Below are 72089 nucleotides of genomic sequence, written 5' to 3'. Positions count from 1 at the left end.
CCGCCCATGACAAAGGTCATGAGGAAGGAGGCTCGGCATACGCAAAGGCGGGATCGAGCCTCAGGAGTCCCCCTGGAAATTCTCGAGCATCTACCCCCCAAACCAGAGTCTGCCTACTTTCTGCTTTGTGCTTTCACCTACACCTCTGACTTTACGGGGGGCTGTCTCCCACTACCTCTCTCTGAAAAAAAGAGTTAGCTTACAGCTCCAGTTAATAATTCTTGGATGTGACAGTGTTTCAACCTACAAACTCCTTTGGAAATCCTCTAGCCTGCCTGAATGGGTTTTTCCGGCCACATGTGATTGTTCAGAGCCTCCCAACTGTGAGAGGCAGGAGATGTTCTAAACTGCCTAAACACAGATTCCTTTGAGTAGTTAAAAGATTGATTAGAAATTGTATTGGTGAAGGGTTTTTCACTTGTTGGGCCAATGTTTGCTGCTAAGTCTCCATACTCCTTACCTACTGTGTCCTTGGCAGTGTATTGATTGATATAATGGGTGTATAGAAATGTAAAATGCAGCTTTGTCCAATGCTTTTTGGAAGGCTGGCGCCTGACTTTGGAATAATCACCTTTAGAGAAAGATAAGTTTCTTAAAATGTTAACAGGCCTCCTGGCCAGAAGATGATGTCTATCACCTGAACTTTTGCATATGATAAGTTTACAGGAAAAAAGCCTGGCTTGCTGCATGACTCTACCCCTTCCCCCATTATCCTCTATGCATAACTTAAGGTATAAAAACTACTTTGGAAAATAAAGTGCGGGTCTTGCTCACCAACGCTTGGACTCCCCATGTCATTCTTCTCTTTAACTTCCAGCTGAGCGTCCATCTGGAGTGCGGATGTCCTCTGCGACCATTTATTTGCCTGGGCTTCTAAGACCCACTCGAGAAGGTGTCTAAGGTGGGGCACCTTCCGCTATTCGAGAGGGCGCCTGCGGCCTCCGTGGTCAGAGCTAACCTGGTGTCACGGGTTATATTGATTTTCCGCGTAAACCAAGCCACTCAGCTTCTTTTCTCCACTGAATTTTCCTACTGAGCTATCCTTATTTCAGCCACTTTTCTCCACTGAATTTCCTCACTGAGCTATCCTTATTCTATTACTCTTTGTATCCTTAATTAAAGTGTAATTAAGCAGTTGTTCCCTGACCCTCGCCTAGCCGTCTCTCCTTCGAATACCCTGGATCAGCCGGGGCTGGTCCCCGGCAAACCGCAGCATGCCAGGCCTCCCTGCCCATCATCAACTCCCAGAGCTCACCCAAACCCATGTCCATCTAGTCGGTGATGCCATCCAACCATCTCATCCTCTGTCATCCCCTTCTCCTCCTGCCCTCAAACTTTCCTAGCATCAGGGTCTTTTCAAATGAGTCAGCTCTTCACATCAGGTGGCCAAAGTATTGGAGTTTCAGCTTCATCATCAGTCCTTCCAAGGAACACCCAGGACTGATCTCCTTTAGGATGGACTGGTTGGACCTCCTTGCAGTCCAAGGGACTCTCAAGAGTCTTCTCCAGCACTACACTTTAAAAGCATCAATTTTTTGGGACTCAGATTTCTTTATAGTCCAACTCTCACATCCATACATGACCACTGGAAAAACTATAACCTTGACTAGACAGACCTTTGTTGGCAAAGTAATGTCTCTGCTTTTTAATATGCTGTCTAGGTTGGTCATAACTTTCCTTCCAAGGAGTCTTTTAATTTCATGGCTGCAATCACCATCTGCAGTGGTTTTGTAGCCCCCAAAAATAAAGTCAGCCACGGTTTCCATTGTTTCCCCATCTATTAGCCATGAAGTGATGGGGCCAGATGCCATGATCTTAGTTTTCTGAATGTTGAGCTTTAAGCCAACTTTTTCACTCTCCTCTTTCACTTTCATCAGGAGGCTCTTTAGTTCTTCTTCACTTTCTGCCATAAGGGTGGTGTCATCTGCATATCTGAGGTTATTGATATTTCTCCCGGCAATCTTGATTCCAGCTTGTGCTTCTTCCAGCTCAGCGTTTCTCATGATATGCTCTGCATATAAGTTAAATAAACAGGGTGACAATATACAAGCTTGACGTACTCCTTTTGCTATTTGGAACCAGTCAGTTGTTCCATGTCCAGTTCTAACTGTTGCTTCCTGACCTGCATACAGGTTTCTCAAGAGGCAGATCAGGTGGTCTGGTCTTCCTATCCCTTTCAGAATTTTCCACAGTTTATTGTGATCCATACAATCAAAGGCTTTGGCATAGTCAATAAAGCAGAAATAGATGTTTTGCTGGAACGCTCTTGCTTTTTCCATGATCCAGCGGATGTTGGCAATTTGATCTCTGGTTCCTCTGCCGTTTCTAAAACCAGCTTGAACATCTGGAAGTTCACAGTTCACATATTGCTGACGCCTGGCTTGGAGAATTTTAAGCATTACTTTATTAGCATGTGAGATGAGTGCAATTGTGCAGTAGTTTGAGCATTCTTTGGCATTGCCTTTCTTTGGGATTGGAATGAAAACTGACCTTTTCCAGTCCTGTGGCCAGTGCTGACTTTCCCAAATTTGCTGGCATTTTGAGTTCAGCACTTTCACAGCATCATCTTTCAGGATTTGAAACAGCTCAACTGGTATTCCATCACCTCCATTAGCTTTGTTCATAGTGATTCTTCCTAAGGCCCAATTGGCTTCACATTCCAGGATGTCTGGCTCTAGGTGAGTGATCACACCATAGTGATTATCTGGGTCATGAAGATCTTTTTTTTTTTTTGTACAGTTCTTCTGTATATTCTTGCCACCTCTTCTTAATATCTTCTGCTTCTGTTAGGTCCCTACCATTTCTGTTTTTTATTGAGCCCATCTTTGCATGAAATGTTCTCTTGGTATCTCTAATTTTCTTGAAGAGATCTCTAGTCTTTCCCATTTTATTGTTTTCCTCTATTTCTTTGCACTGATCACTGAGGAAGGCTTTCTTATCTCTCCTTGTTATTCTTTGGAACTCTGCATTCAAATGGGTATATCTTTCCTTTTCTCCTTTGCTTTCCACTTCCCTTCTTTTCACAGCTATTTGTAAGGCCTCCTCAGACAACCATTTTGTTTTTTGCATTTCTTTTTCTTGGGGATGGTCTTGATCCCTGCCTCCTGTACAGTGATACATGCTTGTAACTGTTGTCCATCTGAATTTTGGGGTTTCTGACTTTTTCTTTCTGATTATTAGAATATTTTGTTTTGGAGAGATACCATGGGGACATGAAATGTCAGGTGATATTCATGAATAAATCAAACCTGGGGGAAACTGGAGTGTTAAGAACTGAGGCAAACTCATTACCTGGCTTTTGGCTGGTGTAGTCTCTTCTCATTTCTTTTCATGTGCAGATATGTTAATAAATGGTAGTGTCACATTTTAATGTTTCTGCAGTCCTCTAGGCAGGGTTTGGAGTTTTCTGATCTGGAGAACAATGGAAAAGGGCTACAAAGTGACAATCAAGTGGACATATGATGAGACCCCTTGATGTCTCAAATCTATCTTCTCCTTACTGCTCCTCTGTCACCTAGGGATTGATGATGTCGTGAGGCTCTATTCTTGAGCTAGTCGATGTTCCGGAAAGCTTTCACTCATATGTAGGAAGCATAAGCTGAGCCTGGCTGTCTGGCTTCCTTTTGCTGCCTGACTCCTTCCCCTCTTCAAACTGGAGATTGTTTGCGTGTGTGTGTGTGTGTGCTGCATTTTGATTCCTATACAAAATGGATCATTCCAAATTTTTGAGCTATTAAGAACCCATACACCTTAATTTTTGTTGAACTATGATGGTCCTCTACTTATAATATGCATTAAGAGAGAAAACCAGCTCCCCACGTGAAGAAATAAAACCGTTAGCCGCTTAGTTCTGTAGACTTTTTGCAACTCCATGGACTGTAGCCCACTAGGTTCCTCTGTCCATGGAATCCTCCAGGCAGGAATACTGGAGTGGGCTGCCATTCCCTTCTCTAGGGGATCTTGCCACCACAGGGATTGAACCCATGTCTCCTGCGTTGCAGCAAGATTCTTTACCATCTGAACCACCACGGAATGATTTAAGAGAGGAAACCAGCTCCCCATAGATATCCCCCAACAATGGTTTTCCCTTGTTAGATCCTGAGCCATGGGAGAAAAAACCTGGAAAAATTATTCCCTTGTCAAATAGGTATGAAATATCTGTAGGAAGATGAGGCTTACAAAAGAAAGATGCCGTCCTGCCTGACCTCCCTCACAACATGCTCTGGAGAGGTTTCTGAACATTATTAAGAACCTACAGAGAAGAGGGGAAACTGGAGAAGACTTTTACAAATACCAAAAATCCACAAGACCAAACCCTCACATACACTAAGTCCCCTACACACAGACCTTCAAGTTGCGAACTTTCAAAGCTGTGAACATGTGTTCAGTCACTTGGTTCTATTTGAGGAGTTACTGCTAGTTTTTGAGGTGCAGCACCCAAACAGAGAACTGTGCACAAAGGTTGCAGCCGTCATTCAGAATGCAAATCAGTGATATCGTGTCATCTATGATGAGGAAAAAAGAGCCACCATCCAGACATCTCTGGCTTGTTGTTTTATTTTTTTTATTTTTATTTTTTTTCTTTCTTTTTTTAAAATTTTATTTTATTTTTAAACTTTACAAAATTGTATTAGTTTTGCCAAATATCAAAATGAATCTGCCACAGGTATACATGTGTTCCCCAAGAGGATAGATAGAACTGAATTCAGCCAGGAACCAGAACCTGTTCCATCAGCAGCAGGCGTGAGTGAAATTGCAGCCTGCCCTCTGTCTCCTGTTGCTAATGAATCTTCAGCTCTACCATCTCCCACCTCCTCTCCCTCCGTTAGTCAGTAGTTCTTCTTGTTCACTGAATGCCAGACCCTGTACGCCAGTTACTGTACTGTACTACTATACTTTTCAAGGCACTGTATTGTGAGGTTTAAAATGTTCCCTTTCTAATATTGTGTTGGCTTCTGCCAACAACGATATGAACTAAGCATAATTATAACTAAAATTAACATAAATATATATGTCCCCCTCCTCCTCTGATAGCTCAGTTGGTAAAGAATCTGTTTGCAATGTGGGAGATAGGGGTTCCATCCTTGGATCAGGAAGATTCCCTGGAGAAGGAAATGGCAAACCACTCCAGTATTTTTGCCTGGAAAATCCCATTCCTGGCAGGCTACAGTCTATGGGTTTGCAAGAGTAAGTCATGACTTAGCCACTAAACCACCACCACCATATATATCCCCTCCCTCTTAAGGCTTCCTCCCATACTACCTTCCATCCTACCTCTCTGGATCGTCAAAGAGTGCTGGACTGGACTTATTGTGTTATATAACAGCTTCCCACTAGCTATCTATGTTACATATGGTAGGGGATGTATGTAAATGCTACTTTCTTTAAATAAAGGGCATTATGTAATGATAAAGGAGTTGACAATGACTGCAGCCATGAAATTAAAAGACGATTAGAAGAAAAACTATGACAAACCTAGACAGCATATTAAAAAGCAAAGACATCACTTTGCTGACAAAGATCCAAATAGTCAAACCTATAGTTTTTCCGGTAGTCACATATTGATGTGAGAGCTGGACCATAAAGAAGGCTGAGAGCTGAAGAATTTATGTTTTTGAATTGTGGTGCTGGAGAAGACTTTTGAGAATACCTTGGACAGCAATAGATCAAACCAGTCAATCCTAAAGGAAATCAACCCTGAATATTCGGAAGGACTGATGCTGAAGCTGATACTCTAATACTTTGACCACCTGATGTGAAGAGCTGACTCATTGGAAAAGATCCTGATGTTGGGAAAGATTGAAGGCAGGAGAAGAAAGGGATGCCTGAGGATGAGATGGTTGGATGGCATGACCGACTCAATGAATGTGAGTTTGAGCAAACTCTGGGAGATAGTGAAGGACAGGGAAGCCTGACATGCTGCAATCCACAGTCACAAAGAGTTAGACATGACTTAGCAACTGAACAACAACAACAAAAAGAGTTTATTCTCAAAAAAACATAAGAAAACTTAATGTGTATACACCTAATAAAAGTTCAAAACGTGAAGAAATGTTTATTTTTTGTGTTTATTCATTTTTTATGTATTATTTGTGTGAAAAGCATTATAAACCTATAGTACAGTACTCCATAGCTCATTGTGTTCCTTGGGGGCCTAGGTTAACTTTGTTGGACTTATGAATAAACTGGACGTATGAATGTGCTCTTGGAATTGAACTCTATTTAAAAACTTGATCCATCTATCACGGCAGGTTAGGAAACTGTCACTGCTAAAGAATGCAGGCAGTGGAAAAATGAACGTCCAAATAAAGTCCAGTCACCTTCATGTTTTTCTCGTGTGCTTAAAACCATACTTGCACCAAGTGCCTACACTTCTGTATTTTCCTTTCCAGACGATGACAGAATCTCCTTTATGAAATTGTCTGTGTCAACATAAGAATAAGCCTTTCAAGCATCATCACTGAAGTCTCTGAGCCCCTAAGAGTGCTCATTCTAGAAATCCTAGCTGGTAGTCCCTCTTCTAACTGTAATAAATGGACTAGAGACTTCTTGCCAGACTGAGTTATTTTACTGAAATGACTTTTTCTATTGCCCAAGCCTTAATCTTTTACTATAACTTTTTACTTGAAATAGTTTGTCTCTCAAGAAGTTTCAAAAATAATACAGGATTCCTGTGTACTTTCATCCAGCTTCTCCCAATTGTTAATATAATTAAAAAAAGTCATAGTGCCTTTTCAAAACTACAAAACTGGCATGGGTACAGTAATAATAACTCAAGTGCAGACCTTATTCAGATTTTGCAAGTTTTTGCATGAAGTCTGTTAAGTTTTATTTTTGGTATATAATTCTATGAAATTGTACCACATGCATAAATTCATGTAAACATAACCACAATCTGTTCCACCACTACAAAAACTTTTTCATTGTTGACTTAAATTTTTGAAAGCTACTAGTAGAAATAATTCAAGGTAGAGTGACTTTCTTTGCTTTCATTAATTTATTATAAAGATCCAAAGTGAAAGGAAGAATTAGTAAATTTTAAAAGGTCTTAGTGTATCAGGAGGCACTTAGAAGATACTAGAATGTAAATATGTTTAAGAACTTTCATTCAGTTGTAGATTACAAAATTGTAAGTGGTAGTATTCTAGCTATTTTTGCTGCAAAGTAAATTGTCCCAACTATGGATGGAGGTTCATGACATTGTACAGGAGACAGGAATCAAGAGCATCCCCAAGAATAAGAAATACAGAAAAGCAAAATGGCTATCTGAGGAGGCCTTGCAAATAGCTGTGAAAAGAAGGGAAGCAAAAAGTAAAAGAGAAAAGAAAAATTATACCCATTTGAATGCGGAGTTCCAAAGAATAGCAAGAAGAGATATGAAAGCCTTCCTCAGCTATCAATGCAAAGAAATAGAGGAAGACAATAGAATGGGAAAGACTAGAGATCTCTTCAAGAAAATTAGAGATACCAAGGGAACATTTTATGCACAGATGGGCTCAATGAAGGACAGAAATGATATGGACCTAACAGAAGCGGAAGATATTAAGAAGAGGTGGCAAGAATACACAAAAGAACTGTAAAAAAAAAAAAAAAAAAAAGATCTTCATGATCCAGATAATCACGATATTGTGATCACTCACCTAGAGCCAGACATGTTGGAATGTGAAGTCAAGTGGGCCTTAGGAAGCATCACTATGAACAAAGCTAGTGGAGGTGATGGAATTTCAGTTGAGCTATTTCAAATCCTGAAAGATGACACTGTAAAAGTGCTGCATTCAGTATCGCAGCAAATTTGGAAAACTCAGCAGTGGCCACAGGACTGGAAAAGGTCAGTTTTCATTCCAATCCCAAAGAAAGGCAATGCCAAAGAATGCTCAAACTATCACACAATTGCACTCATCTCACATGCTCAAAATTCTCTAAGCCAGGCTTCAGCAATACGTGAACCGTGAACTTCCAGATGTTCAAGCTGGTTTTAGAAAAGGCAGAGGAACCAGAGATCAAATTGCCAACATCTGCTGGATCATGGAAAAAACAAAAGAGTTCCAGAAAAACATCTATTTCTGCTTTATTGACTATGCCAAAGCCTTTGACTGTGTGGATCACAATAAACTGTGGACAATTCTGAAAGAGATGGGAATATCAGACCACCTGATCTGCCTTTTGGGAAACCTGTATGCAGGTCAGGAAGCAACAGTTAGAACTGGACATGGAACAACAGACTGGTTCCAAATAGGAAAAGGAGTATGTCAAGCCTGTATATTGTCACTTTGCTTATTTAACTTATATGCAGAGTACATCATGAGAAACGCTGGGCTGGAAGAAGCACAAGCTGGAATCAAGATTGCCGGGAGAAATATCAATAACCTCAGATATGCAGATGACACCACCCTTATGGCAGAAGTGAAGAAGAACTAAAGAGCCTCTTGATGAAAGTGAAAGTGGAGAGTGAAAAAGTTGGCTTAAAGCTCAACATTCAGAAAACTAAGATCATGGCATCCGGTCCCATCATTTCATGGGAAATAGATGGGGAAACAGTGGAAACAGTGGCTGACTTAATTTTTCTGGGCTCCAAAATCACTGCAGATGGTGATTGCAGCCATGAAATTGAAAGACACTTACTCCTTGGAAGGAAAGTTATCACCAACCTAGACAGCTTATTAAAAAGCAGAGACATTACTTTGCCAACAAAGTCTGTCTTGTCAAGGCTATGGTTTTTTCCAGTGGTCATGTATGGATGTGAGATTTGAACTATAAAGAAGGCTGAGCGCCTAAGAATTGCTGCTTTTGAACTGTGGTGTTGGAGGAGACTCTTGAGAGTCCCTTGGACTGCAAGGAGATCCAACCAGTCCATCCTAAAGCAAATCAGTCCTGGGTGTTCATTGGAAGGACTGATGTTGAACCTGAAGCTCCAGTACTTTGGCCACCTGATGTGAAGAGCTGACTCATTTGAAAAGACCCTGATGCTGGGAAAGATTGAGGGCTGGAGGAGAAGGGGATGACAGAGGATGAGATGGTTGGATGGCATCACTGACTCGATGGGCATGGGTTTGGGTGGACTCCGGGAGTTGATGATGGACAGGGAGGCCTGGCGTGCTTGGTTCATGGGGTCACAAAGAGTCTGACATAACTGAGTGACTGAACTGAAATTGTCCCCAAATTAAGTGGATGAAATAACAACCACAATTTATTTTGCTCACAAATTTGTAATTTGGGAAGCAGGGACTGTTCATCTCTGCTCTATGCTGCTTTAGCTGAGGTTGTACAATGTGGATTAGTGAGTCACCTGACTGTTCATCAGTTTTCTCCCATGAGGTCTCTTCCATGGAGTGGCTTGCTTGTCCTCACTGTCTGGTGGCAAGATTTTTAAGAGTAAAAGTAGAGACAGAAAATAGTAGCGATCAGTTTTTGAAGGTCTAGGTGCAGAACCTGTACAGCATCATTTCCATGTATTGGTCAAGAAAACACAGAGACTAGATTCAAGGGGAGAGGACATATATCTTACTGTTCGATGGGAGAAGAGTCAACATTTCGGGGACCATGTTTTTAAACTACCATGTTAGTTTTTGTATAAAGAAATTTGCCACCTTAAAAATGTTTGGAATTTAAAAATGTATTACAAATATGTTGCAATGAAAATGAAGTTCAGAAATAGCTTAACCTTGAGATACATTTGTTTGGAAAAGAGCCCTTTCCCCAAGAAAATTATTAAGATATACAAGTTGAAATATATGAAACATGTTTGTAAAACATATAAAATGTGATACATTTGAAGCTGAATATTTTCATTATATGTAGCTAATGATTTTTATCAAAAGCAGTGGGATAAGAGTAAATGTCTGAAACTAAAAATTAAAAGAATTAAACATTTTTAAAACTAACAATCTTTTTTTTTTTTCTAGTGGTGTTTTAACTTGGCGTGATAAAACAAGCCACAGGGCAATGAATTGACAAAACACTTGGTCCTGATGCCAAGAATCTTAACATCTTGCTTAATAGCAAGGATAATACATCCTCTTTCCTTAAAAAAGGCCCTTTTTGAATTCTGTATTTTCCAAAATATTAATTCCAAACTTAAAGATTTTGTATTAAATTCTTTTTAAATATGAAAAGATGATAAAAGTAAATTTAAAAGTGAAATAAAAGTGTTTATTGACTTTTTTTGATTTTACAAAGCTGTATTTTGTGTGTTGTTCTGTAGTATTAAATGAGTTAACAACAGAAGAAAAATCAGAAAAAGGAAAAATCAGTTTTTGGCTCATATTATATTTGGTTTTACTTAAGAATTTAGATTTCTGCACCAAAACTAAACTAAATAGCTAAAGCTTTATGCAAATGACCTAAAATAGGGGACTTCAGTTGAAATAAATTTTTCTATCCCAGAATCCCATCCAGGATTCCCCTTACTGATCATATTTCCTTAGCCTCCTCTTGAAAAGTGGGATGCTGTCTGTGAAGTCTTGTTCCTTGTTCTAGCATGTGGAATTCCAAATAAATTACAGTAAATATGCATTTATTTATTTAACAATTTTGTGATTTATTTATTTTTCTATTTGACAATCATTTATGTATCCAGATCCTCTATACATGCTGAAGTGACAGACCAGCTCCCTATCTCACAGATTTTGTCTACTTTGTCTCAGACAGTGAAGAATTTGCCTGCAATGCAGGAGACCTGGGTTCAATCCCTGAATTGGGAATATCCCCTGGAGAAGGGAATGGCTACCCACTCCAGTATTCTTGCCTGGAGAATTCCATGGACAGAGGAGTCTGGCTGGCTACAGTCCAATGGGTCACAGAGAGTTGGACATGACTAAGTGACTTAACACACACATTTGTTTTTTTCAGCTTTTCAATAAATTTTATATATATATATAAGTTTTTACATGAAAAGGCATTTTATTTTAAATACAGCACTGTGTACCTGTCAATTCCAAACTCCCCATGGACTTCCCCAGTGGGTTCAGTGGTAAAAGAATCCACCTGCCCATCAGGAGACGTGGGTGAACGCTGGTTCAATCCCTGGTTCAGGAAGATGCTCTGGAGGAGGAAATGGCAACCCTGTCCAGTATTCTCGCCGGGACAATCCAATGGACAGAGAAGCCTGGTGGGCCACAGTCCATAGAGTTGCAAAGAGTTGGACAGGTCTGATCATGCACACGTTCGGTAATCTTTCCCTCCCCACCTTTCTCCCTGACAACCATAAGTTTGTTCTCTATATCTATTTCTGTTTTGTAAATAAATTCTAATAATATTTTTTAAAATTGAGATTTGTTTGAAGTCCCTTATCTCATACAACCAGGAGGATGCTGGAAGCTTTCTTCTGCTTGTTAGTCTTCCAGCTGCTCTTGAGAAACGATGAACTCAATACACTTTTCAATCCACCAGATGAAAAGTACTGCCAAATGTCGGGGTCACCTGTATGGACTTTGGGTCAAGTAGTTGCTGCTTTAATAGTGCTCTGATACTTCAAATATATATATATATATTTTACAGTGGGAATGTCCATCTGCACAAAACTGGTTTACCTTAACAATAATGGGCAAAGGCATTTAAAAACATTTGCCCTATATTCAAACTAGCTTTCCCAAACATTGTGCCCATTTGCATTCTTGCCAAAACTTTATAACAGTAAATATGTCTCCAAACTTTGATGACAATGTGTATAAGTAGTATTGTTTAATCTTTAAAAAAAAAAGAGAATCAAGATTCATTTATTAGTTTATTAAACACATACTTTTGAGTTCTTACTGTGTAGCAGGCATTGTATTTCTTTCCTTTTACTTTGAAAGGAATTTAGACCCTAGAGAAATTTTTTCCATCCCTCTCTTCAGCAGTCTTTAAGCTGTAAGAAGTTATATTCCAAGGAAAAAATCATGTTAATAATATTTCTCTGAATACCTACTTAATATTCAACAACTAAAGAGTAACTGTAAGGTCTTATAATTGAATGAACACCATGTACTCCAACTGATATTCTTTCTGTTTAACTAAACACACACACACACTCAGAATAGAAGTTCTACTAGCAATCTTCACAAGAAAGTTTCTCTTGCCAAACAAATGAATAAATAAATAAAATAAACTATGTAAGAGAAAGAAGAGGAGACTATTTGAGATCTCCTATATGGTTTGAATTGCTTCATTACATATACATAGCTTGGTGATCTATATGATTTATTTTTAAATAAGGTCATAATAGACATTCATTTAAGCACTTTAATTAAATAAGGGTATATCAAGATATAGAACATTATATCTTAATATTCTTTTCTCCACCCTCAACCCATAAATCTTTATCATGCATCATTTAGACTAACATAAGATAATTTAAAATTATTGATCAACTACTTTTGTGGGCTACACAATGTTCTAAGGGCTTTCATCAACAGCAGCAATGGAACATAATTAAAATAAAAACAGTATTAGTGGCCACCATATATTTATCGAGCATCACATGCAAGGCTCACTATAAGTACTCTACAATCATGATCTCAGTTAATCCTCACATCAGCCATCTGAATTAAATGTTTCTAGTTTTCACATTTTCTACTGATCAGGGAGCTGTTGCTCACTGAGAGGAAATTTGGATATCAACTGAAGCACCAAAACACTTCAGAGAATAATTGATATGAACACAAATACCAAGTTATAGCTAATTTAATTAAACAATAAATACAACTATGTGTTCATTACATGCTAAAATTTATGAGGCATTCAAGCCTTAGAAACTTGGTTTTAATTAGGCAGGGCTAAATAAATGACTAGTTCCAAAGATGGAAGGGATTTGTTCTTCTCAGTATGCCATTCTCTAGAGATGCAATCTTTTCTTTTTCCTCCATAGTAAATGCTTCTGTTACAAGGACAAATCCTACTGATCCATTTTTTACTTAAATATAGCAATGGCATATAGAAAGAGACACCATTTCCACTCTATAACCCCCACTCTATAGCTGGGGATTATAACCCTAATATTCCACTAATTTATGATCTACTAAGAATGAATTAAGGGACACCTGGGTTTGATCCCTGGGTTGGGAAGATTCCCTGGACGAGGGCATGGCAACCCACTCCAGTATTCTTGCCTGGAGAATCCCCACGAACAGAGGAGCCTGGCAGGCAATGGTCCGTGGGATCACAAAGAGCTGGACATGACTGAGTGATTAAGCACAAGAATGAATTAAGAGTATATGCAAGGTAAAAATATAGTGCTTTTTATAAATACCTTTTCACAAAACTACAGTGTTTCTTAAAGGAAAAATAATGCTTTTAATAGGAATATCATATCATCCATGAAAAGAGAACGATCATGCCCTTTTTACAGGTGAGAAAACTAAGGCTTAGTGGAGTTAGGTGAGTAGGCAACTCTCTAAATTCGAGAATTTAAAGACATTTTATCTCAAATAGTATTTGTTCTGGTGCATTTGATGTACATGTGTGAATTTATAGGGAAGGCATAAAGGAAATAGAAGGAAAAGTCTGCTTTATGTGACTGTTGGAATTCTCATATAGAGAACCTGAGTTCTGATTCCAAAGCTATCAATACAGCCACTGTTTTTTGGACAATTTGAATGCCAAGTCATTATCACTTGGCTATCATTTCTTTGAAAAGAGTTCAAAAGTGTGTTTTAAAAGTTTGATTCTCTTGACTACACAGATTTTAAGAAATACAGAAACATTTCCATTATTGTTTATCATAAGTAGATTAATCAAGTAGGATTCCTGATAGCAAGTCCTTACAATTCCTTTTTCACTCCTTGTTTTTGAATTGCTTTTCTTTGATTGACTTACCTGTGTCTGTATACATAAAATGCAATGCTTCGCCAGAGTATAGCCCTTTCCAGTCAGATAAAGCATCATTGCCAGAGTGCTAGGATGGCTATCCCCACACATTTCCTATCTTATTATGGCTCTTGCCCAAACGCTTCAGGAACTCCCCTTATACTAGACAAGATCTAAACTCCTTCTCATGGTGTATCTCCTGCCTTCTCTCTCCAACTTTATATTCTGCTATTCTCTCCCTCAAAACTCATGCTTCAGAAAAGATGGATAACACCTAGTTTCCAGAATATGCCTTGTGTTGATGTTACACTCTCTGCAATGCTCCTCCCCTTCTTATCACCTTCCTCTCATTGGTTCAGAGCTACCCTGAAATGTGTGTAGCAACACATTGTAATGGTTTGCATCTCTACGTCCCTTTAAACTTTAAGTTCCCATCCATTCATTTCCTCAATATTCATTCAACACTCATCGGATGTCCAACATTGTTCTTAGGTTTGGAGACAACTGGGGTTCTAGGGTTAAAACAGTTAACCGGAGGCACAGTTCCTGCTCTGAAGTAGCTCCAGTTCTTAATTCTGTATCTTATAAAAGTGCTTTGATATAGATGTCCACTAGTCATTAATGCCCTGTTTCAAATTGATGATCCTTACATTAAATTTTCCCTGTTTGATTACTTGTGTGATTTCTGCCTCCTAACTGGACTTTGAGCAATACAGTAGGGGAGCCACGTAGCATTGGAAGCACATGTAGGACCTTTAACATAAGACCTGAGGGAGAATGCAGCATTAGGAAAGCTTCTTATTGAAGATACCCTTCAATTACTAGAAGACATAGTGCTCACTAATATGGCCCACTCCAGTATTCTTGCCTGGAGAATCCCAAGGACAGAGGAGCCTGGTGAGCTACAGTCCAAGGGGTCATGAAGAGTCAGACACAACTGAGCAGCTAACACACACATAGTGCTCATAATTGATTAATTGTTCGTTGAGTGAATACATAAATAAATGCTTTGAAATGTTCTTTTGCTACTTATGAGTCCTATAAAGTAGGTAGAGGAGCAATCATTATTGTCTAACAAATAAGTATGGTGGAAGCCAAACTGGTCAGGTCAATTTACCAAGGACACTTAATAATCATCTGACAATTCTTTACCATTTGATCCAGCAATCCCACTTCTGGACATTGTCAGGAGGAATTGAAGTCTGGATCTCAAAGAGTTATCTGCACTCCCATGTTCATTACAGTGTTAGGAACAGTAAAGATATGGAAACAACTTAAGTGCCCATTGATAGATGAATGGATAAATAAAATACAGACTGTGGAATATTACTAAGACTTCAAAAAATAAAAAAGACTATCTTGCCATTGCAACAACATGGCTGGGTCTGGAGGACATTATACTAAGTGGAATAAGGCAGACCCAGAAAGACAAATTCTGCAAGCTCTCATATGCAGAATCTAGTCAAGTGAGGTGGAAATAGTCACATTCATAGAAGGAGAGAATAACTGCCAGGTGGTTGCCAGGTATGAGGGGTGGGAGAGGAACTGGGGAGGTGGTCAAAGGGTGCCGAGTTTTAGTTATGTAATGTAGGTAAATCCTGGAGATCTACCACGCAACATGGCACCTATGGTTAACAATACTTTATTGTACACTTAAAATTTTGCCAAGGTGATAGATCTTCAGTTCAGTTCAGCTGCTCAGTCATGTCCAATTTTTGCATCCTCATGGACTGCAGCATGCCAAGCTTCCCTGTCCATCTCCAACTCTTGGAGCTTTCTCAAACTCATGTTCATCAAGTTGGTGATGCCGTCCAACCACCTCATCCTCTGTCGTGTTTTTCCCACAAAAGGAGAGAGAGAAAACAAAAACAATAACAGCAACAACAATAACAACCCCCCCAAAATTAAGAGGACAGGCAAATTTTTGGAGGTAATGGATAAGTTTATGCCCCTGATTGTGATAATGGTTTCACTGCTGTGTGTTTAATGCCAGAAAAATCAGGTTGTACACATTAAATATCTGCAACTTTTTGTATGTTAAACAAAAGTCATTGTATGGCAATTCTTGGACCAGAGCACAGGTCTCTTCGTGTCTGTGCAAGCGATCTTTCTAATTTTTCAAAAGTGTTGCAAAAATTATATTTAACGTGTAGGTATTAAATGTGGAATGAATTTCTCCTTTCATTTAAGGAAGTATGGGAAAACATTTTGGCTCTTCAGAAATCTGATTCAAGATCTTTGTTTCACCTGACAACAGTGAGAATACACCCAAGAGTAGAGTGCCAAACCTGACTTTCCTGTCTCCAGACCTCAGTTTAGTCTAACTCTTTTCTGCTTCATATGGAAGCAGATTCTGTTCCTTGACGGCTACACTTTTTTTTCTCTGGCTCCCATGCCAGCTGGCTTCCAGCTTGGTTCATCTAATGGGAGGCATTAGTGGAGATTGTGTCCTTGGGAAAAAGAGAAGGCAGGTTAAGTTACCCTTCTGGTCTGCCTCAAGCTGCATCCACACAGCAGTAGCATTTTCCCTGTGATTCCAGCTTCTGCCCAACAGGCGCATTAATGTCCCAGTGTCTGCCAAGGGACCCTGTATCTCTGCTGACACTGCATCTCCCATTTGAACCTGCCATCCCAGGGCTCCATGGTGCCGGCTGCTGCTAATGCTGGGCTCACTCACCATCAGTTAAACCTTTGCCTGTGCAACCCAAATTCTCTCCATTAAAAATAGTTGACCATACCCTTCTCTCTGGTGGGGCTTTGACTGATTCAACCAGGCTAGGGTTACAAAGCACCCTTTAAAGTTGAGTTAAATATTCAAATATATTAAGTAGGCAGGTGACAAATGAGTGAAGCAAACCAGGTGTAGAAAAATGCATTCCAAGTATAAAAGGACATTAGACGAAGTGTAATGATAAATGGCACCTGTTGTTTAACATTGAGGTTGGAAGACAACAGAGAGGGGAAGAAAAGAGAGTTAGTGTGCTCGGGCAGTCCAAGCCTTCTCTACTCCAAACAGGCTCCACTCCACCTGTGTTCATAGTTAAGCTGATAGAAATATACAAGCTGGGGCCCCATATTGGATCATCTGCATTTAAACAAGGTGCCCAGGTGACAAAGATGCACTTAAAACTTTGAGAAATTCCTGGTCCACAGGCTCTTTTGCTAAAAGTGTGCCTCAGTTCCAGATGACTGTTGCCAAGTATGAAGGTGTTCTTCACATTGACAAATCTTCCAATATTTTCACGGTAAATTGGAAATTGCCAAAAACATTGTGGGGGTGGGGGGAAGGGATAGTTAGGGATTTGGGGAAGGTCATGTACACACTGCTACATTTAATGGATAACCAACAAAGAACTATTGTATAACACATGGAACTCTACTCAATGTTATGTGCCCCAGCTTGGATGGGAGGGAGGTTGCAGGGAGAATGGATACATGTATATGTATGACTGAGTTCCTTCACTATTCACATGAAACTACCACAATATTGTCAATCAGCTATATCCCAATGCAAAATGTTTTTGGTGTTAAAAAATTAAAATTAAACAACAAACAAAAAACATGTGAAATTCTCTGATTTTCAATACTGTACTTATTTTTTAAGGGTGTGCATGTCAGGTAGAATTCTTCTCTGGGTCTCAGAGGACAGCAGGGTCAGTTGGTCCTATGCTAAAAGAAACAAAGGATGGAGCTTAGAAAACATGCCCTCAAGGCATATTGGCATCTTTTATCTTAGTGAAATTTACCTTTATTTCACAAAGTTTTCTCCTTCTGTGGATGGGAAATCACAAAGAACCTGGCTCCCTGAACAGAGAGTGGTTCAAAGGCACACAGTGTGTGAAAAGAGGCTTAGCCAGAACTTCATCAAACTCCAAATGGCCCATTTCTTTCACCACAAAATTGCTTCCAGAGTTAATGGGTCAGTGCCCTGGTGACCTGTGATCTATCCAAGGGCTAAAATCCTGGGCTTTTATCCCTGTTGAATCTCCAGCAAAGAGAACAACGGTTAAGTGCAAAGACTTCCTCACCGTTCACAAAGTAGACGTTTAATTACCAGAAGCTTCTGTGTTCCCACAGCAGGATGCATAAAAGGAAGTAAAGCATAATTGTGGCAGTGCGTCTGGTTTGGAAATTAAAACTCAGTAAGGAAGGGCGTGCAGGGAGCCAGATGGTGTGAAGCATAAGGTGGTGTGCAGTGAGCCATTTCCCGCTCAGCAGATCTCACTGGGACCTGATTTGTCTGAGGCTGTGCTGCCTCTGGCCAGGCTCCTGGCTCTCTGTTTGGGGATTATCAGTGCCTGTTTTAACAATCCTTCCTTCTCTGGCAGATTTTTTCCAAAGAGGCTCAGATGTTTTGTCAACAGTTAGGGAGCAAAATTGCCAAATCTTCAGGAACTCCTGGAAGATGGATGGACAGAGAAGTGCTGGGAAATAATAGTTCTGTGTTTCTCACCTTCCTCAAGTGACATATTTAAGACCCCACCTGGGACCTGGAAGGATGTTTAGGGTAAAGGAATTGCTCCACCCTGTGCCCTGTGTTTGTGAATTTAGACTCCTGAAGTGTCTGAACTTGCTTGTTCTATATGAGATTCCTTGCTCTTAACGTCTTGGATGTTACACAAAAGCTTCAAAGGATGGAGGAGAAGATATCACAGCACATGACAATGGCTTTCAACCTCATCAAGCCTGGTTTCCAACCACAATTTTTCTCCAAGAACATTAAACACACTTCCTCACTGCAACCATATTGTGTATAATTCAGAGGTGTTCCTGCTCCAAAGTTCATCTCCCAATTCCTTTCTCTACCAACTCCAATTTATTCATATATTTATTCTTTCTTTCAGCAAGTATTCAATGAGCAACTATTATATGCCAGACATTATTCTCAATGCTGGGAACAATGTTATGAATGAAATACATAATGAACATAGACACAGCAGTTTTGGAAAATAGGAGATTCTGAGTAGGCATGCATATCTATACATACACACGCATGGACATGCTCACACCTCAGGACCCGGGGATAGAGTGGGGTTATTAATTCAGGTAGGATAGTGAATTGAGACATCTCTGGGGATGGGACATTTGAGCTGAGGCCACAGTGATGGGGGAATCTAGCCATAAAGATTAGACAATGGAAAAAGAGGGAAGAGTTCAATAAAGAGAAAGGACTGAATGAAGGTTTGGATGGAGAGGTGGGGATGACTTTGCTTGTTCAGGACTTGGGGAGACGTGCTGGTGACTGGAGAGAATGACAGGAGGTGTGAGTCGAGACGGTGACAGAGGCTGTATCATGTAGGACCCTGTAGTCCAAGGCAAGGATTTCAGTGTCCTCTCAGTGAGAAATGTACACAAAGATCTTAATTCCTAATCTAATCTGCGTCTTACAGAGATTGTTCTAGCTGTAGGGTGGATGATGAACTGTAAGAGGGATAAGAGTGGGAAGAGCAGTTAGGAGGTTATTGCAGAAATCTAGGTGTGAAATGATGGTGGCCTGGCTAGGATGAGAGAAGTCAGGAAGGTGAACAGTATTGGGCTTCACTCCAGGAAGCCCCACCTTGGTTATGCCAACCTTATTTTTTGAGTTGCTCAATTCCAGCAGGTGTTAAATAATATGGGTCCTTCCTATTCTGCATGTAGACCCCCCACAATTCAAACAAAATGGCAAAAGCGATTACTTGGTATATTAAAAATGTGTGCTACTCACGGCCCAGGGCTGGGTGTTGGGTTCAACTTATCGTGTTTTCTGAGGGAAGCACTATTCAAACCATAAGAAGGACCAATTATCAGAAGTTGAGAGAAGGCAAGCATTCAGAAAGCTTGCATTGATTTATGTGCACAGGCAGAGAAGGGCAGGAGATTGCAGCAGAGAGGAGGTCACACAGCTGGGCGAGCACGGCCATTAACCTGGAGAGGAAGAGCCTTCAAGATGGAACAGGTGAGCTGACATCAAGTGTTTGAAAGATCATCATGTGTGTAGGAAAAGGCAAACTCTTAGGTACCTGAGCAAAAACTACAGGGCTGTATTACTTTTCAAAGGCTGCTGTAATGGTTTCACAAGCTGGGTGGCTCAAACAACAGAAATTTGTCTCCCAGTTCTTGAAACTAGAAGTCTGAGATCAAGTTGTTGGCAGGGTTGACTCCTTATGAGTCCATGAGGGCATCTGTAGTAGGTCTGTCTCCTGATTTCTGGTAGTTTGTTGGCCATCTTGTTATTCCTTGGCTTCTATAAATGCCACCCTGCCTTGTATCTTCACATGGAAACTTTCTGTGTGTAACTGGCTCCAAATTTCCCTTTTGATAAGAATGTCTGTCTTGTTGGGTTATGGTCCATTCTGATAATTTTCTCTTGACCTGAGTACATCTGCAATATGCTGGGTGTTGGGCTCAACATATTGTGTTTCTGCTGCTGCTGCTAAGTTGCTTCAGTCATGTCCAACTCTGTGCGACCCCATAGATGGAAGCCCACCAGGCTCCCCCATCCATGTGGGAAGCACAATTCAAACCCTAAGAAGGACTAATTAGTAGAAGTTGAGAGAAGGTGGGATATTTTTCATTGTAAAGATTAAATAGTCAGAATCTTGTCGCTATAGAGAAGGTCTGCTTTTCTTAATAAGTGAGTACCTAGTGCCTGGAGATTTTCAAGAAAAAGTTGAAGGATATTCCATCAAGGATACTGAGAGCAGCGATGTCTACACTGCATATCATGATGGGTTGAAATGATCTCTAGGCTTCAAAAGCTAGTTGCCCATAGTTCTATAATATTTATCTTATTAATAATAATAGTTGACATTTACTGATGCCTCACAGAAAGCCAAGCTCTAGATTGAGAGAGGTTTTTTTTAATTACAAAACCTCATGAGGTTACAACATGGATGAACTTTGAAAACATTATGCTAAGTGAAAGAAATCACACACAAAGGGCAATACATTGTATAATTCCATTTATATAAAATGTCAAGAGTAGAGAAATCCACAGGGAGTGACAGTAAATTAGTGGTTGCTAGGAACTGGTGAGGGGGGATGGAGAATGATTGCTTTTGGGTAAAGAGGATCTTTGGGGGGGTGATGAAAATATTCTGAAATTAAATAATGATGATAGCCACACAACTTTATACATAAAACCAGTGAATTGTATACTTTTAAATGGTGAATATTAAGGCACAAAATCGCATCTCAATAAAAGATGAAAATTTCATGAGATGTGGACTATAGTTCCCATTTTACAGATGAGAAACCTTGGATTTAGAGAGACAAAAGGCTAGGCATGCTCAGATGGGGAATGACAGAGATAGGTTTTATATTATCTTTATTCTTTTTTATTTACTGGTTGATACTTGATCACTTGCTAGGAGAACCTACTGGTGATAAATGCATCTTTCCTTGAGGAGTTCTATAATCCAACCTGTGTGGTCCTTTACACTATCCCTGGACTTGAAGTTATGGATATTAAAGTTTTCTTTCCTTCACGGTCAAAGAGAGACAGAGATAATTTTTTTTCTTTCATCAAGTGTTATGATTCTCTACCAAAAGAAGGAAATTCTGTGGTGGGATAAGACGTGATGCTAATAAGACACAATTTCTTAAGTATAGTGCATGTGGCTGTATGTGAAAGTGTGTCTGTGCGTGGAAGTTGTGTAAGAAAGAAGAGATCCAGCATTCTGGCTTTGCAGTAGTTTACTATCTCTGAAGTAAGCGATTGCCATTAACTTAGCAGCTTTAAGCAACTAAGTTTATTGTCTCAAGATTTCCTTGGGCCAAGAGTCTGAGCCTGGGTTAGCTGAGTCCTCAATTCAGGGTCTTAGGTTAGGTCTGACTGAAATCCAAGTGCTGACCACAGCTTATATCCTATCTGGGGCTCTATGTCCTCTTCCAAGGGCTTCCCTTGTGGCTTAGTGGTAAAGAATTTTCCTGCAATACATGAAATGTGGGAGACATGGGTTCCATCCATGGGCTGGGAAGATCCTCTGGAGAAAGAAATGGCAACCCACCCAGTATTCTTGTCTGGGAGATTTTCCAAAGTTATCTGAGCTCTTAGAAGGATTCAGTTCCTTGAGTTTGCAGGACTTAGGTTCCTATTTTCTTTCTGTGTTGCTCTCAGCACCTAGAAGCCAACTCACACTCTAATCACATTGTTCCTTCACAGTGTGGCCACTTTCTCCTTCAAAGCTGGAGAGACTTTCCTTTCAGTCTTCCAAGTCAGATTCATACATAATATAATATTGTGAGAGTGAGTATTTCATCACTCTTACCATATAACATAACCTAATCAAACCATAGTCCCACTCACTCTCAGAGTGCTCAGTCACTCACTCATGTCCAACTCTTTGTGGCTCCATGGCTCTTCTGTCCATGGAATTTTTAAGGCAAGAATACTGGAGTGGGTTGCCATCTCCTCCTCCAGGGAATCTTCCTAATCTGGGGATCAAACTCACGTCTCTTGCATTGGAGGTGGATTCTTTACTGTTAGCGCCATCTGGGAAGCCCATACTCTCAAAAGGAGGAGATTATACTGGGCATATACACTGGAGGGGTGGAGGGGCCATGGGGGGCCCTCTTGGAATTCCACTTGCCACAGGCACCTACTTGTGTAGATCCAATGAGCTCAGCTTGCTTTGATCCCATTACCAAAACAGTGGCCTTTGAAAAGTCCACTGTTTAGAACATTGCACAGAAAGACCTCACATACAAAGTATATGCAAGGCAGGAGAAAGTAGTGGACATAACTTCTAAAGTGTCTGTTTTGTACTATTGATTCAGAAAACACGAGCATACAGCATCTGTATCTGACAGTCTCATCTGCAGCTGTCAAAAGGCTCAACAAGTGCCACTTATGGAGCAGGCGCACAAAAGTTACCACCTGAGGTTTTCAGGTTGGGACGGTAGTGGTGGTGCTGGGGCCACCGAAACAAACTACCCCAGGCTAGTGGGCCTCAAGATAGATTTATGTTTTAATAATTCTAGGAAGCTAGGAATTCAAGATCAAGGTTTCGGCCGGTTTGGTTTCTTCTGAGGTCATGCTCATCTTATGGATATTTGTCTTCTCTGCGCGTCCTCACATGGTCTTGTGTGTGTCTGCCCTGATTTCCTCTTTTGTAAAGACACCAGCCACACCAGATCAGGGTCCACCATAATGATCTCATTTAAACTCATTACTTTGTCAACTTAAAAGAAAAAAGTGCACAGCGTGAAAGCTGCAGGTTAAGTTTTATTTGGGGGTAAAATGAAGACCATTGCCTGAGAGAGAGCACCGCAGACAGCCCTGAGAAACTGTTCCAAAGAGGCACCGGGGAAAGGTCAGTATATATGTGAGTTCACTGAAGGGGGGATAGATACAATCAAGCACATGCTTTTCTAGAAGATTTCTGCTAGTTTCGTGAAGCTTTCCGCTAGTCACGAGAAAGTCATCACCGTGAAGGATTTTAGTGCTTCTCTAGATATGAGGAGATATAAGAATTGGGCTCATAAAATCAGCTTCTGAATATACCTAACTATCTGAAGACCTGTACTGCCAGTTTTTCCTAGTGCACAGAGTAACTCATTTCTGCTCTCCTTCCTGAACTTCTTTCAGGAGGTGCTGAAAATCAGCAGCTGAACCACCAGCAGCACATGATTTAGTCCTTGTAGAGGTCCCTGGTAGCTCAGCTGGTAAAAAATCTGCCTGCAATGCAGGAGACCCCAGTTCGATTCCTGGGTCAGGAAGATCCCCTGGAGAAGGGATAGGCTACCCACTCCAGTATCTTGGGCTTCCCTGGTGTCTAAGATTGTAAAGAATCCACCTGCAATTAGGGAGACCTGGGTTCGATCCCTGGATTGGGAAGATCCCCTTGGGAAGGGCATGGCAACCCACTCCAGTATTCTTGCCTGCAGAATCCCCATGGTCAGAGGAGCCTGGCGGACTACAGTCCATGGGGTCGCAAAGAGTCAGACAGGACTGAGTGACTAGGCACAGCACAGCACAGCACAGCAGAGGTAGATGGCAATGCCAATGGCAAGTGCCAATTTGTAGCTGACAACTTCTCTAAAGACCCCAACTCCAAATACAGCTACATTCTGAAATACTGTAGGTTAGGACAACAAGGTACGAATTTTGGAGGGAACAAAATTCACCCATAACACCATCCAAGGGTGAAGCACACAGAAGAGCTGTTGGTATCTTCACTACTAATGAAAAAGTTAGGGCACAGATAGAAATGGCTCAAGGTTGAATAAGTAGTAACGGTCTGTACAGGCATTCAAGCACAGGGCAGCACAGCTTCAGCTTCTGGGCTCTTTCAAGTGTTCCCAACTGTGTGGCAGGTTGAAATTCACCTCTGAGATATCAGAAGAAAAGCTATTAAGTTAGGAAGCTGCCTATAAGCACAATGAATTAAATCTCAGAACATTGAGTTAACTCTGTAGCTCTTTTTTGGGATGTGAAATTAGCCTTGCTTTCTATGCTGCATGAATACTATTCAAAGACTTTTTGTTTTACCTCATCCTCTTGTTTTATGATGAATTTGTGCGTGAAAAGACTCATTAAGGACATCATTATTCTGCATTTATCAGTAATGAACTGTCTGTGGCACCTATTAGCGGGAAAATGGTCCCAGTCCCTTTTTGTATCTGTCTACATTCTTCTTCATTATTTACTGCTCAGCTCTCATCCATTTCAAATGGATTTGGCTGCATGCAATTTTCCCCCCAATTGTTCTTTTATTTGAGAGACAAATATTAATAGAATTCATAAACCTTGAAGAGTCCAGTATGCGTGTTCGAATGCTAAAATGACTTTTTAATTTTTAATATCAGAAAGGGGCAGGGGAGACTCACCTGAGGAACAGACAATTAAGCAGACCCTTCGCATTCCTCAATGTACTCACTTTTCACAAGAACTCAGAGATGGGTATTATCAACCCCATTTTATCAAACGGACAGTGGAAAAACAGAGTTGCAGACTGCCTTGTTCTGGTCACCCAACAAATAGTTAAAAGTGAAGCTTGAGGCTGGAGATCATTAAGAAACCCACAGTCAAACTTTCTGTTGCAGGATAAGTTTTCTCTGACTTCTGCATTCATGCTGATTCCAGTGTACCCAGACACAGTCTTAAACCTTGAACTTATTAAAATGTGTGAGCATTTCTGCTGACTGCAAGCCCCATGACACCTTTGGCTCAGCCTAGTTCATTTCTGTAGTGTTTTATGATGCAAATGACTCCTTCTGGTATAGTCTGTCACCTTTTATATAAAAAAAAAAAACAACATTTTTTTTAAAGAATTTTTTTTTCACTTCTTTAGTTCCTTTGCAGAGTTTTTCCTCTTATCTCCCTTTGCAATGATTAACATTCCTTTTGAGGACACTGGGATAGGAATCACATCTGAGTCCCCATCCTACGGCCTAAAGTAGTAAGAGTTTTTACATAGAGCCTCTCCAGCATCTCCTGCCCTCGGTGGTAATGGCGTGATTTGTCTAGTTTCACTTTGTGTGATTTGCTCAGAATGGAAAAAAAAAATGCAATCAACGGTTAATAAAGCAACTCTTAAAAATGATTTTAAAATGCTAACAAATTATTATTTATGTGTTTCTGCCCTGCTAGCCTTCAGAGTATGAGAATTTTTGTGGCCATCTGCTGACATGATGATATCATCTGAGGTCCTGAGTCTTTCTGTGCTAGAACTTCAGCCTTACCCTTTCAAAAACATTTAATTACACATCAATGGATTTCCTTTTTCTTTTGAATCTTGAGATACAGACATCTAATTTGAAGTGGCTTAAATAAAGGAGTCTGTCAAATATTGTGACTACATCTTTCTCAAATTTTGATTTTTAATACTCCATAGCACCTATATTTCTTTGCACAGTAAGATCATAAAAAATATTTAGACTGACCTTCTATATGACATTGATATATTTGTATTTATTTCTGCAAATTGTTATTCAGTGATCTTAACAAAATTCAGCTGAACATTTCTATGACCTCAGGTCACTCAAGGGCCTTTGAAGCACAAATCTGAAGGTTCCAGAATAGCACATAGAAGGGAGGTGGGTACCATTCCTAGGCACCCTGAGCAACACCCCTGCTCATTCTAATTGTGTGACTTATGAATGTTGTAGCATCTCAGATATGGGAGGCAAAAAAAAAAAAAAAAAATCTTTCTAAAGGAAGAGATTTCAATTAATATACAGTCCATGGAATTTTTTAGGCCAGAATACAGGAGTGGGTAGCCTTTCCCTTCTCCAGGGGATCTTCCCAACCCAGGAATCGAACCTGGGTCTCCTGTAATACAGGTCGATTCTTTACCAGCTGAGCTACCAGGGAATACCTAATTAACAATATACCTATCTTTAAATGGAAGGTCCAGATAAAGAATTTCTGTTGTTCTAACAAATGTGAAGAAAGAATATATGTATATGTTTTGGCAAGGAGTTCATTGGATATGAAGTCATGGAGAAAAGAGATTCAGAGAGGTAGAGGGTGACTAACAAGTTTGAATTTGAGGACACATATGAAATTGTGAGATGTATGCATATTCAATTGATCCAACCATCCTTGCTCAGATTTTGCACTCTCTGATTCACATCCTAATTACTATTCAACTTTTCCTGGAGGTCAGCCCAAAGGTGATAATGGTTGGCCTTATGAATTTAAGCATCTTGAACCTTATGATTAGTGCTTCTTATTCAGTTCAGTTCAGTTCAGTTCAGTCCAGGCACTCAGTTGTGTCCGAATCTTTGTGACCCCATGAACCATAGCATGCCAGGACTCCCTGTCCATCACCAACTCCCGGAGTCCACCCAAACCCATGTCCATAGAGTTGGTGATGCCATCCAACCATCTCATCCTCTGTCCCCTTCTCCTCCTGCCCTCAATCGTTCCCAGCATTAGGGTCTTTTCAAATGAGTCAGTTCCTCGCATCAGGTGGCCAAAGTATTGGAGTTTCAGCTTTAGCATCATTCCTTCCAATGAACACCCAGGACTGATCTCCTTTAGGATGGACTGGTTGGATCTCCTTGCAGTCCAAGGGACTTCTCCAACACCACAGTTCAAAAGCATCAATTCTTCGGTGCTCAGCTTTCTTTATAGTCCAACTCTCACATCCATACATGACCACTGAAAAAACCATAGCCTTGACTAGACAGACTTTTGTTGACAAAGTAATGCCTCTGCTTTTAAATATGCTATCTAGGTTGGTCATAACTTTCCTTCCAAGGAGTAAGCGTCTTTTAATTTCATGGCTGCAATCACCATCTGTAGTGATTTTGGAGCCCAGAAAAATTAAGTCAGCCACTATTTTCACTGTTTCCCCATCTCCACTGTTTCCCCATCTCCACTGTTTCTCCATCTATTTGCCAATAAGTAATGGGACCAGATGCCATGATTTTAGTTTTCTGAATGTCGAGTTTTAAACCTACTTTTTCACTCTCCTCTTTCACTTTCATCAGGAGGTGCTTTAATTCTTCTTCACTTTTTTCCCATAAGGGTAGTGTCATCTGCATATCTGAGGTGACTGATATTTCTCCCAGCAATCTTGATTCCAGCTTGTGCTTCATCCAGCCCAGCGTTTCTCATGATGTTCTCTGCATAGAAGTTAAATAAGCAGGGTGACAATATACAGCCTTGATGTACTCCTTTTCCTATTTGGAACCAGTCTGTTGTTCCATGTCCAGTTCTAACTGTTGCTTCCTGATCTGCATACAGGTTTCTCAAGAGGCAGGTCAGGTGGTCTGGTATTCCCATCTTTTTCAGAATTTTCCACAGTTTATTTAACCTCTCTGCCCTATATGTATTATAACTATGAATGCGGTTAATGTGAGTAATCCACAGAAAGAGGAATTTTCACTCAACGTGCTAACATAAATCAAATTTCTCAATCTCTAGGACTCATTGTGTGTTAGTTGCTCAGTTGTGTCCTACTCTTTGTGAGCCCAAGGGCTGTAGCATGTCAGGCTCCTTTGTCCATGGAATTCTCCTGGTAAGAATACCAGAGTGGAGGACTCAGAGCTCCTTTAACTCTAAAACAGGGCAACCTGAAGACTATCGGAATGCCACTTATCCAAGTGTGTCCTTAGACCACCAGCAACAGCATCACTTGTAGCCTACTAGAATTTCAGGCTCCACTTCAGAACTAATGAGTCAAAATCTGTGTTAAGACCCCTAGGTGATTCACATGATATGATCTTAGAAAAAGCATTCAACCATAAAGACTGCCTGTCCCACCCCAAGCAATCCACATATTCTCCTGGCTGAGCTTCTGTCTATGGGGTAGAAAGTGGGAGAATGAGAGTTGAGGTGATTGAGTAGAATGTTGGGTTTTGCTTTTAATGGGGAAAGCAGTTGTTGTGGTAATGGATGACTGTTATAGGAAACATCAGCAAATGTGAGGAAATAAGGAACTCTGGGGTTCAGTTCAGTCATTCAGTCATATCCAACTCTTTGTAACCCCATGGATAGCATCATGCCAGGCTTCCCTGTCCATCACCAACTCCTGGAGTTTACTCAAACTCATGTCCATCGAGTCAGTGATGCCATCCATCCATGTAATCCTCTGTCATCCACTTCTTCTCCTGTCTTAAATCTTTCCCAGCATCAGGGTCTTCTCCAATGAGTCAGTTCTTCACATCAGTTGGCCAAGTACTGGAGTTTCAGCTTCAGCATCAGTCCTTTCATTGAATATTCAGGACTAATTTCCTTTAGGATGGACTGGTTTGATCTCTTTGCAGCCCAAGGGACTCTCAAGAATCTTCCCCAATACCACGGTTCAAAAACATCAATTCTTTGGCACTCAGCTTTCTTTATAGTCCAACTCTCACATGCATACATGACTACTAGAAAAACCACAGCTTTGACTAGATGGACTTTTGTTGGCAAAGTAATGTCTCTGGTTTTTAATATGTGTTTAGGTTGGTCATAGCTTGTCTTCCATGGAGCAAGCGTCTTTTAATTTCATGGCTGCAGTCACCATCTGCAGTGATTCTGGACCCCAAAGAAATAAAGTCTGTCACTGTTTCCATTGTTTCTCCATCTATTTGCCAATAAGTAATGGGACCAGATGCCATGATTTTAGTTTTCTGAATGTCGAGTTTTAAACCTACTTTTTCACTCTCCTCTTTCACTTTCATCAGGAGGTGCTTTAATTCTTCTTCACTTTTTTCCCATAAGGGTAGTGTCATCTGCATATCTGAGGTGACTGATATTTCTCCCAGCAATCTTGATTCCAGCTTGTGCTTCATCCAGCCCAGCATTTCTCATGATGTACTCTGCATATAAGTTAAATAAGCAGGGTAACATTATACAGCCTTGACATACTCCTTTCCCAATTTGGAACCAGTCCATTTTTCCATGTCCAGTCCTAACTGTTGCTTCTTGACCTGCATACAGATTTCTCAGGAGGCAGGTCAGGTGGTCTGAATGTGAAGAAATAGGAATCCTGGGGTTACAGTTTTGAATGTGTAGTTTGATTGGACATTGATTGCCTTAAGGAAGATCACAAGTCACTGGGGGAAGGGGTGCTTTTTATTAAGGCATCAAGGCATCAGTAAGTATAAGAAAGAGATGTACAAGATGTTTTCAGATGACAGGAGTAGATGGAGCTATAGCCAACAGAGGATTTTGTACATGTTTGTTAGAGTAGTTTTACACTGGAGGTGACAGCTTCACTCATCCCCGTATCCCTTACAGTGACAGAGAAGCTCGTATGCAGTTGGTTCTCAATTAGGCTGGTTGCATAAATGAATGATAATGACAGTATCTCTTGAGGGATCTTTGTTTTCAGTGTTTCACATATATTAAAGTGCAATGCTCTTCATAACCCAACAAAGTCCTGCTCCTTCTCTCTATCTCCTCCTGTCTTCTACCTTCCCCTCTTTCTTCCCCCATGCTTCTCCCCCCCCCCCCAATATTGAATAAATAGAAAGTGAAAGTCATTCATTTGTTCCTGGCTCTTTGCGACCCCATGGACTATACAGTCCATGGAATTCTCCAGGCCAGAATACTGGAGAGGGTAACCTTTCCTTCCTCCAGGGGATCTTCCCAATCCAGGTCTCCTACATTGCAGTTGGATTCTTTACCAACTGAGCCATCAGGGAAGCATAAATAGGGGCTAAAGTAAAAAGAGTAACTCGCCTAAAGCCACCTATCATGTGAATCTCAGAGATAAGTTTCAAACCCCTCAGAGAGTCTGACCTTGTATCTTACTCTCTGAGGGAAGAATGAACAAATATGGCAGAATGTTTGCATTCAACCACAGATTCAGAGCAAGAAAAGAAAAGAAAGTGAAAGTGAATTTGCTCAGTCACATCCAACTCTTTGCGACTCTATGAACTGTAGCCTACCAGGCTCCTCCATCCATGGAATTTTGCAGGCAAGAGTACTGGAGTGGGTTGCCACTTCCTTCTCCAGGGGATCTTCCTGACCCAGGGACCAAACCCGGGTCTCCTGCATTGCAGGCAAACTCTTTACCATCTGAGCCACCAGGGAAGCCCCAGAGCAAGGCACCATCTTATTCTTTGGTGACAAGCTATGAGCCCATGTTCACGTTTTCTCATGGTGGTGTGAACTTGTATGTTGAATCAACTTCTTAACGTCCAGGTGGCTTTGACATGAAATCACTTGACTTTTCTCATTGCAACATACTCATGTAGTAGGAAGTCACAAGCTGAAGTGGAAAATAAGAATGTGAGAATGAGTATACTACCCAAAGCAATTTATAGATTCAATGCAATCCCTATCAAGCTACCAATGGTATTCTTCACAGAGCTAGAACAAATAATTTCACAATTTGTATGGAAATACAAAAAACCTCGAATAGCCAAAGCGATCTTGAGAAAGAAGAATGGAACTGGAGGAATCAACCTACCTGACTTCAGGCTCTACTACAAAGCCACAGTTATCAAGACAGTATGGTACTGGCACAAAGACAGAAATATAGATCAATGTAACAAAATAGAAAGCCCAGAGATAAATCCACACACATATGGACACCTTATCTTTGACAAAGGAGGCAAGAATATACAATGGATTAAACACAATCTCTTTAACAAGTGGTGCTGGGAAATCTGGTCAACCACTTGTAAAAGAATGAAACAATGGAACAAAATAGAAAGCCCAGAGATAAATCCACACACATATGGACACCTTATCTTTGACAAAGGAGGCAAGAATATACAATGGATTAAAGACAATCTCTTTAACAAGTGGTGCTGGGAAATCTGGTCAACCACTTGTAAAAGAATGAAACTAGGACACTTTCTAACACCATACACAAAAATAAACTCAAAATGGATTAAAGACTAAATGTAAGACCAGAAATGATAAAACTCCTAGAGGAGAACATAGGCAAAACACTCTCTGACATACATCACAGCAGGATCCTCTATGACCCACCTCCCAGAATATTGGAAATAAAAGCAAAAATAAACAAATGGGACCTAATTAAGCTTAAAAGCTTCTGCACATCAAAGGAAACTATTAGCAAGGTGAAAAGACAGTCTTCAGAATGGGAGAAGATAATAGCAAATGAAGCAACTGACAAACAACTAATCTCGAGAATATACAAGCAACTCCTACAGCTCAACTCCAGAAAAATAAATGACCCAATCAAAAAATGGGCCAAAGAACTAAATAGACATTTCTCCAAAGAAGACATACAGATGGCTAACAAACACATGAAAAGATGCTCAACATCACTCATTATCAGAGAAATGCAAATCAAAACCACTATGAGGTACCATTTCACGCCAGTCAGATTGGCTGTGATCCAAAAGTCTACAAGCAATAAATGCTGGAGAGGGTGTGGAGAAAAGGGAACCCTCTTACACTGTTGGTGGGAATGCAAACTAGTACAGCCACTATGGAGAACAGTGTGGAGATTCCTTAAAAAACTGGAAATAGAACTGCCTTATGATCCAGCAATCCCACTGCTGGGCATACACACTGAGGGAACCAGAATTGAAAGAGACATGTGTACCCCAATGTTCATTGCAGGACATGGAAGCAACCTAGATGTCCATCAGCAGATGAATGGATAAGAAAGCAGTGGTACATATACACAATGGAGTATTACTCAGCCATTAAAAAGAATACATTTGAATCAGTTCTAATGAGGTGGATGAAACCGGAGCCTATTATACAGAGTGAAGTAAGCCAGAAAGAAAAACATTAATACAGTATACTAACGCATATATATGGAATTTAGAAAGATGGTAACAATAACCCTGTGTACAAGACAGCAAAAGAGACACTGATGTATAGAACAGTCTTTTGGACTCTGTGGGAGAGGGAGAGGGTGGGAAGATTTGGGAGAATGGCATTGAAACATGTATAATATCATGTATGAAACGAGTTGCCAGTCCAGGTTCAATGCACGATACTGCATGCTTGGGGCTGGTGCACTGGGACGACCCAGAGGGATGGTATAGGGAGGGAGAAAGAAGGAGGGTTCAGGATGGGGAACACATGTATACCTGTGGCAGATTCATGTTGATATATGGCAAAACCAATACAATATTGTAAAGTTAAAAAATAAAATAAAGAACATTTAAAAAAGAGAAAAGAATGTGAGATGGCCCTTTCACTAAAATGTGTACATATATCTGTAGAATACATGTTATGAATATAATTAAATATAGATATATAATTTAAAAATGTTCCCTTACAGCAATAATGGAGAGATGGTTGGTGTTCCGTTTTTGTCACATTCTTCGTACTTCAAAGATCATACTGATTAACCTGACATCTTAAAATGTACGTTTTAAAATGAAAATATATAGTAAAGAAGCAAGGAAAATTAATGGGAGAAGAAAGAAAATATGGGAGAATAATTCTACAATATTATAACAAATGAGTATCAATGTCCACACCCATTTTTTAAGTGTAAGGTAACTCTTAACTAGTAACCTTCAGATCTAATAATGTGCTGCACGCCCTGTAGTGTCGCTGAGCCTGTGATCACGTCTTCCCTGGCATTCATGGCATCATGTTCCCCACCCCTCATGGCTGTGTGTGTTCTGAGGACATAGAAGGGGTTTTTCTCTGCTCTTTGTCCTCAATGCTTACAAATCCTCCATCTACCCTACTCTGATCTTTTTCAAGCTGTCTTGTATATTTTTTATTCCATTCTGTGTCCTCAACCCACATTTTTCTGATAATGAGCCAGAATACAGAAAAATTTTGGCCTTAGCATTGAGTGATATTGTCCATCTCGGTAATAACTGCCGCCCTGCTTCGATGTTATGACACTTTAATGGGCATCTTAAAGCGTCTCTGAGATCTTTGATAGCTCTGAGATGCAATGTTCTCTGCTAGTCATTTTTGGTTTCAGATGAGTGTGTGTGTGTGTAAGAGAGGGAGACAAAGAAGAGAGAGAGCGTTCTCCTTCCTTATTTTTTCTGATGATGTATAAACAAAATAAATAAAATGAAATAGGATAAGATAAAGAGCAATAATAAAGTAAAAAACATTTGAAAGTGTGTGTGTGTGTGTGTGTAGGAAACAATTTTGTTCCCTGAAGGAACAAAATTTCATTTAGACTCCACATTAGTCTCCCCAGCTGTGGTCTTCTGCTGCTTCTTTGACTTAGCTCTGAGCACTTTGCTGAATGATAAAGCAGTGCTTTTAAGGGCAAAATTCCCCCCTCAGCTTCAATGATGCTTTTATATTGTTGGTACAGCACCAATGGGAAACACTCTGCTCCTCTCTGTAGATCTCAACATTTGAGTGCCCAGGGCAGGTTCCTGTTTCCTCTCTTAGCAATCTATACTTTTTCCTGAATGATTTCATCCACAGCTTTAAATAACATCAACAAGCTGATGACTCCCCACTTTATGCCTTCAGTCTTGAAAACTCCCTTGAGCTCAAGAATAGTTTTCTAACAGCTTACTTGACTGTTGCACTTGGATATCTAAGAGAATTTCAAATCTAACAACATCAAAACAGAAGCTGCTTTCTCTTGTATCCCCGAATGTGTTCCTCTTGTTGATCTCTCTGATTGTGTAACACCAGCACACCTGTTGGCTTAAGGCGGTGAGTGAAGTTATTTTTTATTACTTGTCTCGTTAACCTCTTACCTAATCCATCAGCAGATTTTCTTCCAAGATTCATCCTAAATCTATTCATGTTTCTCCATTTCCACTGACCTACTTCAGCCCATACCAATAGTGTCTCTTTATGATTTACTTCACTTTGTATGAGCTCAGCTGGTAAAGAATCCACCTGCAATGCAGGAGACCCTGGTTCAGTTCCTGGGTCAGGAAGCTCCCTTGCAGAAGGGATAGGCTACCCACTCCCGTATTCTTGGGCTTCTCTGGTGGCTCAGACAGTAAAGAATCTGCCTACAATGCAGGAGGCCAGGGTTCGATCCATGGGTTGGGAAGATCCCCTGGAGGAGTGCATGGCAACCCTCTCTAGTATTCTTGCCTGGAGACTCCCTGTGAACAGAGGAGAGCCTGGTGGGCTACAGTCCATGGGCTCACAAAGAGTCAGACACACTGAGTGACTAAGCACAGCACAGCAGTTTAGTTCCATCCATGTCTCTACAACTGATCCAATTTCATTCCTTTTTGTGGCTGAGGAATATTGATACTATGGATAAAATAGGTAACTAATGAGAATATGCTGTATAGCACAGGAGACTCTATTTAATGCCCTCTGGTGACCTGGATGGGAAGGGAGTCCAAAAGGGAAGGGATACATGTTTATGTGTGGCTGATTCATTTTGCAATACAGTAGAAACCAACACAATATTGTAAAATGACTATGTGCCAATAAAAATTAATTTCAAAAGTGTCTCTTGCTTAGGGTAATTATAATAAAACAGCATCATTTTCTCCCCTACAATCTGCAGCTACAGAGATATTTTAAAAGTAGCTACAGATTATATCACCCCTCTTACTGTCTAAAGTTTTTCTGTGGTTTTCCTTTGTACTCAAAATACATTCTGACCTCTATATCATAATTCTCAAAATATGACAAGACCTCTGCATCCTTTTCCTAAAAAGTCATATTATGCTCCCTTAGTTTTACCTAGCAGTCGTTCCTTTGCTCTGTATTCCCAGCTTGGTTTGTCTCCCGAGCACTGGACTTGCTGTTTCCTCTCTCTGGCGTGCTCTCATCTGACTAATTACACACAGACCTCAGTGCATGGGATGATCTTTCCAAGTAGGCCTCCATCTCTGAACAACTCGTGGAAAGCCACTTCTCTCCGCTAACAAAAACTTAGCATTTTGTTTTCTTTTCTACTTTTTCATTTCCTTCACAGTACTTGGAAATGAATGAAATGAAAGGAAGGGCTTCCCAGGTGGCTCAGATGATAAAGAATCTGCCTGCAGTGCAGGGGTCCCAGATTTGATTCCTGGGTTGGGAAGATCCCCTGGAGAAGGGAATAGCAATCCACTCCAGGATTCTTGCCTGGAGAATTCCATGGATGGAGAAGCACGGTGGGCTACAGTCCATGGGGTTGCAAAGAGTCTAATACCTTCATTTTCATAATACTTGACATTGTCAGAGATAATTTACTTTTAGCTTGTTTTGTGTCTCATTCTTTCAGTTGGAATATTCCTTCCCAAGCTCAGGAGTTCTGCTGTTCTTCTGTTTACTTATATCTTAGATGGAACTTGGTATAAAAGAGATGCTCACAAAATATATATTGATAATGAATGACTAACTGAATTCTTACTTTAAGTTTAAGCTTTACTCTTACACATGTGAACTTTGCTGCTATTGGGAGGGTATATTTCTTCAAAATTTTATTAACATCAATACTTTCCTACTCAGTGGGAATTTAGAAGTATTTTGAATTATTTTTGCAAGACTCCAGGTATGAGAAATAAAGATATTTTGTCCAAATTTCAAAGCCTGTTGTATATTCACAAGTGTTCATGGCTACAAGACAGCAAAATATGGCTTATGCAACACACATGGCTTATATTATAAGGCAAAATGGCAGGAGTGTGATTGAAAACACTAGTTCCCTGGGTTTATTGCTATGGATAGTGGTTCTTACCTTTATTAATAGATGGTGGCTCATGCATCTAACCTGGCCTTCCCTCTATCCAACCTTTACTTGGTCTAATTTTCATAATTTGATTTTTATGTGCTGGCGCTGTTTCCAGGCTCACTCCATTGGCTTGGACTTTCCGGCCAAGGTGTCCTATCTTTCAACTCCTGCTGGTGATCAATCTTTTGGTTCACTCCTTCACAGCATGTGCTGTCATCAGAGCACTTAATGGTCAAGACCTTTGGTTTTCATCAGCATCTCTACCATGTATCAGTTCAGTTCAGTTGCTCAGTCCTGTGCGACCCCATAAGTTGTATAAATTTCGGCAAATTATGTATCCATTCTCAGAAACAGTTTCATTAACTACAAGAAGAGATATTATTGTAATAGTGTCAGTGCTGGACTGATGCCTTTGAAGAAGAGACTTAAAGCAGTTCTGAAAAAAGGGTGTAAGGAGATAGTTGGTTGTCTATTTTAAATATAACAGGGTGTATCTGTCAATCCCAAACTCCCAATCTACCCCTCCCTTCCCCTTCTCCCCTGGAAGCTATAAGTTTTTCTTCTAAGTCTGTGAGTCTGTTTCTATTTTGTAAATAAGTTCATTTTGACCTTTTTGTCTTAATTGTACCTTTAGATATTTCCTAGTATTTGTTATTGCCAAGCCTTGTGTCAAAATAAAAGATATCATCCAAAAGTATAGGTATAGGATGTTCAGTTCAGTTCAGTCCCTCAGTCGTGTCCGACTCTTTGCGACCCCATGGATTGCAGCACACCAGGCTTCCCTGTCCATCACCAACTCCCTGAGCTTGCTCAAACTCATGTCCATTGAGTCGGTGATGCCATCCAACCATCTCATCCTGTTGTCCCCTTCTCCTCCTGGCTTCAATCTTTCCCAGCATCAGGGTCTTTCCCAATGAATCAGTTCTTCACATCAGGTAGGCCCACTGGGTGTCAAATTCTTTCCCTGGACAATAAAATTTCACCCTCCAAATTTTTTGGACTGATCTCGGTCTGAGGTCTAGGAATCGGGGCTGGATCAGATGTCATGGGTCATGGAATGGCCAGGGCATGATGAAGCTAGACCATGAATGCGTGCACAGTTTCTTTTTTAAAATTTCATCAGGTAATATTTTATTTTGCTTTCTTCTCTCTTTTTTTTCAAATAAATAGAAATCTGCTTTTCACAATTGGTTACTTATAAATTCTGGATTATGCATGTCTTATTTATAGTGGAGTGCGGAGGTGAGTGTTGATGAGGCATTATGGGTCATCAGATATATGTGGATGAGCTGAGAAAAGAAGAAAAGCTAAAGGCAAAGGAAAGATCTAAGCATCTGAATGTAGAGTTCCAAAGAATAACAAGGAGAGATAAGAAAGCTTTCCTCGGTGATCAATGCAAAGAAATAGAGGGAAACAATAGAATGGGAAAGACTAGAGATCACTTCAAGAAAATTAGAGATACCAAGGAACATTTCATGCAAAGATGGGAACAAAAAAGGACAGAAATGATATGGACCTAACAGAAGCAGAAGATAGTAAGAAGAGGTGGCAAGAATACACAGAAGAACTATACAAAAGAAACCTTCATGACCCAGATAATCACAATGGTGCAATCACTAACCTAGAGCCAGATATCCTCAAATGCAAAGTCAAGTGGGCATTAGGAAGAATCACTATGAACAAAGAATGTGGAGGTGATGAAATTACAGTTGAGCTATTATAAATCCTAAAAGATGATGCTGTGAAAGTGCTGCACTCAATATTACAGTAAATTTGAAAAACTCAGCAGTGGCCACAGACCTGGAAAAGTTCAGTTTTCATTCCAATCTCAAAGAAAGGCAGTGCCAAAGAATGTTCAAACTACTGCACAATTGCACTCATCTCACATGCTATCAATGTAATGCTCAAAATTCTCCAAGCCAGGCTTCAATAGTTCATTTCAGTTCAGTTCAGTCACTCAGTCATGTCCAACTCTTTGCGACCCCATGAATTGCAGCACACCAGGTCTTCCTGTCCATCACCATCTCCCGGAGTTCACTCAAGCTCACGACCATTGAATTGGTGATGCCATCCAGCCATCTCATCCTCTATCGTCCCCTTTTCCTCCTGCCCCCAATCCCTCCCAGCATCAGAGTCTTTTCCAATGAGTCAACTCTTCGAATGAGTTGGCCAAAGTACTGGAGTTTCAGCTTTAGCATCAATCCTTCCAAATAACACCCAGGGCTGATCTCATTTAGAATGGACTGGTTGGATCTCTTTGCAGTCCATGACTGTTAATTTCCAGATATTCAAGCTGGATTTAGAAAAGGCAGAGGAAGCAGAGATCAAATTGCCAACATCTGTTGCATCATCAAAAAAGCAAGAGAGTTCCAGAAAAACATCTACTTCTGCTTTATTGACTACCCCAAGGTCTTTGTGCAGATCAGAACAAACTGTGGGAAATTCTTCAAAAGATGGGAATACCAAACCACCTGACCTGCCTCCTGAGAAATCTGTATGCAGGTCCAAAAGCAACAGTTAGAACTGGACATGGAGTAACAGACTGGTTCCAAATCAGGAAAGGAGTACGTCAAGACTATATATTGTTACCCTGCTTATTTAACTTATATGCAGTGTACATCATGCGAAATGCTGGGCTGGATGAAACACAAGCTGGAATCAAGCTTACCAGGAGAAATATCAATCACTTCAGATTGACACTACCCTTATAGCAGAAAGTGAAGAAGAACTAAAGAGCCTCTTGATGAAAATGAAAGGGGAGAGTGAAAAAGTAGGCTTAAAACTCAACATTCAGAAAACTAAGATCATGGCATCTTGTCCCATCACTTCATGGCAAATAGATGGGGAAACAATGGAAACAGTGACAGACTTTAATTTTGGGGGCTCCAAAATCACTGAAGATGGTAACTGCAACCATGAAATTAAAAGACACTTGCTCCTTGGAAGAAAAGGTATGACCAACCTAGACAGCATATTAAAAAGCAGAGACATTTCTGTCAAAGTTTCATCTAGTCAAAGCTATGGTTTTTCCAGTAGTCATGTATGGATGTGAGAGTTGGACTATAAAGAAAGCTGAGCACCAAAGAATTGATGCTTTTGAACTGTGGTGTTGGAGAAGACTCTTGAGAGTCCTTTGGACTGCAAGGAGATCAAACTCGTCAATCCTAAAAGAAATCAGTCCTGAATATTCATTATAAAGACTGATGCTGAAGCTGAAATTCCAATACTTTGGCCACCTAATTTAAAGAACTGATTCATTGGAGAAAACCGTGATGCTAGGAAAGACTGAAGGCAGAAAGAGAAGGTGAGGACAGAGGATGAGATGGTTGGATGGCATCAGCGACTTGATGGACAAGAGTTTGGGCAAGCTCTGGGAATTGGTGATGGACAGGGAATCCTGGCACTCAGCAGTCTGTGGGGTCATAAAGAGTCAGACACGACTGAGTGACTGAACTGAACTGAGACATCCATGGAGGTGAGGCAGGCTGGGGAGAAAATATGGAGGTGAAACACAAGATTAGATGACAAAAGACACTATCATTTTCTTAGAGAGAGAAGCTGGGATCCTTAGTGGGTGTCAGCTACATTAAGGATTGATTGGTGCAGGCACAGAGTCTGGGTCAGGGTAGATTTTAGCTCTGCCTGATAAAACCCTAAGAGTTTGTGAACCAAAGCTGTCCACCCATCCCCCGGCCCCTCAACCTGCACCCTGAACTGAAATCACACTTTATTTTCCATAGTAACTTGGCTTTGCTATTTTATTGTCCTTAGGACACCACCTGACTTTACTGGAATTGTTCTGCCCAAGCGAACAACTGGATTGTTCATTTCAGGAACTTCCTAAAAACTCCATTGACTCTTCAAAGGAAGGCAGCAACAGATAGCTTGCACCCTCAAATTCTGAGTCCTGCACCTCAAAGTCCCTGCTTGCAATCTCCACAAACTGTGGATTGTTTTATCATAATCCTTGGCTATTTCTTATCCAGTCACTGCATTAAAAGACTTTCTTTCCTTAAGCCAAACTTTCAAGTCTTAATGAATTCTGATCTTACCATCCCTATGCTGAGACACTGCTAAATCTTTGCAAAGATGGTATTCTCCTTTACCTCTGTAAGAAATAAACTCATTCTTGTCTTATCAACAGGTTATGTTGGTGATGTTTGGATAGCTAGGTTTTGACAGGTTCCATGAAGGGTTCAAGAGAGGATAACTGCAGATATCTGAATCCTACCTTAAACAGAGTAGTTTTGCTCATATGTATTGTTGCCATGTCACATTTCATTAGAAAATAAAAATGTTCAACATATAAAACAATTGTTTTCAAAATCATTGCTGCATTCAAAAGAAAGATAGCCTTTGAATGGTTCTACCTGAGCCTGGTATATTTCTCCATCATTATCTAAACAGTTTCAAGGAAATTTTGCCCACACAGACCTCCTGTCCCTTTCTCTATGTAATAGAGGTGTTTAACGAGAAATCCTCTAAGGTACCTTCCATCTTTATCATTGTCTGGTTCTAAAATGGCTTTGCATGGATGCCGTCTGTCAAAATGACCTCTTACGGCATAAACTTCTGTTCCCAAAATGTTAATTTTCCTCACAGCATCTCACGGAATGCTAGGCACATACCAGTCGCTCAATAACCAGCTGTTGGTAGTTTGTACAATTGGAGCTGGATCCAATTCAATGTCTGGGCTTTTTTTTTATTTTCACTGTCTGATTCTGTAATGTGCCAAGATAATTTTATATCAGAAACAAAGTTGATTGATGGAGGGAGAGAGAGTGCACATTTATGGAATGTCTGACAATAGGAGGCCCAGTGCTGAAGTTTTTATGTGCTGGAGAAATCATCTCATTCTATTCCAAAAGTTTGAAAACAGAGGCCAAGGCAGTCTAAGGAAATTTCCCATATTACTAGTCTATGCGAGGATCAAAACCATGTGCCTCTAATTCCCAAGCTCTATTGAGCATCGGAACCAACTGAGTCTTTACTAAATGCACAAATCCTTGAGCATGAAGGTTAGGTTTTAGGATTTACAGATGATGGAAAGGACCTGCATTTTTCTTTTTAAAATATTTTTTTGATGTGGACCATTTTGAAGTGTTTATTCAATTTGCTAAAATATGGTTTCGGTTTTATGTTTTTTGGTTTTGGGCCATGACGCATATAGGATCTTAGCTTCCCAACCAGGGATTGAACCCATACTCTCTGCATTAGAAGGCGAAGTCTTAACCACTGGATCGCCAGGGAAGTCCCAGTGACCTGCATTTTAACAATTGAACAATTTCAACTCAGATAATCGCTGAGAAATGCATTATTAAAGACTTTTCTATGTGCATTTTAGTAGTGAAAGCTTCATAGTTTGTCCTTCTAAAACTGCAAAATGGGCTTAATTATCTTCATTTTATTAAAAGAAAGGGACCTGACATCCATAGGTGCCTTGAAAAACACTTGTAGTTTATGGAAGTGTTTCCACTTAAACTCAGCCCCCTCCAGATTCTTAAGTTTAGGATATTTTCTTAAAAAAAAAAAAAAAAAAAGAAGAAGCTTAAAAAAAAAATCAGTTATGCAGGCATTTAGTATAAAAAGTAAAACCATTCTACAAGTACTGTTATGGAAGAGATTGTCCTTAAATGCCTTTCAGTTTCTTTTCTCCTCACTAAGAATAGCCACTCTGTCATTTATCTCCATGTTTATATAACAAAACTAAATGTCTGCTTATTGCTTTTACAATTTTTAAACTTTATGTAATGTGTTCTTAGTATGGAAAGTGAGGATTTTTTTCTTTCTTTTACATCTCCTTTCCGTGCATCAATCATCAGTTCATTTTGCAGCTTTCCTTCTACCTGTGGTATATATATATCATATTTTGATTTTAATCATTATTGAGAATTTAAATTATCATGGTCACATATATCTATTGATTGCTGGGTCATTTAGTAAGCTATGGTGATTTTAAATTTTCCCTGTGTAATATTTTGTCTTGTCTGTAATCATCTATGCACTTGTTACTACTGTGTTCCCCATAGTTCTCTCAACTATGAAAACTTTGCTGTGTTGAAATATATAAGGCTTTGTGCTGCCTTGAGATTTCTGACCTGTTCTTATCTGTGCTGATTGATTTCTGGTTTAGTTGTACAGATGAGATCTAGAAATTTTCTTAGCGATTTATCTGGGAGTTTCATTGTCCATTATTTGCATCTTCTGTGCTATGGATCTCATGCCTTCTACATTTTGTTTTGGTTCCTTATTTTTATGGAAACAACTTTCAATAGCTTTCTATGAGAGAGTGCAAAGAAAGTAACACTCAGGTAAGAACATACTTACCTGAATACTTGTCTTTAGTCTATCTTCACTTGCAGTTAATGTTTGAGGTATAGAATCCAAGGTTAAATATTTTATTTTCAGAATTTCAAAGGCATTTTTCACTGTCTCATGGCTGTCAGTTTTTCTATTTGCAAATGTAATGTCTATCCGATTCCTGATCCTTTGAATATGTCTGTTTCTTGTTTTCCTTCCTAGAAGCATTTAGAAGTTCCTCTTTATAAAGTTTAATTTAGGTGAAACTGGTCAGATGTTAACTAAACATTTTAGGTAGAATGTATTGTTTTGGTAAGAGAGACAAAAATTTCAAACTTGAGTAAAAACAGGGTATTTCTTTTTTGGTGAAAGATGGTGCTTACAAAAAATTTCTGACTGAATCAGATGTTCATGAAATGTTTTTATGAATGTTAAACTTATTTCATACAAAGGCACTAAGGCAAATTCAAGGGCAAGAAAAATTTTTAAATAGTGACAGAAAAACATATTTCATATCAGTAATATGAAAATAGATGAACCTCCACCTGTATCTCACTTCATATGGTATTTAAATTCAAGAAAGATCAGAACACAAACTGTAGCTAAAATTATAAAATGTGGGAGTTGGACAAACTTTTCTAGGACACCAAAAGCACTAACTCCAAAAAATTCAAAAATTGAATTTAAAATATTAATATGTCTGATTAAAACAAAAATTTGGGTTAAAAGATAAAATTAAGAAAGTTTAAAGTGAAGTCACTCAGTCACGTTCGACTCTTTGCGACCCCATGCACTGTAGCCTACCAGGCTCCTCCGTCCATGGAATTTTCCAAGCAAGAATACTGGAGTGGGTTGCCATTTCCTTCTCAAGGAGATCTTTCCAACCCCAGGATTGAACCTGGGTCTCCCTCACTGCAGGCAGATGCTTTACCTTCTGAGCACCAGGGAAGGCCTAAGAGGACTAAGAGGACTTCTGTGGTGGCTCAGACAGTAAAGCTTCTGCCTACAATGTGGGAGACCAGAGTTCGATCCCTGGGTCGGGAAGATCCCCTGGAGAAGGAAAGGGCAACCCACTCCAGTATTCTTGCCTGGAAAATCCCATGGATGGAGGAGCCTGGTAGGCTATAGTCCATGGGGTCGCAAAGAAAGTTTAAAATAAAGTCACAAAGTGGATGAGGGTGATGTTCACAATAAGCACAACTGGGAGTAGGGGGGCAGAAACTTGAATAAATAAAGAATTAATACAATTCAGAAATAAAGATACAAGTACCTCAAATTTAGTCAATCCATTAAAAAGAGATACAAATGGAAAATAAGCACTTGAAACTGTGCTTCACATCATTTGTCAAAAGGGGATGTAAGTTAAAACCCAAGTGAGATACTATTTCATGTTCACAAAAAAGGCTAAAGGTTTTAAACGACAATACCCAACATTAGTGGGAGGGCAAAGTAACTTGGTCTTTTGCATTGTTGGTGGGGATATAAGATATAGACCACCTTTGGAAAAAAATAATCTTGAAATTTTTATAACTGTGAATACAAATGTACCTCATGATCCTGCAAGTCTACTTCTAATACTTACCGAAAAGTAATGGTTACATATGTTAATAAAAAATCTCTTGTACAAATAAATGTTCAGAGCAACTTTGTTCTTCTTTTTTTAATAATCTACTTAAAAATATTTATTAATATCTTTTGGTTATGCTGGGCCTTCACTGCTGCGTGCAGGCTTTCTCTAATTGTGGTGAGCAGGGGCTACTCTCAAGTCGTGGTGCACGGGCTTCTCATTGTGGTGGCTTCTCTTGTTTTGTAGCACACGCTTTAGGTTCATGAGCTCAGTAGTTTGGCTCATGGGCTCTAGACTGCAGGCTCACAAGTTGTGGCACAGGGGCTCAGTTGCTCTGCCGCATGTGGTATCTTCCCAGACCAGGGATCGAACCTGCATCTCCTGCACTGGCAGGCGGGTTCTTATTCACTGCACACCACAGAAGTCCACAAAGCAACTTTATTTGTAATAGCTCCAAAACAGAAAAAAACTCAGATGCCCGTTATTAGGGAAAAGAATTAAGAGAGAAAAATAAAAGATGGTATAATTTTACACTGGAATACTACTCAACTGAAAAAAAAGGGAATTGCTGATCCATACAATAACATGGATAAATATATATATATATATATATATATATATATATATATATATATGTTGAGCAAAAGAATCAAGGCCCCAAGAGAATAGCCAATGTATTTATCTGTTCATATGAAATGATGGAAATCAAATCAGAGACTGCTAGGGGGATCACTGGGAAGGAGCATGAGGTACATACCTGAGTGATGGGAAAAATTCTTGATGTGGTGGGAGGTAAGGATGATTTGGTTATACATGTCTGTCTAACCTTATTGAGAAGACTCTTGAGAGTCCCTTGGACTGCAAGGAGATCCAACCAGTCCATTCTGAAGGAGATCAGCCCTGGGATTTCTTTGGAAGGAATGATGCTAAAGCTGAAACTCCAGTACTTTGGCCACCTCATGTGAAGAGTTGACTCATTGGAAAAGACTCTGATGCTGGGAGGGATTGGGGCAGGAGGGGAAGGGGACGACAGAGGATGAGATGGCTGGATGGCATCACTGACTCGATAGATGTGAGTCTGAGTGAACTCCGGGAGTTGGTGATGGACAGGGAGGCCTGGTGTGCTGTGATTCATGGGGTCACAAAGAGTTGGACATGACAGACCGACTGAACTGAACTGAACTGAACTGAACCTTATTGACCTTTACAACTCAGATGAATGTATATCTTTGTATGTAAAGTATAACTCAATTGGAATTATTAAAAAATAAGAGTTTTCAGGAATGGCATGACCTTTCACTGAAGTTGCTTCAACCTAGAAGCATAAAAATCATGTATTAGCAGCAGCAGCAGCAGCATTAACACAAAAATTCTGTCCACTTACAACATAGTTTTCATATATATATATATATATATAAAATGGAACTATTGATCCCTTCTCATCAGGATGCTATTAGGGTTAAATGATACTCCGTAGGTGAAAATTTTCTCTTGTGTTTCCAATGGCATTTGAATTATTTCATTTATTTAATTCTTTTCTCTTCCACTTCTATCCTGAACCTCAAGTTCACATTAGTTTGGACTATCTAGAAGACATATTCAATGTGTCATTCCTTTAACTGACTGCAGTAAAGTCACAGCTCTCTGTTACCTGAGGTCCTGTTCTGTGTTTCTTTGTTTTTTAATTTGCGGCAGTCAAAAATGCCTCTTAAATGAAGGAAACCCTCAGCCCATCTACTCTTCTTAAGAAGGAGAGTAAAGGGCAAAAGAAAGATCATGGACTAGCACTAAATGCCAAGTAGGCTGGCTGCCTCTCTCTCAGGTCACTTCGGGGCCAGGGGGCTCTGTCCTTCACCACTGTTGATGACCCAGAGCACAGGCAGCTCGCCCCAGCTGAACTGTTCTGTTTCCTGGGATTGTCACATGAAAATGGAGAGATACTGGAGCTGAGTCATGTTAATGACACCACCTTGCTGGTTTAGAAGACCACCCAGCCCTGTGCTGAGCTCTAGAGAACCCTTGCCAAGCCTGGGACTTAAAACTCATGTTCTGAGTCTTCCCAGCATCTTCCCCTCGATATATTGAGTTCTGTGATTTGTGACTTACAGAATCAGAAATATGGAAACCATTAAAAGCCGCCTATTCATTAAAAACCAAAAAACAGAAAACTTTCTTCCTTCTATGTCTTCCAGATTCCAAATTGTGTTACTTCCCTTCCCTCCCCACCCACTTGTAATACCCAGAAAAGGAGGCAGAAAACACCTACCATACCCCCTCGTCACAGTGGAGCATCTCAACCTTGAAATCCTCCAGAGGGTCTCCTCTTCCCATTACATTATACAATGCACCCTCCCCATCTTCCTGAGGCTATTGAATTGAGAGGAAAACATGGGAGACTCTGGGGCCAAAACCCTATAAATATTTGAAGAATAGCTCTCTTTTCATGTCCTGCTGGAAGAAAAAAATTCTTTTTATGTTTTTTCCTTCCTTCTAATTAGTTTATTTTTTGTGGAGCGCTGGAAAGCAAAACCATTCTGTATATATATATATATATATATATATATATATATATATATACACACACACACACACACACACACACACACACACACACTGAAATGTGTCCCTGGTGTTTGAAGACTTATTTTCAATAACATCTGTATTTTTCTGTCATGTAGTGTGGTGAAAAAATACAAATAAGGAAAAGTCAAGATAATGTCTTTTGGAGTTTTAAGTAGATTTTTGGTATACATAAAAATTTAGATTCAGTAATATTTGTTAGGCACTCCTGTGTGGAGGCTGTTGTATCACGCTGCTGCTGCTCGCTTCAGTCGTGTCTGACTCTGTGCGGCACCATAGACAGCAGCCCACCAGGCTCCTCTGTCCATGGGATTCTCTACTCGAGAATACTGGAGTGGGTTGCTATTTCCTTCTCCAGTATCACCCTAAAAGTAGCTTGATAATAACAATAATAATAACTGTTATCATGTAGATGAACTCGGCGGTATACTAATTATATTATTTTATTTAATCCTTACAACAATTCCAAAAGGCACATATTATTCTAATATCCATCTTTTAGGGGAAAATCTGACTTAGATACATAAGTAGAGTGATTTAAGTTCATATGGTTTATGGATGAAACAGGTCTAGTCTTTTCTCCTCACTTTACTGTGATATAATTGATACATAACATTGTGTATGTTTAAGGTATACAGCATGTTGATCTGGTACGGTTATATTTTGCAATCTGATTACCATGGTAGAGTTAGCTAACATATTTATCACATCACATAATTACCATTTCTTTTTTGCAGTGATAACAGTTAAGATTTACTCTTTTAGCAACTCCCAACTGTATAATGCAGTATTATTAACTATGTTCCTAATGCTATGCATTAAATCCTCAGAACTTATTCATCTTCTAACTGGAAGTCTGCACCATTTGATCAGTATCTCCTCATTTCCATGTTGTTGAAAATGGCAGATTTCCTTCTTTCTGCTGACTGACTAATACTCCAATATGTGTGTGTATATATACACATATCTCACCTCTTCTTTACCCATTTATCTACTGATGGACACTTAAGTAGATTCCGTATCTTGGCTATTGTGAATGATTCTATAATAAATATGAGAATGCAAATATTTCTTCAAATTCTTGTTTTCATTTCCTTTGGATATGTGCCACAAAATGAAATTGCTGGATAATATGATAGTTCAATTTTTAATTTTTAGGATCCTGCTATTGTTTTCCATAGTGGCTGCACCAATTTACGTTCCCACTAATGATGGATGAGAGTTACCTTCTGATCACCACCAATGCTTTTGATCTCTTGGCTTTTAGATGGTAGCATTTCTAATAGGTATGAAGTGATACTTTATTGTGGTTTGATTTGCATTACTGGTCAACATGGAAATCAGATTGATTATATTCCTTGCAGCCAAAGATGGAAAAGCTGTATACAGTCAGCAAAAACAAGACCAGGAGCTGACTGTGGCTCAGATCATGAGCTCCTTATTGCCAAATTCAGACTTAAATTGAAGAAAGTAGGCAAAACCACTAGACCATTCAAGTATGACCTAAATCAAATCCCTTATGATTATACAGTGGAAGTGAGAAATAGATTTAAGGGACTAGATCTGATAGATAGAGTGCCTGATGAACTATGGACTGAAGTTCATGACATTGTACTGGAGACAGGGGTCAAGACCATCCCCATGGAAAAGAAATGCAAAAAAGCAAAATGGCTGTCTGGGGAGGCCTTACAAATAGCTGTGAAAAGAAGAGAAGTGAAAAGCAAAGGAGAAAAGGAAAGATACAAGCATCTGAATGCAGAGTTCCAAAGAATAGCAAGAAGAGATAAGAAAGCCTTCCTCAGTGATCAATGCAAAGAAATAGAGGAAAAAAACAGAATGGGGAATACTAGAGATCTCTTCAAGAAAATTAGAGATACCAAGGGAACATTTTATGCAAAGATGGGCTCGATAAAGGACAGAAATGATATGGACCTAACAGAAGCAGAAGATATTAAGAAGAGGTGGCAAGTGTCTTTTAATTTCATGGACTCAATAAAATCCCTATCATAAACCCAATGGCATTTTTCACAGAAATAGAAAAAAAAAAAAAAAAAAACTAAAATTTTTATGGAATCACAAAAGAGTCCAGAAAGTCAAAACAATCTTGAGGAAAAAAGGACAAAGCTGGAAGCATCACATTTCCTGATGTCAAACTGTACTATAAAGCTATAGTAATTAAAACAGGTGGTACTGGTTTTAAAATAAGCAAAAGACCAAAGGAATATAATAGAGAGCCTAGAAATAAACATACACATGTATGATTAACTTATAATTGATAAGGAAAACTAAAGTATGAAGTAGGAAAAGAGTAATCTCTTCAGTAAATGGTATTGGGAAAACTGGATAACCACATCAAGAAAATGCAATTGTATCTTTATCTTATACCACTAATAAAAAGTAACTTGAAGTAGATTTTAGACTAGAATATAAGATCTGAAACTGAAAAACTCGTAGAAGAAAGCATAAGTAAAAAGTACCTGAACTTTGATATTGGAAACCATTTTTTCCATGTGACACCAAGCAACAAAAGCAAAAAATTGCGAGCGCAACTACATCAAACTTAAAAGATTTTGCACAGCAAAAGAAACAATCAGTAAAATGAAAATGCAACTTACAGAATGGGAGAAAATATTTACAAACCATTTATCTGATAAGAGGTTAATATCCAAAATACATAAAAAACTCATACAATTTCATAACATAAAGCAAACAATCAACCTGATTAAAAAGTGGTCAGAGAAACTGAATAGACTTTTTACCCCAATGTTCATCACAGCACTGTTAATAATAGCCAGGACAGGGAAGGAACCTAGATGTTCATCAGCAGATGAATGGATAAGAAAGCTGTGGTACATATACACAATGGAGTATTACTCAGCCATTAAAAAGAATACATTTGAATCAGTTCTAATGAGGTGGATGAAACTGGAGCCAAAGAGTCTAATTTTAATTAACTCTAGTTTTATGTTTACAGGGGCATCCCTGGTAACTCAGCTGGTAAAGAATCCAGCTGGTAAGAATTCAGCCTACAAAGTGAAAGATGCAGTTTGATTCCTGGGTTGGGTAGATCCACTGGAGAAAGTATAGGCTACCAACTCCAGTATTCTGGCCTGGAGAATTCCATGGGCTGTACAGTCAATGGGGTCGCAAAGAGTCGGACACGACTGAGCGACTGAACTGAACTGAACTGAACTGAGCAGCTTGCACTTTATGGCAGAAGCTGTCCTTGCCACTCTCACAGTCCCTCACCATGAGTGAATATATGATGAGGCACTTCACTCCTGTCTGACTCTTTACAACCCTATGGACTGTAGCCTGACAGGCTCTTCTGTCCCCTGATGGATTTCTAGTTGCAAGTTTCTGATTTCTGAAAGCCTGAGTTCACTCTGCCTATGATGTGGCTTAATAGAAATACTGGAGAATTCATGCTGACTTGCCAAAAGTCCTCAAGTATGGCAGGAATTTGTATTGAAATATTCCAGCTCACTAATATTGTAAATGGGCTAACTCTTAGAAGCATCATCTTCATTGTTCTAGAATTCTCCAGAGTGATAACAAACCCTTATTCCTTGCTTTCTGTTCCAGGTTCACTCCTTAGTCCTCTAGTGTTTTTGTTTTTGTTTTTGTTTTACTTGCACCTGCTTACTTGATACCAAGTCTGCATCTGAGTGAACCTAAACTGAGATAGCTATTGTGCTGAATCCTGATGGAAGACCAGCATCCACTTCCAGGAAAATAACCTGGAGCCAACAGAGGGGGTTGAATGCTTCAGTTTTGTAGAGCTCTGATGAGGATACAGTCCAGGAGAGGTCTTTAGTTCCTTATGTAGCACCAGGGATGACTTATTCACAGAAAAACACAAGTCAGTATGAACTGAAAGCTAAAATTCAAGTACTGAAAACATGATAGGAAAATGAGAGAGTACAAAGAGGGGTCAAGGCATATTTTATGGAGAGGAGACACTTGCAATATAATGTGAGGACAAGAAAGAAAACATTACAGAACACAGAGACCTTCTGAGCACAAGCACAGAGTGACAGACGTTCATTCACTGATGAATGTGTTTACTAGAATACATTCATTCATTCACACTGAAAGACATCAAGTTTGTAGAATAGACCTCTTATGTGTTTGCCACACAGCTCTGAACATGTCACATAAACCACCAGTCACAGGCCATCCATCAGTATGGGCCACAGCATTTGAATTGTGTCCTCTGATAAATTCTCTAATTTTAATAACCCTGTGCTCAGATGCTTAGTCATGTCTGACTCTCATGTCTATAGTCCACTGATCCTGTGGACTATAGCCCTCTCGGCTCCTCTGTCTATGGGATTCTTTGGGCAAGAGTACTGGAGTGGATTGCCATTCCCTTCTCTGGGGGATCTTCCCAATCCAGGAATCCAACCCACAGCTCTTACCTCTCCTGCACTGGCAGGAGGATTATTTTACCACTAGTGCTACCTGGGAAGCCCGCTTTAGTAACTCTAGTAGGTATTATTCTACCCTTCAGTTTGGAAAAGTGAAGCTTCTAGAAACAAACCCAGAGGTTACACAGCTGTCTGTAAAGCTATGTTATTGAACCATAATGGAGAAAACCATTATTTGGAGCTACATGCCAAGAATTATGGAGAAGGAACTGGCAACCCACTCCAGTACTCTTGCCTGGAAAATCCCATGGATGGAGGAGCCTGGTGGGCTACAGTCCATGGGGTCTCAAAGGGTCCGACATGACTGAACGACTTCACTTTCACTTTTCACTTTCATGCATTGGAGAAGGAAATGGCGACCCACTCCAGTATTGTTGCCTGGAGAATCCCAGGGACAGAGGAGCCTGGTGGGCTGCTGTCTATGGGGTCGCATAGAGTTGGACACGACTGAAGTGACTTAGCAGCAGCAACAGCAGCAGCAGCAGCAGCTAAGAATTAGGGTGAGCCCTGCAGTGTGAATTGTATGCCATCCAATTCTCCTTGCAATTATCTCTAGGGCATTTTTATTTCTATTTTTCAGGTGAAAAATCAAGGTCAGGATGGTTAAGCTATTTACAGAGCTGATGAGTGATGTATATCTGAGTGTGAGAGAAAGGAAGAGAACTTGGAGTCAGTTTAACTTCTCTGACCCTTTCATTTTTACAGATCACATGATTTTGTATGTTACTTCTGAATTAAAACAATCTCATCTCTTCTGCCAGGGTAGAGATTCCTGTCTCCTTGACCATGTGCTTTCTTCAGACTCATCCTGGCCCAAAGAACCCATGTGGATACTTTGTTGTATAGATCCTGCCAAGGCAGGGCCTTTGGGGCAGGGCCTCTGACCATCTTGGTGGAGAAGATCATCAATCAAAGAACTCTGTTTCTGTTGTCACTCACATTGACTGTCCTGTTATCTCCCTGAGAATTTTGTTTTACAATCATGGGACTCCAGGTTCTGTTTAATACAGTTGGGCCATGGGTCAGTAAGAGACTCTGACCTCTCCTTGTCTGTGAGAGGCTCTAAACTCTGCCAGCACTCAATAAAGGCCGAATATCTACAACGTGCCTGATATTATCAATCAATAGTGAGATGAATAATATCCTCTCCAAAGATGTCCATGTCCTAATCTCCAGAGCCTGTGATTGTATTACCGTACAAAGTGAAAGAAACTTTGCAGACATAAATAAACTAAGGATCTTGAGATGGGGAGATGATGTTGGATTATCTAGATTGATTATCCAGGTTGGCTTACTTATTCAGGTTGATTCAATGTAATCATAAGGTCCTGATAAGTAAACAAGGTGTGATGACAGAAGCAGAGGGGAATGGTAGGCTTTAAAAAGTGGAAGAAGGGGACATGAGTCACCTGTTTTGTACCTTATGATAAGTGTATATTGGTTTAATCTAACTAGTTTGAGGTGCTTCACTATAGTAGAGACGGAAAGCTAATGCACTAGTTAAAAATGTCACCTGCCCAGTCTCAAGTCAACCATGAATTAGTACCAGGATCAGAAGGGGTGTGTTAAGGGTCAAAATCAGAGTTTAATGGTAAGATGTCTTGAATTTGAATCCTGGCAGGGCCTGTTTGCTAGCTTTATGATCTCGGGCATATTGATTACACTCTATATATCTTAAATTACTACTTTGTAGCTCAGAGAGCATGCTAGCTTTCTTCAAGTGTTATTATGATTGAGAAGTATAATAGATTAATTCATCTTGGGCAGTGGCATCTGCATTCTGCATTAGCTTTATTCTCATTTCTTTTCTTCTCCTTCTGCCATTCAGTAAGAAGCATCTTTTCACATTTCATACTATCCAGGCACCAGAATTTTGCTAAAATTCTCAATAGCCTCATCCCTCTCTTGTTCGTTTGACAACATTCTTAGTTTAGGATTTCACAAAGACAAGCCATTTGTTGAGAAAATTCATACCTGTATAATAGACTGTTTCTAAATTTTCTACTGTAATTATGATCGTACAGATATAGATAGCCACCAAACTCTCCTTTCTAGAGCTCTGATGCTCGGCTTCTGTATCATCTCCAACCTCACTGGTCCATCTTGGAAGTGCTGGCTACATTATTTCTGATATCTTAACTGATGAGAGAGTTTTAGAATTCTCTGACTTCTGAGCTACAGGTGCTCAAAGTTCAGCCTTCCTGATCTTGGTACAGTGGGGTTTCTATGTGGCTTGTGAAGATCCCCCTGTAGAATGTTCCCCATTTCTCCTGTCCTGTCCTCTCCTGATTACTTCCATGCTCTCTGCTTCCTTCTGATGTGAGAGTAACTTTATTTGCATCCTCAGTTACGAGACAGAAAGATGACACCTTTTGGGATCAGCCTTATCTTCAGACTGCTCAGTTCCCCTGACTCCAATTTTTTTCCTGCTATAGATTCCTGTCTCTGTTTGCAAAGGTGCTCTGGTAATACTACCCTAGAGCTGAGTTAATTTGGTTTCTGCCTGAGGGTCTCCTGATAAGCCCATTTAGACTCCTAGATGTGGATCTCAAAACAGGTTACTGTCTCAGAACTGAAAGAAGATTCAGTCTCTGATGTTTAGCTTTGATTAATCTGACAACCGTGACTTGACACTTCCCAAACACAAAGCAGTCCTGAGCTGAACACTGAAGGCAGATCCAGGAACATGAGGCACGATTACCAAATTCCCAGAAATCCCACCCCTTTCCTTTGCAGGGTGCAGAGCAGAAGAATAAATGTAAGCCCACACACCATATGTCTAAATATTTAAAGTGTATAAATAAAAATAATAAGCTGTTAAAATATGCTGTATTCCTTACCTATTTCTTTTCACATCTCCAGTACCGTTAAATAGAACAAAAAGGACTCCTGTTATGACAACAAAACTTTTCTTTATTGTGCAATAATTTAATGTACTCTTGCCATCTGAAGGGAAAGATGTGATAAACTAATAAATCTGTCTTTTCTTGGTACTTCCTCTGCTCAAATCCTCCTTGGATTCTGAAGGAGCAACCACAGTGAAAGTCAGCAGTTGGTTTAACCCACATACCTTCAAGTCTCTGGGATGTAGTCATCTCTTATTCAAGGATACAGGAGAAAAGATATGGGAAGAATTTTTCCAGTGGAGGACTAGTGTGTTATGAGAGAGGATGTTTAAGGTGAAGGTTCATACTATATCAGCAGGACAAAGGTCCATGTAATCGAAGCTATGGTTTTTCCAGTAGCCATATAAGGATGTGAGAGTTGAACCATAAAGAAGATTGAGCACCAAAGAACTGATGCTTTCAAATTGTGGTGCTGGAGAAGACTCTTGCATGCACTGGAGAAGGAAATGGCAACCCACTCCAGTGTTCTTGCCTGGAAAATCCCAGGGACGGTTGAGCCTAATGGGCTGCTGTCTATGGGGTCGCACAGAGTCGGACATGACTGAAGCGACTTAGCAGCAGGAGCAGCAGAAGACTCTTGAGAGCCCCTTGGACTGCAAGGAGAGAAAATTAGTCAGTGCTAAAGGAAATGGACCTTGAATATTCATTGGAAGGACTGATGCTGAAGCTGAAGCTCCAATATTTTGGCCACCTGATGTGAAGAACTGACTCATTGGAAAAGACCCTGATGCTGGGAAAGATCGATGGCAGAGGAAGGGAGCAACAGAGGATGAGATGGTTGGATGGCATCATCAACTCAATGGACATGAGTTTGAGCAAACTCCAGGAGATAATGAAGGACAGGAAAGTCTGATGTGCTGCAGTCCATGGGGTTGCAAAAAGTTGGACATGAATGAGTGACTGAACAACAACAATGTACATGAAGGGAAGCACCTGATTCAGAGTAAAAGAGGCATCTCTGTTTCTTTTACTAAATTTGTGTGTGTGAATGTACTTTAAGGGAAATTCTAAAGCATGGAGGCCTGGGCAAAGGCCCCACACTAAGCTTTAAGGAATATACTTTTCCAGTAAGTTATATTCTAGTTGAGCAAATATGAATTAGGAATATAAAACCATTATGAAGCATCACAAGGCATCACATGATTTAGTTAACAAGTAGTGGCAAGGATGGTCGCTTTTATCCTAGTGTGGAGTTGCAGGCATGGGTCTCAGGAAAGATCAACTTTGTATGTGGAAAAAAAAATTGGATTAAATTGGAGCAGAACATAAACATTACAGTGCATAAAATTCCAATAAAATCATCCTGCCATATTTTATGTTTTGTTATCACACGGGATGAGAATCCAAACCAGAATTGTGACATTACTCATCATAATAGGGTTTATTAATACACAATCATGAGGTTCTGAGACTGCTGCCAAGTGGAAATGGGAAAGAGGAACCTGGTGGAAACACAGCATGATGGGTAGCCCAGGAAGATGAGAGATGATGCTGGATCAAGCCCAAAGAGTGAGTAAATCTAACATGGTATTGGGTTAGCATTGAGAAGTGAAGAGAAAATTCAAAAACCAAGTCAGAGGCAAGCATCCAACATTCAATGCTGAGGTCATAGGAGCCTGAGCTAGGGCAGGAAAATTTAGAAATCATCCACAAAGCTGAATAAATGTCAAGTGGTTCAGATGACAGTATCGTGAAAGCAGTTAGATGTATTCTGGTCCATCCATAAAAGAACATCACTGTTATCCAAAGAGCTGATATAAGAGATAAGTTTAAAGATACAAATATATATGTCAATCCCAGTCTCTCAATTCATCCCATGTCCAGAGGGGTGGGATAGGGGTGGGTGGGAGAGAGATTCAAGATGGGAGATATATAGTTGATTCACTTTGTTGTACAGCAGAAACTAACACAACATTATAAAGCAAGTATGCGCCAGTGGAAAAAAAATAAATAAAATAGAGATAAAAGTACCAAGAGTTTATCGTAACCCCTGGGATCTTTGAGTTCTAAACACTAAGAGTGAGAAACAAAGATGTAAAACATACAGAGATCCAGAGATCTATTTCAATACTGATAATGGACTTCCCTAGTTTTCCCTTGTGGCTCTGCTGGTAAAGCATCTGCCTGCAGTGCAGGGTCCCTGGGTTCGATCCCTGGGTTGGGAAGATCCCCTGGAGGAGGGAAAGGCCACCCACTCCAGTATTCTAGCCTGGAGAATTCCATGGACTGCATAGTCCATGGGGCCAAAAAGAGTCAGACCAGACTGAGTGACTTTCACTTTCACTTCCTTGGACTTCCCTGAAGTGGCTGGTGGCTCAATGGTAAAGAATCCACCTGCCAGTGAAAGAAACATGGGTTTGAACCCCAATCTGGGAAGAGTCCCTGAAGAAGGAAATGGCAACCTGCTCCTGTATTCTTGACTGGGAAATCCCATGGACAGAGGAGCCTGGTGGGATACAGTCTATGGGGTCACAAAGGATCAGGCATGACTTAAATGCTGAACAACAGCAACAAAAAATGGAATGGAAGAAAGTGACATAAATATGCAATCAAGTGGGCTCCCGACCTTGATCTTGTTAGACTGATTCATTTACCCTAGCACAGTCAATGCCAAATGCTCCAACCCTGCCCGTGTGGGGGCCACCCCTGTAAGGACTGTGACACGGAGAAGCAGGGTCAGTCCTGTGATCCTAGTGGATGCTTTCCCACCAAGCAAAAGGGTGGACATTTTATGCATTAGTTCTCCTGCAACTGCTGTAACAAACTGGGAGGGTAGTTGCCTAAAACAACAGAAATCTCTTCTCCCACAGATTTAGAGGCCAGAAGTCCAAAAACAAGGGGTCAGCAGAATTACACTCTCGCTGAAGGCTCTAGAGAGATCCTTCTTCCTTCCCTCTTCCAGCTTCTCCATTCTTGTCTTGTGGCCGCATCATTCTAATCTCTGCATCCATCCTCACGTGGGATGTCACCTTTATTTTCTATCTTTCTGTCAAAACTCCCTCTGATTTCCTTTCAAAGGATGCTTGCCATTGGGTTTAAATGGCAACCTTAAATCCAGGATGACCTTATCTCAGGATTGGCAGAAATCTCTTTGCTAAGTAAGGTTACATTCATAGGTTTCTTGGATTAAGACTTGGGCATATCTTTTTTTTTTTTTTTTTGGTAGGGGGCACTATTCAACCCACTTTGTTGTTGCTCTTCAGTTGCAGTTGTGTCCCCATGAACTGCGGCAAGCCTGGCTTCCCTGTTCTTCACTATCTCCCATAGTTTTCTCAAACTCATGTCCATTGAGTCAGTGATGCCATCCAACAATCTCATCCTCTGTCATCCCCTTCTCCTCCTGCCTTCAATCTTTCCCAGATCTTTTCCAAGGAGTCAGCTCTTCACATCAGGTGGCTGAAGTATTGGAACTTCAGCTTCAGGATCAGTCCTCCCAATGAATATTCAGGATTGATTTCCTTTAGGATTGACTGGTTGATCTCCTTGAAATCCAAGTGACTTTCAAGAGTCTTCTCCAGCACCATAGTTCAGAATCATCAATTCTTCAGTGCTCAGCCTTCGTTATGGTCCAACTCTCACATCTGTACATGACTATTGAAAAAACCATAGCTTTGACCATATGGACTTTTGTTGGCAAAGTGATGTCTCTGCTTTTTAGTATGCTGTTTAGGTTTGTCATAGGTTTTCTTCCAAGGAGCAAACAGCTTTTAATTTCATGGCTGTAGTCACAATCTGCAGTGATTTTGGAGCCCAAGAAAATAAACTCTGCCACTGTTTCTAATTTTTCCCCATCTGTTTGTGATGAAGTAATAGGATTGGATGGCATGGTCTTAGTTTTTTGAATGTTGAGCTTCAAGCCAGCTTAAAACCCGCTTCACTGCACATGCTCATTCCTTCTTCCAAATTCCCATGAAAGAAGGTCCATTCTCTGAAGGGTAGCAGGAAGGGAAGCCATGGATTAACCAAAGGGGTCCACCAACAAGAAAGTCTATATTAGGCATAAGGATGTCCCCTCCTAACAACCTTGGACTAATTAAAACAGCTTAATGCAGCAGAACTATCATAAACCAGCTGTAGATATTAAGTCATTTAATCCTTCCAACAACTCTACTTTTATTATCCCCATTTCAGAGATGAGGAAATTGAAACTCAGCATATTACAGAGCTTGCCAGAGGTTATGCACAAAGCAAATGGTTCAGCCTGAATTAAATGCAGATGGGGTGGTTGCTAAGGGCACTCTGAGCTCCCGTACCTTCTGACCTCTGACCTCTCTTGTCATCTGGGCCACATGCCATCTGTACAGCAATGAGACCCAATCTACAGTATCAACTGTTCTGGAAGAGCTATGACCACTGAAGCACTGATCTAAATATATAACAACAGAACAATGATTGAGTAAATTATTGTCTTTTCATCAGAGAGGATATTATGCAGCAACTTTAAAAGCATGCTTTAGAAGATTTTTAATGATAGTCTAAAATATTCATGAAACAATGTTAAAAGAAAATATCAGAATATATATAATACAAAAGCATCAGATTGCATATCTATGAATAATATATTCATGAAAAATTAAGACAGAAAAATAACATATTTTTGATATTGATTGTCTCTGGACTGGGGATTTTGTTTCTTCTCTGATTTGCATTTTTCAGATCATGTATAATAAACACATATTGATTTTAAGATAAGTTAAAATCAAGACTGCTATTGATTTGGGATAAAGAAAAAATTTGAATTAGTCTTGGGGGCTCCTAGGTGGCGCTAGTGGTAAAGAACCAGTCTCCCAATGAAGGTTATGTAAGAGACGAGAGTTCAATCCCTGGGTTGGGAAGATCCCCTGGAGGAGGGCATGGCAATCCACTCCAGTATTCTTTCTGGGAAAATCCCATGGACAGAGGAGCCTGGTGGTCTACAGTCTGAAGTGGTTTAGCACAGGAAATGATAGATAAAAAAAGCAAAAACAAAACAATGAAAAGTCCCCACTTATGGGCCTATGAAGGAGCATAGGGAGGAGAAACTTTAGGTTCTGAAGGATCTGGGTTAGAAGGAGCCAGAAAGGGGAATTAAGGTGTGGTGGGATTACAGATGAGGGGATATACCACAAACCACACCAAAGTCTCAGAAGCCTCTCAGCACTGAGACTGTCAGTGTTTTTCTGGCTAAAACTCAACAGCTTCAGAGAGGCCAGTAAGATGGCTCAGCATTTTGTGTGACAATAGCCCAAGCTTAATCTTGCTCATGAAGGTTTTATATTTTCCGAATGGGAAGATTGAACTGGGCTAGGTAAATATCTCTCTCTGGCTTCCCTGGATGACTCAGTTGGTAAAGAACTCACCTGCCAGTTCAGGAGATGCAAGAGATGTGGGTTCAGTCCTTGGGTTGGGAAGATCCGCTGTAGAAGGAAATGGCAGCCCACTCCAGTATTCTTGCTTGGGAAATCCTATGAACAGAGGAGCCTGGTGGGCTACAGTCCATGGGGTTGCAAAGAGTTGGATGCAACTGAGTAACTAAGCGCAGCACAAAGTTTTTACTTGTCATAAGCAAAAATCTTTGAACTGTTTAACAGTCGCAGTGACTCGGACACGACTGAGCACACATGCAGACATGCACACACCTGTCCACCACGCAGCCTCACTGGGGGGCTTCAGAAGAGCATGCTTCCTCAAGTCCAGCCCTTAGGAGATCACCTCCAGATCTTACAGCAGTCTCCCTTAAAATTTTTAAGGCTAGGTTTAGGGTGGTTTCCACTCCATAGCTCATTGCCAGCATTCTCATAAAGAACCTGAACTCTCTCCAGCTCAAGTGAAAAGCAGGTTGTAAAGATGTACATGGACCAGGACAAATATAGGATTCAGAAGACCAAGGGGCCTTCAGTAACCAAGGCTGTGCCAGGGACCTGCATGGTTTCATTCACTGTCTTGGGGTGACCCCACATTCTACATGTGCTCCTGCCTCCTCTTGCTGCCAGCAGGCTTTTCTCACCCTTCATTCATTTCTCTGTTTTATAGATTCATAGCTTTGGTTCTTTCACTGGAGATCCAGCATGCGTCCTCTAACCTCTCACTCTGCTGAGGCTTTGAGCAACTGCTTCTTTACTCAGGCTGCTTTTGTTCAAAATTTCTTTTTGCATTGCAGAGAGGAAGAGCATTTGATTGGCTCAGCCTGACTTTCCACTTAAATACAAGATAGCCGAGCACTGCTTTGGCCATGGACTGGCTGTCTTGGCCAAAACCCACTTCTTCAGGTCCCGTGGGTGTCAATTTCCTTTTAAAGGGGCTGTCTGCATGGAAGGAACTGCGATCAAGGTGTCTTCTGTATAGCTTATGCAGGAAAGAATATTTTATTCAAGAAGTAACATCATACTGAATGAAGAAACTCAGAGAAGCAGAAACATCATAAGACATCACTTATATGTGGAATTTTAAAAGACATTATAAAATGAACTTATTTTGTTCAGGATAAAATGAACAAAACAGATTCACAGACTTATAGAACGAGTTTATGGTTGCCGGGGGAAGGATGAGGGGAAGGGATAGTTAGGGAGTTTGGGATGGACATGTACACACTGCTATATTTAAATGGATAACCAGTAGGGACCTACTGTATAGCACAGGGAACTCTGTCTAATGTTATGGCAGCCTGGATGGGAAGGGAGTTTGGGAGAACATGGATTCATGTGTATGTATGGCTGAATCCCTCTGCTGTCCACCTGAAACTGTCACAAAGTCGTTAATCAGCTATTGTCATTGTTCAGTTGCCCAGTCGTATCCAACTCTTTGTGATCCCATGGATTGCAGCACTCCAGGCCTCCCTGTCCCTTACCATATTCTGGAGTTTGCCCAAGTTCAAGTTCATTGCATTGGTGATGCTGTCCAGCCATCTCATTCTCTGATGCCCTCTTTTCCTTCTGCCCTCGATCTTTCCCAGCATCAGGGACTTTTCCAATGAGTCCTCTGTTTTCATCAGATGACCAAAATACTGGAAGTTCAGCTTCAGCATCAGTCCTTCCAGTGAATATTCAGGGTTAATCTCCCTTAAGATTAATTGGTTTGATCTCGTTGCTGCTCAAGGGACTCTCAAGAGTCTCCCTATAATTGACTATGCTGCTACTGCTGCTGCTAAGTCGCTTCAGTCGTGTCCGACTCTGTGCAACCCCATAGAGGGCAGCCCACCAGACTCCCCAGTCCCTTGGATTCTCCAGGCAAGAATACTGGAGCGGATTGCTATTTCCTTCTCCAATGCGTGAAAGTGAAAAGTGAAAGTGAAGTCGCTCAGGTGTGTCTGACTCTTAGCAACCCCATGGACTGCAGCCTACCAGGCTCCTCCATCCATGGGATTTTCCAGTCAAGAGTACTGGAGTGGGGTGCCATTGCCTTCTCCAATAATTGGCTATACTCCAATACAAAATAAAAAGTTTAATAAAAATAAAAAATAATAAAAAAAGAAATAGCATCTACATGTCAGGTGCTTAAAGCTAAGTGGATTCCTTGGTCAGCAATCCAGTAAGGATCTTTTGACTAAAAGGAAAAGAAAAGACAGGAAAGTTCTCATCATCTATGGAGAGTTTATCTCAAAATATGAGAAGAGGGGTCAGACAAGTCAGGGAAACAAAACCTTACAGTGTTTTCTTTAGCTTATAGCATTAAGAGAAATGGTAAGGTTTTTAACACTGATACATCCCTTTCAAGGACTGAATAATTATTTTTCATAATGAATATAAAATATAGATTTTTACCCTAGTAAATTATTTTGAAGTGTTGTCTTGGGGGAGCCTCTAAAGAAAATATACCTTGACCTTATGCTAGCTTGGTGACTCTATCTACTGATTACCAAGTTGTGGCTCCAGAAATTTCAGACAGAGCTGGCCTAATTGGGGATACTGCATATGAAAATGAATTGCACAGCTGGGACCCTCAAAACTGCCTGCGCTAATTAGCAGGAAGTAGCTTTGAACTTTTTGCTCTACTGGGTTTCCTGGTAGTTACTAAATCACTGGATCAGGTCCAAAAGCAGCTAGAAAGACCCAAGAGTTAGAGGACATATCTCCCAGGAGTGTGCCTTATGGAGAGGGGGAGGATGAAGGCTAATGCTATTCCAGGCATAGAGGACTTTGAATTTTTTTAAAAAAATATAGCTCATATATAAGTCTGGGGGTTGGGTGGGACTATTTAGCTCAGTGAGGATCACACGGATTATATACTCTTGGCTTCAGCTCAAGTCAGTGAAGAAGGATTTGAGAAAAGATTAAGGCTGCTCTGAAGGCCCAACACCTTTTGTTTCCATCTCCTCTATCTCCTGACTTCCTTTTTTGATTCTAGGGCTAGATATAATCCTGGTTATACCACTTACTGGCTTTCTGCTAACGTCTGTGATTTTCAGCTTTTGTCATATGTTAAATGGGTCCATTCATCCCTACCTTTTCTATTTTGTATGTTGTTGTCATTTAGTCATAAATCGTGTCCAAGTTTTCTGTGACCCCATGGACTATAGCCCATCAGACTCGTCTGTCCACAGGATTGGCTAGGCAAGAATATTGGAGTGGGTTGTCATTTCCTTTTCCAGGGAAAATTCCTGACCCAGGGATCAAACTCGGGTCTCCTGCAATGGCAGGTGGATTCTTCTACTGCTGAGCCACCAGAGAAACCCTACTCTGCATGACTGTTGTATGTTTCAAACGATGTGGTAAGCTTCTCAACATGTTATTTTTCTAGGTATGCCAGTTATCCACTGTAATGTAATGAAATGTTCCAAAGCTTAGTGGTTTACAACAGCAGTGTATTATGATCCTCCATGGCTCTGTGGACCACTGGAGTCAGCTGAACTGTTTTGCTTGAATTCTCTCATGGGGTCACAGACAGATGGCAGCTGGGGCTGGAGACTCACAGCTGGACTGAGACACTTGTGGCTGGTCAAGTTTCTCTCCTTCCACATGGCCTCTTGACTTGCCTACCTTAAGCTTCTTCCTGTCGTGGAGGTCTTATATAGTCAGTTTAACATTGTGGCCTGCTTCTCCAGAATGAGTGCTTTGAGAGCTGTGAGATGATGTTGCAACTTTTTTGAGTCATAGCCTCAGAAGTCTCACAATGTCACCTCTGCCAAGTTACTTTGACAGCCAAGTCATGAGAGCCCACCCAGAATACAGAGGATGGAAATTACTCTGCTTTCAGGCTGTCACAGATGTCTATAATGGGAGGGAGGGATGGATATTATGGCACTGTCTTCGGAGGCTATCAATCACACCACGTTCCTCCTAATTTCTGCTCCATCCATCCATCCACCCATTCATTTATTTAACAAATATGTAAAGCCTATTATGAGTCTATCTCTCCCTGGGTGCTAGTGATATAATGCCAAAAAGACAGATAACTACTATCCCTGTATCTCATAAAGATGATAGATTAGTTGGGGGTGGGGCAAGGACATGAGCAAATAATCAAATAATAGGTGGTTTTAGACCATCATAGGTTTAACTGGTCAAAACACACTATGGGACTAGTGGACCTTATCTGGGTGGGTGATAGGTAACAAAAATTCTCTTTGAGAGAAGGGCCACCAAGAATGAGTAGAAGTTGGTCAGGAAAGGAGTGAATGCAGAACTTTCTATGCAGGAAGAGCTGTATGAAACAATTTAGCCTTTGTCCAGTGTCCATGCATGCTTAACTGCTCAGTCGTGTCTGACTCTTTGCAACCCTTTGGACTATAGCTTGCCAGGCTCCTTGTCCATAGGATTTTTCAGGCAAGAATACTGAAGTGGGTTGCTATTTCCTTCTTCAAGGGGTCTTCCCGACCCAGGGACTGAACCTGCATCTCCTGTGTCTCCTACATTGCAAGCAGAGTCTTTACCCACTGAGCCATTTGGGAAGCCCCTTTTCCAGATATTACTGCATAAGAGAAGTGTTTCCTTCTCAAATTATAATTCATATTAATTCTTTGTGTGTTCCTTACTCCCTTTCTCTACATGACTTTTCACTGTGGCATTTAATGTACTAGGTACCTTATTTATTTCCAGACTTACACATCAAAACGTAAGTTCCATGAAAGTGAAGATATTTTTCTATTTTGCTTCCTGTTTCATCTAAAACAGGGTCTAGTACATAATAAGTATTCAAGATATTTATTGAATAAATGCATGACATCTTTAGTCTCTCTATTCAATTTTTTATTATGCTTCATGGACTATAGGTCACTTTTATACAAATATTCTCTTTGATGTATACCAAAAGCACTGAGCAAATATTGAGCAGACCTAGATTCTATTCCCTGTTCTGCTGCTAACTTCCTGTTAGACTTCCAGCAAATTGCTCAGATGTCTTCTGTTGAGTTCCTCATCTCTAGAATAAAGATGGTAGCTTCTGTTGCCTCCTTCTATTGTAAGCATGCTAAGTTGTTTCAGTTGTGTCCCAGTTCTTTGTGACCCCATGCACTATATCCTACCAGGCTCCTCTGTCCATGGGATTCTCCAGGCAAGGATACTGGAGTAGGTTGTGATGCCCTCCTCCAGGGGACATTCTCAATGCAGGGATGAAACCTATGCCTCTTATGTCTCCTGCTTTGGCAGGTGGGTTGTTTACCACTAATATCACCTGGGAAGCCCTTCTCTTCTATGTGACTGTAATTCTTTGACTTTTAAACAATGAAGTCATTGCATAGGGACCAAAGACTTAATTGATCTAATTCACAAAAGAGATGGCTGTGGTGGGGGTGAGAGGAGGAACAAAAGATTCTTGGGGGAGGCAGGGTTTACAAGGTGTGTTTTCTTCTTTATAAGAAGAGAAAAAGAACTTCTTTCCTGAGACTTGGGTACTAACATGAAAGTAAAAGTGTTAGTCACTCAATCGTGTCCGGCTCTTTGCGACCCTATGGGCTATAGCCCTCCAGGGTCCTCTGTCCAGAGGATTATTCTCCAAGCAAGAATACTTCAGTGGGTTGCCATTTCCTTCTCCAGGGGATCTTCCTGGCCCAGGGGTTGAACCCAGGTCTCCTGCATTGAAAGCAGATTCTTTACCATCTAAGCCACCAAAGAAACCCCTTGGGAACTAAATTCAGTTCAATTCAGTTCAGTCTCTCAGTTGTGTCTGACTTAATGCACCTACATGGACTGCAGCAAACCAGGCCTCCCTGTCCATCACCAACTCCCACTATTAATTTAGACCAAAGCTGATGGCTGGGAAAGCATGAACTCATTCTTAGATGTAAGCCTAAACATATATTCTAATAACCAGGAAATAGCTTAGGCATTTGCAAGTCCTTCTTTAGGATTGAAGCATTCAAGATGGTTTTTTAACATGTTACCTGGGTTCTCTCAGAAGCAGATCCTGAGACAAAGATTCAAGTACAAGTTTTTACTTGGGGTTGATTCCAGGTAAATGAGACAGGAAGGAATTCTCATGTGATATCAGAGGGTTAGGACTAAGCAACTGACTACTAAGGCTCAGTTCAGTTCAGTTCAGTTGCTCAGTCGTGTCCGACTCCTTTCGACCCCATGAATCAGGAGGCACACCAGGCCTCCCTGTCCAGCACCATCTCCCGGAGTTCACTCAAACTCACGTTCATCGAGTCGGTGAAGCCATTCAGCCGTCTCATCCTCTGTTGTCCCCTTCTCCTCCTGCCCCCAATCCCTCCCAGCATCAGAGTCTTTTCCAATGAGTCAACTCTTCGCATGAGGTGGCCAAAGTACCGGAGTTTCAGCTTTAGATCGTTCCTTCCAAAGAACACCCAGGGCTGATTTCCTTTAGGATGGACTGGTTGGATCTCCTTGCATACCAAGGGACTCTCAAGAGTCTTCTCCAACACCACAGTTCAAAAGCATCAATTCTTCGGAGCTCAGCTTTCTTCACAGTCCAACTCTCACATCCATACATGACCACTGGAAAAACCATAACCCTGACTAGATGGACCTTTGTTGGCAAAGTAATATATCTGCTTTTCAATATGCTATCTAGGTTTGTCATAACTTTTCTTCCAAGGAGTAAGTGTCTTTTAATTTCATGGCTGCAGTCACCATCTGCAGTGATTTTGGAGCCCCAAAATATAAAGTCTGATACTGTTTCCACTGTTTCCCCTTCTATTTCCCATGAAGTGATGGGACCAGATGCCATGATCTTCGTTTTCTGAATGTTGAGTTTTAAGCCAACTTTTTCACTCTCCTTTTTCACTTTCATCAAGAGACATTTTAGTTCCTCTTCAATTTTTGCCATAAGGGTGGTGTCATCTGCATATCTGAGGTTATTGATATTTCTTCTAGCAGTCTTGATTCCAGCTTGTGCTTCTTCCAGCCCAGCAGTTTCTCATGATGTACTCTGCATATAAGTTAAATAAGCAGGGTGAAAATATACAGGCTTGATGTACTCCTTTTCCTATTTGGAACCAGTCTGTTGTTCCGTGTCCAGTTCTAACTGTTGCTTCCTGACCTGCATATAGGTTTCTCAAGAGGCATGTCAGGTGGTCTGGTATTCCCATCTCTTTCAGAATTTTGCACAGTTTATTGTGATCCACACAGTCAAAGGCTTTGGCATAGTCAATAAAGCAGAAATAGATGTTTTTCTGGAACTCTTGCTTTTTCAATGATCCAGCGGATGTTGGCAATTTGATCTCTGATTTCTCTGCCTTTGCTAAAACCAGCTTGAACATCGGGAAGTTCACAGTCCACATATTGCTGAAGCCTGGCTTGGAGAATTTGACCACTACTTTACTAGCGTGTGAGATGAGTGCAATTGTGTGGTAGTTTGAGCATTCTTTGGCATTGCCTTTTTTTGGGCTTGGAATGAAAACTGACCTTTTCCAGTCCTGTGGCTACTGCTGAATTTTCCAAATTTACTGGCATATTGAGTGCAGCACTTTCACAGCATCCTCTTTCAGGATTTGAAATAGCTCAACTGGAATTCCATCACCTCCGCTAGCTTTGTTCATCATGATGCTTTCTAAGGCCCACTTAACTTCACATTCCAGGACGTCTGGCTCTAGGTGAGTGATCATACCATCTTGATTATCTTGGTCATGAAGATCTTTTTTTGTACAGTTCTTCTGTGTATTCTTGCCATCTCTTCTTAATATCTTCTGCTTCTGTTAGGTCCACACCATTTCTGTCCTTTATTGAGCCCATCTTTGCAGGAAATGTTCCTTTGGTATCTCTAATTTTCTTGAACAGATCTCTAGTCTTCCCTATTCTGTTGTTTTCCTCTATTTCCTGGCATTGATTGCTGAGGAAGGCTTTCTTATATCTTCTTGCTATTCTTTGAAACTCTGCATTCAGATGTTTATATCTTTCCTTTTCTCCTTTGCTTTTCACTTTCTCTTCTTTTCACAGCTATTTGTAAGGCCTCCCCAGACAGCCATTTTGCTTTCTTGCATTTCTTTTCCATGGGGATGATCTTGATCCCTGTCTCCTCTACAATGTCATGAACCTCCGTCCATAGTTCATCAGGTACTCTATCTATCAGATCTAGTCCCTTAAATCTATTTCTCACTTCCACTGTATAATCATAAGGGATTTGATTTAGGTCATACCTGAATGGTATAGTGGTTTTGCCTACTTTCTTCAATTTAAGTCTGAATTTGGCAGAAAGGAGATCATCATCTGAGCCACTGTCAGCTCCTGGTCTTGTTTTTGCTGACCGTATAGAGCTTCTCCATCTTTGGCTGCAAAGAATATAATCAATCTGATTTTGATGTTGACCATCTAGTGATGTCCATGTGTAGAGTCTTCTCTTGTGTTGTTGGAAGAAGGTGTTTGCTATGACCAGTGCGTTCTCTTGGCAAAACTCTATTAGCTTTTGCCCTGCTTCATTCCATATTCCAAGGCCAAATTTGCCTGTTACTCCAGGTGTTTTTTGACTTCCTACTTTTACATTCCAGTCCCCTGTAAAGAAAAGGACATCTTTTTTGGGTGTTAGTTCTAAAAAGTCTTATAGGTCTTCATAGAACCGTTCAACTTCAGCTTCTTCAGCATTACTGGTTGGGGCATAGACTTGGATTACTGTGATATTGAATGGTTTGCCTTCAAAACGAACAGAGATCATTCTGTCAGTTTTTGAGATTGCATCCAAGTACTGCATTTCGGACTCTTGTTGACCATGATGGCTACTCCATTTCTTCTAAGGGATTCCTGCCTGCTGCTGCTGCTGCTGCTAAGTCAGTAGTAGATATAATGGTCATCTGAGTTAAATTCACCCACACCAGTCCATTTTAGTTCGCTGATTCCTAGAATGTCGACATTCAGTCTTGCCATCTCCTGTTTGACCACTTCCAATTTGCCTTGATTCATGGACCTAACATTCCACATTCCTATGCAATATTGCTCTTTACAGAATTGGACCTTGCTTCTATCACCAGTCACATCCACAGCTGGGTATTGTTTTTGCTTTGGCTCCATCCCTTCATTCTTTCTGGAGTTATTTCTCCACTGATCTCCAGTAGCATATTGGGCACCTACTGACCTGGGGAGTTCCTCTTTCAGTATCCTATCATTTTGCCTTTTCATACTGTTCATGGTGTTCTCAAGGCAAGAATACTGAAGTGGTTTGCCATTCCCTTCTCCAGTGGATCACATTCTGTGAGACCTCTCCACCACGACCCGCCCATCTTGGGTGGCCCCACAGGCATGGCTTAGTTTCATTGAGTTAGACAAGGCTGTGGTCCTAGTATGATTAGATTGACTAGTTTTCTGTGATTATAGTTTCAGTGTGTCTGCCCTCTGATGCCCTCTTGCAACACCTACCTTCTTACTTGGGTTTCTTTTACCTTGGACGTGGGGTATCTCTTCAGGGCTGCTCCAGCAAAGCACAGCCGCTGCTCCTTACCTTGGACGAGGGGTATCTCCTCACTGCCGCCTCTCCTGACCTTGAACGTGGAGTAGCTCGTCTCGGCCCTCCTGCACACGCGCGGCCACTGCTCCTTGGACGTGGGGTTGCTCCTCTTGGCGCCCGCCCCTGACCAGACGCGGGGTAGCTCCTGAGGCTAATAGAGTTTAAATTTTTCTGGGAAACTCTGGGCACAGAAGAGAATGTGTGTCTCAGAGCCATCCTAGACAAAGGGAAGGTGCTGTTGGTTCATACCAATTTCATCCAATCATTTGTTGAGTTTACTTCCAGAAAGACGGTGGCGCATGCACTTGTGGCACTTTTAGATCGTTATATGTATGGATAGAGTGAGTCTGGAGGCCAGAGGAAACCTTAGGTAAAGGCTCTGTGGGTGATAATAGCTGGAAATTGTATGAGATTGACTGGAATGGTAAAGACGGATGGTATAAGGGCAGCACTTAGTATTCTCTGCTCCATCTGGCGTGATATTAAATGCCATAGGCCAGTACCTGCCATTAATAGCTTCTTTAGGATTAATTAACAGAATAACAAAACATATTTTTATTTTTTTGTCCATCAGGATTATAAGGGGATGACAGATAAGATAGGTAAATGTTGCTAAGGGGAAGAGAGCACTGTGGAATTACAGCTATACTTCTATGTCAAGAAAAAGCAATAGTGTAGAAGGGACTTTCCTGGTGGTCCAACAGGTATTGGAAAGACTTCATATTTCCACTACAGGCATGGGTTCAAGCCCTAGCTGCATAGTGCAGCCAAAAAAAAAAAAAAAAAAGATAAGAGCATTTTTGAATTAAAAAAAAAAAAAAACTGAGGGGATTCTCCATCAGCAAACATTTATGGCAATAAATGCCAGAGTATGTTTGTATTGGGAGTCCTAGCCAGTACAGCAGGGCAAGAAAAAACAAACATGAAAGACATAAAGATTGAGATAAGAGAAACAAAACTATCTTTTGATGACTTGATGGTATACCTACAAATTCCAAAAGAAGCTATAAAACCCTGAGGCCTAATAAGTGAATTCAGTAAAATTTCAGAATACAAGGTCAATACACAAAAATCAGGTCTATTTCTTCATATCTGTGCAAAACATCTGGGAAAAAAATGCTTTTAACTATCTTAAACTTTAATTTATTTTTAGATATGAATTTTACTTATTTAAGCTGCATAACAGGATTATTTGATATGCATATATATAGTCAAGTGATTACTACAATCAAGCTAATTAACATACCATCTTCACATAGTTACCATTTGTGTGTATGTGTGTGTGTGGTAAGAAAACATACTTTGAGGAAGGAGAATATTTCCTAATTTCAAATTATATTACAAAGCTGCTGCTGCTACTGCTGCTAAGTCACTTCAGTCGTGTCTGACTCTGTGCGACCCCATGGACGGCAGCCCACCAGGCTCCCCTGTCGCTGGGATTCTCCAGGCAAGAACACTGGAGTGGGTTGCCATTTCCTTCTCCAGTGCATGAAAGTGAAAAGTGAAAGTGAAGCTGCTCAGTCGTGTCTGACTCTTAGTGACCCCATGGACTGCAGCCTACCAGGCTCCTCCATCCATGGGATTTTCCAGGCAAGAGTACTGGAGTGGGGTGCCATTGCCTTCTCTGTATTACAAAGCTATGATAACCCAAATAATATAGCACTGGCATTAAAACACACACATAGAGTAATGAAATGGAATGAAACAGAATAGAATGCCTAGAAATCAAACAAGCATATATGAGCAACTGATATTTGACAAGGATGCTAAGAATACACAATGAGTAAAGGGTAGTTTCTTCAATAAATGCTGTTAGGAGTAACAGATATTCACATGCAAATCAATGAAATTGCCATACATCATCATGAATCTTCCACAGGTGTACACATGTTCCCAATCCTAACCAATACAATATTGTAAAGTAATTAAATTAAACCCAATTAAATTAAATAAAGTAATTAAATTAAACCCAATTAAAATAAATAAATTAAAAAAAGAAAAAGAACAATGAAATTGAACCTTTATCTTGTACCATACACAAAAATAAAACCAAAATGGATTAAAAGCTTAAATATAAAACCTGAAGCACTAAAACTCCTAGTAGAAAACATAGGGAAAATCTCCTTGATTTTGGTTTTGGTAATGACTTTTGAATATGAAATCAAAAGCTCAGAGAACAAAAGCAAAAACAAACAAGTGGCAGTACATAAAACTAAAAAGCTTCTCCATAGCAAAGGAAACAGTTAACAACATGAAAAGACAACTTATGAACTGGGAGAAAATATTTGTAAACTGTGTATCTCATAAGGGGTTGATATTTGAAATTTAAAAAGAAATACCACTTAGGTCATCCCTAAAAACATAACATATTTAGGAAAGATGAATAAGATTTATGTGCTTAAAATCAGAAATTATTGCTAAAAGGTAGTTTTAAAAAACTATCTAAGTTAAGGATGATAAGTATTATGCTCATGCAGTGGAAGATTCAATACAGATGTGAATCTTCTCAAAATTAATACATAATTCAGTGTATTTCCAATTCCATTCTCATGGATTTTTTGTAAAGTTGACAAGCTTACACTAAAATTTATCTTGAATAAGACGAATAAGGCAAGAGAGCACACACTATCTGATTTTAAGGCATCATAGAGCCACAATGATTAAGATGTGTTATGGAAATAAACATAGGCAAATAAATCAAAGGAACACAATATAAAGCACAAAAATAGACCAGACAATGTGTCCAGAAATATCCTGCCAAATGGTATTTTATTAAGATGGCAAATCAGTTCAATGGCGAATGGAAAATATTTTCAATAATAGTGTTAGAAAACATGAACTTCTCTATGAAAAAATATGAGTCTCTAACTATACTTCATACTTCTCAGGTGGTACCAGTGGTAAAGAGTTCATCTGCCGATGTAGGAGACAATCCCTGGGTAGGGAAGATCCCCTGGAGTAGGAAATGGCACCCCACTCCAGGATCCTTGCCTGGAAATTCCATGGAGAGAAGAGCCTGGTGGATTACAGTTCGTGGGGCTGCAAAAAGTTGGACATGGCAGTGGCTGAGTACCACAACTAGCCACACTTCATACCATAAACATAAATCATAGCCTTATGTGTAAAAACAAATACTTTTAAGTTCCTAGAAGAGGATATGGGAAAGTATCTCTTAGCTCTTGAGGGAGGTAAAGTTTTCTTAGAATTCAAGAAGCAATGCTTTTAAAAGAGAAGAAAATCAATTGACACCCTGAACCTCTTGAAAAACGAAAACTTCATTAAAAGTCAACTTTGAAAATGAAAAGGCAGGCCACAGATTGGAAGAAATAATTTATAATCATATATTTGGCAATGATCTTGTATCCTTAATATATAAAGAACTCCTATAGCTCAATTTTAAAAAGACAAAAACCTTGTTTTCTCAGTGGCTCAGTGGTAAAGAACCCGCCTGCCAATGCAGGAGACACAAGAGACATGGGCTTGATCCCTGGGTTGGGAAGATACCCTGGAGAAGGAAATGGCATCCCACTTCAATATTCTTGCCTAGAGAATCCCACGGACAGAGGAGCCTGGCAGGCTACAATTCATTCGGTCACAAAGAGTTGAACTTGGCTGAAGAGACAGCATGATTCAGTTCAGTCACTCAGTCATGGCCGACTCCTTGCAACCCCATGAACTGCAGCGTGCCAGACTTCCCTGTCCATCACTAGCTCCTGGAGCTTGCTCAAACTCATGTTCGTTGAGT

The sequence above is a fragment of the Bubalus bubalis genome, chromosome 7 (assembly GCF_019923935.1).
Source record: "Bubalus bubalis isolate 160015118507 breed Murrah chromosome 7, NDDB_SH_1, whole genome shotgun sequence".
NCBI lineage: Eukaryota > Metazoa > Chordata > Mammalia > Artiodactyla > Bovidae > Bubalus > Bubalus bubalis.
This window is presented reverse-complemented; position numbering follows the sequence as displayed.